This window comes from Rhinolophus ferrumequinum, chromosome 11, assembly GCF_004115265.2.
Source record: "Rhinolophus ferrumequinum isolate MPI-CBG mRhiFer1 chromosome 11, mRhiFer1_v1.p, whole genome shotgun sequence".
Lineage (NCBI taxonomy): Eukaryota > Metazoa > Chordata > Mammalia > Chiroptera > Rhinolophidae > Rhinolophus > Rhinolophus ferrumequinum.
Window position 1 is genome coordinate 16,004,439 of NC_046294.1, and position 70,638 is coordinate 16,075,076.

A 70,638-nucleotide genomic window follows, 5' to 3' on the forward strand; every position below is an offset into this window, starting at 1 on the left:
CACGTCGTGTGAATCCAGCCTCCAGTGAGACTATAGCGGTATGACTCCCCTACCTATGGCTCCGTGGGTGTTCCTTTTTGGCCTCACCACGTCCTGTGTTCTTGTGTGGGGAGCGGGACCAGAGACCCGGCCTGATGACTCTCTGCATGACAAATGGCACAGCGAGCAGGGTCCCCCGCGTGACAATGTCCCAAGCCTCGCACAATCCTGTCACCATCCCAGTGTTCAGATGAGGAAAGGGAGGCTCCAAGAGGTGAAGGGGTTCACCAGGGGCCACCCTGCTACGAAACACCAGAGCCTCTGTTGGAACTCTGGCCCGCCTGACCCACGCGCTGAGCCCTTCTCAGGGCAAAGGGAATGCGCGGCCATACCCCTTCCGAGACCTAGTGACGTGGAATCGCTGCATGTGCACCGAGGGACCCCCAAGTTAAATCAGACCTCATCCCTACCCCACACAGCTCCAAGGCCAGAGGAAGCCCCAGATTCTCCTTGTCTGCAACCAGATGCAGAATGTTGAGGATTATTTAACTTCTTGTTTTTCATTGTCCTATCGGTACAGTGGGAATAATGACGAACATGCACCTCACAGGATTGCAGTGGGCAAATCAGTTAATATGTCGCTGGGACTAGTACAGAGCAAGTGCTACCTAAGCACCAAGTGTATGTAAAACGGTCGCCCAATTGTTACATGTGTATTCACTAGGTCTCGCTGGTTCCTCCTTGGCAGACGCACAACTTCTGTCCTCGTTGCCAATAATCAGCACAAGGCCAGGCACACAACAGGCTCATTTGTGCTTTTTGCTTCAGTCATGAATGGCTATCAAGGTCTGTGTGTTGGAGGGTGGTCTTGAATTCTGCATGCCAGCCAGCCACATTCTTTGCAGTAGCTAGGCATGAGGAATCCTTGGGAAACCAGAGCTAGTTAACTGATAGAAAGGTTTCCTTTTTTGCTTTGACCACTGGGAAGCTCAAAGGCAAACTTGGTTCAACTAAACAACTCGAGCTCAAGGATGGCAGCTGCTTTTGTTTTGCATTCCAACCAGATTGATCAATACGTGCTGAGTAGAGAAGGCTCCTGAGGCTGCAGTGAGTGATACCAGCTGTAAGCACGCCCAGGGTGCATCTGGGCTAAGAAAGATGAGAACAATGATCAATTATCAATGATCAATGATGTCTGCTTTGAGCACAGCCATGGAGAGCACACTGTGTGCATAGCACGCATTTGCCATCACCAGGCTGGGCAACTCAGCTGTGTTTATTTTATCCAAATCCACCCTTCCTTATAAATTTATATTTTCTCTGTTATGTTTTACATTTTATTATAATGTAAACTTCCTTTGTGGAATAAGGTGGGTTTTAAGTAAAATAAGCTGGAATGGCTTCATTCGGAGCCCTCAGCCCTCTGAGCATAATCAGAGCTCCAGGAAGGGTCCCTGATGGTGGCAGAGAACAGTCCCCATGGAGCTTAAGGCTTCTCAGCCCCCAGTATTGGCCCTGGATTTCAGCCACAGAAAACTTCTTGCAAGAAATGAATCAGGTTCAGATCAAGAGTTAGACTGTCACTAAGGTGTGTCCCCTCCATCCTCGCTGAAGACAAGGCTCTCTGGCTTGGGCCCTCCAATTCCATCTCTCTTTGGGGTATGTCCGTGTCTATAGTTTATCGGGGCCTGAGAATCTAAAGCAACATGATTTTGGAGGGCTGCTAACAATGCAGATTTCTTGTCCGCAGCGCAGAACTACTGGATCAGAATTCCTGAGCTTTGGAATATGCATTTCCACCAGTGTTCCCATTGGAATGAGAGACCCACAGGCCTAGGGCTGGTGAGGCACCTCGAGTAACTGGAACAACTCTGGGCTCCTAGGCTGGGGCAGCTGCGCCACCTGGTGGATCCTTCGGGAAAACCTCTCTCTGCTGCCCTGGCCCTCCACCGCAGGGAGGCAAGTCCCCACCACCCCATCTCACCGCTTCCTCCTCCTCCAGGCCCCGGGGATCAGAGAGTTGGAGGCTTCAGGGCAAGTGTCCTCCTAGGTCAGTCTTTCCCCTCGTCTTCCATAGCAACCCCACCCTAGAGGGATTTCCCCCATAACATGTGCTAAAGCAGCTGTAGAGAAAGTCAGTGAGTCTGAACCTCCCTGGGCTTCGTGACACTGGGCATAGGGCATGTGCTGGGGCTCACTGTCTGTGTACAAGTAAGAGCTTCCTTTCAAGTCTCACAATGCATCTCTGAAGCTCCTGAATTCTGCACATCTTACTCGATCACATTGCTCTAATACAAAAACGTTTCCTTCCTTTGTCTAAAACAGATGCTCTAGAAAGAGGCCTAAGTTTATCCGGTGGCTTCACTGACCACACTTCACCAGCCCACTTTTGTGTACCTTCTGGGGACACTGGTACCCTGCCCTCAGAGGCATGAATTCAGAGGTATGATCTATACCTGTTTCAACACACAAACCAAACTCCAGCCGTGGCTGCAGCCAAGCAGATGGACCGCAGCCGGGCCTCACACTCCTCAGGCACCAGGCTGGATTGTTACAAATCCTCTTTAATAGTCAGTCGTCGAATCTTGAGTATGCTTTACAGAACTGTGCATGGAGCCCCCTCCCCACTCCCCGACAAGGCACAGCCTCACCCACCCACTCCCCGGGGAACAGAGGAGAGGAGAAAGCATCCTCCCCACTTTCCTGAACAGTTCAGGGTCCTGGTGAATGCAGGGTCAGCTCTGAGTCACACCGCGAGGACGCACCTCTCTGATTCCCTAAGCAGCCCAGGGCCTGGCCAGACCCCGGCTTTGACTTGGCTCATCTAGGCCCTGCCTCTACTTCGTGGCCCAGGCCGATCTGAGCTGCCTGGGCGGGGCTGGGTCAGGCCTGGGGAATGGGTGTCACCCCTAAAGTCAGGTAAAGCCCACCCTCTCCCACAACCTCTAATGAAAACGTAAAAACCACAGATATATGTATCATAGTGGAAAAAATGTTGACCCACGCAGTGGGCAGTCCCCTGACAGCCCAGGGTGCCTTATCCCCCACCCCTTGTTTTTAATACACTTTCCCACATACACTATATACAGCCCTGAAGGCAGGGAGAAAGCCAGACATGTTGTGGGAAGCGTTTTCTCTGAGTTGCTCCGAGAACCCTGGTGGGCAGTGAGCTGAGGAGTCACAGAAGGATGAAGGCAGAAAGGCAGGGAAAGGGGTCCAGGCTCCAGGAAGCCCTCCACTTCCAGCCAGCACAAGATGGACAGGGGGCCTTGGCAGTGAGGTGGGAGGTGGGCCTGGAGGAGCCCCGGGCAGGGAGGCGGGGAGCGCAGCTGCCTTAGTACTTGGGGACCTTGCTGTAGTCTTCGGAGTGGACGTGCCGGCACAAGCAGATAGACAGGAGCATCCCCAGGACCTGTGGGGGGAGAAGGTGAGAATCAGAGGAGGCAGGGCTGCCCAGTCCCCTAGAGTCCCCTGCTGTCCAGGTCAACACACAAGGTTTGATCCAGATTCAGTGGATCTGCAAGTAGAGCCTCGTGACCAGCCTGTGATTCAGGCGGCAGAGGAGCCAGGGAGGGCCCGGGCTCAGGTCAGGCTTGCTGCTGGGCCTCTGGAAGCTGCCAGGCAGGGCCCAGCCTCCCCGAGCACACCCGCAAAGCCGGGGCAACACGGGAGGACAGAGAGTGGGGAGGGCTGCAGGAAAGGGGGCGCAGACCTCAATGACAGCGACGCCCACACACACGCCTAGGATGACGCCCAGGTTGTCCTGCAGCCACATCTGCACCTTCTCCATGCAGCCCTGCAAGGGGAGAACACAGCCAGGTCAGCCCATGTCGTGCCACCTCACCTCACCTCGTCACACAGAACTGCCAGGAGGGGCCACCCCCAGCCCGCAGGGCCTGCAGTGCACTGGATGCTCCTTGAATGGATAAATTAATGAATACACACGAGGGTACCAATGACAAGGGAACAAATGGATCAAAGGCAGGGACAGCGAAGGGAGGGAAGGAAGGAAGAAGGAAGGGAGGGAGGCAATGAGGGAGGGAGGGGGGTGCCCAAGCCCAGGCGAGCCTTGGTGGCCCTAGTACCTGAACCCACGGGCACCCCCACACCCAGGCCGTGACCCCGCAGCCCCCCACATACCTCGCGGTACACAGGCCAGTCCTCAGGGCTGTTGATGCTCTCTGTCCTGTTGGCATCCGGGGCCTGGCAGAAGCCCTTCCTCACTAAGTGGCTGTCATTTTCCGCCTTTTCCTCGCAAGAACAGGGGTAGGTGATGTTGGTGCGATTCATGAGCTCAGCGTTCTCTGTCCAGTTATAGAAGCTGATCCAGCCACAGCATTGCCCCTGGGCAAAGAGACGACAGGCTGCTCGTGCCCACTGTCCCCTCCTGGCAGAGAAGGGGCCTCCTGGGAAAGAGGCTTAGATCTGCCACGTCCAGGCCTCCCTGGTTCCAGCCAAACCACCAGGATTTGAGTTTAGGATTCATTTTGGCTTCTGTGAGCCACCAAGGATTTAAAGGGGCTTTCAGAAAACACACACCACAAACTACTAAACAGTAGGAAGGAAAAATCAGGCGCAGCCCATCGATAAGGCAGAATAGGAGGGAAGTTCGAGCTGAAAGACAGAACACGCGGAGGACACAAGGCAGGCAGATGGCATACACGGTTAAGAGTGTGGGGTCTGCAGTCAGGTCACTGGGTTCAAATCCCAGTAGCTCTGCCACCTACCAGTTTTTCACTTTGGTCGAAGTACTGACATCAGTTTCCTCACCTGCAAAATGGGGTAGCAAGATTTCTAACTCACAGGGCGGTTATGAGAACTAAACGGGCCCAGGTAGGCAGCGCCCCCAGCACAGGGCTGGAGGGCACAGTAATTGCTCAGAAAAAGGCCGGCTCCACTTTTCAGCTGAACACATGCTAGAGTTGCAATTTGCCTCTGAGATTCTTGGTTGCCAAAGTGGAAAAGATACGTGGTCCATTCTGCCTTTTTAGAGGAGAAAATGCTCTAGTTCCAGAGGGGAAGAAAGCATTTCTGGACTCTGTGTGCTAAAAGGGGCCTCCGTGGGGCTCATGAAGGGGAGCCCGAGAGGCTTCGGATTACATGTGGGCTTGAGTTTCCAACAGGATTGGGATCTCAAGGACGGGGCTCATGCTGGAAATGCCCCCAGAAGGTGGAACAGAGGGGGGGAAGGGCTCCTTTCAAATCCTGGCCCTGCCCTGTGTATGTGTAAGCCGCTGCCCTTTTCTGAGCCCCAGTTTCCTCATCTGGAGAATGGGATCACAATAACCAGTATGCTAGGGTCCCTGGGAGAACTAAATGGGCTGCATGGGTAAGCTGCATGCCACCCTGGCCAGCACAGGGTCAACTCCCCACCTGCTTCCTTCCCATCTCAGGGTGGCCGAGTCCCTGACAAGTAGCGCAGTGGCCAGCAGGGGGCGTGCCAAGCATGCTCTGGCGTTCTTGGGCTCCAGGTTGTACTTTTTATATTGCAGTTGCCTGGCTGCCGCCTCTCTGGCAGAAAGGCTGGCACATAGCCCTCTCACACCCAAGCGAAATGAGGCAGCTTTTCTTGGCCTTTCTACTGCACCAGGCAGAGCCCTCTTCTCCAGGGCCTCCTGGCCTGATTCGTGCCAAGATCTGTCCCCAGTCACTACCCACCCTGTGTTTTAGTAAAACGTCACTGCATGATAAGTGCTGCCTAAGTGCTACGGGCTTTAAAAGTCCATCTCACAGTAGTATGGATCAAAAGCCCCATTTTATAGATGAGGAAACTGAGGCTTAGAGAAGCTCTGACCAGGAAGTGGTAGAGTTAGTATTCCAGCTTTCAGGAGCCTGACTTAGAGTTTGCTTTCTTAACCACCATCCCAAGCAGCATCTGACAGACATCAGAATCTTCTAGCGGCCTTTCCTACTGCAGGAATCCCCCAGCCAGCCAACTACATCCCACGGTGGGTTGTGCCTCATCTCATGAGGGACCCACCCCTTCCCCAGGCATTTGTTCATCCTGGGACATCCGTCTGTCTCTAATCTTAGCAAAGGGCCTCAGGTATTGTGGGTCAAACTAAAGGTGTGATGAAAAAGTCTTCCTGTGTGCACCAAGCCCTCCTACCTGGCCTTATCTGGTCCTCACCAAAAAAAATCTGTGAGGCACGTAGGCCAAAAAACATCAGCCTCCCCTTTTCACAGTTCAGAAAATGGATGTGCCCATGTCTCCTGGACAGAGTCCATCTATAGTCTCCAAACTCTCCTGATGGCAGGTTTTCTCCAGCTGTCAGTTAGTGCCAACAGGTCCGAAGTGACTGCTGTGTCCAGCACCCCCATGGGAGAGAGGAGGAGGCTGCAGCCCAGAGGGGGCAGGTACCAGCCAAGGCACAGGGCATCTGGGACCACAAAAGAGGGGGCAGCCAGGACCTGATCACTGAGGGCAATGTGTGTGGGTGTAATTGGTTCACCATCAAGGTAGGCTGGGAACCCAGTGAAATGGTCATTCATTCATTCAGTCATTCATTCTGTCAGTCAGTCTTTCTGTCAGTCATTCAGTGAGTTATCTATCATTCATTCATTCATTCATTCATTCATTCTGTCAGTCATTCAGTGAGTTATCTATCATTAATTCATTCAGTCATTCATTCTGTCAGTCATTCAGTGAGTTATCTATCATTAATTCATTCAGTCATTCTGTCAGTCATTCAGTGAGTTATCTATCATTCATTCATTCATTCATTCTGTCAGTCATTCAGTGAGTTATCTATCATTCATTCATTCAGTCAGTCATTCATTCTGTCAGTCATTCAGTGAGTTATCTATCATTCATTCATTCATTCATTCAGTCATTCATTCAGTCATTCAGTGAGTTATCTATCATTCATTCATTCATTCAGTCATTCATTCTGTCAGTCATTCAGTGAGTTATCTATCATTCATTCATTCAGTCATTCATTCTGTCAGTCAGTTGCTTGGTCTGTGGCTCTCCCACTTTAACTGAGGTGGAATACACATACAGTAACATGTACAAACCCAGCTTGATGAATGTTTATACACAAAGTGGCATAACCACCGTCTGGATCAAGATTTGAATAGAACATTCCTTTCACCCCAGAAGGTTCCAACGTACACCTCCCTGGAGGAAGCCTCCTCTCAGACGTGTGTCAGCCTATGAACCTTGGAAGCCTGTTTCTTTACCTCCAGGATGCAGCTCCCAACACTCGCCTACCTGGCTTGAGACGAGAGGGCCAAGAGCTGACCCCACCCTCTCTGGCCACAGAGGGGAGCGCGGTGAGCCACGTCCAAGGCCCTAGACCCCCTGAGCACAGAACTGTGGTGGTGACTGGGGAGCCAGGCAGGGGGACTGCTCGGGGGCCCCCGCCCCCGTCAGACACACACTCACACACTGGCTAACACGTTCTATCAGGCACATACAGACACACGGAGGACCAGAGCCCGGCGCACAGACACCTGCAGGCCACTTGCCTCAGCTGCCCTGCCCTCCCCTCCCCCCGCACCTTACCTGAGCCTGCACGTAGTCCCAGCCTTCCTGCAGTCTGTCCTCCTGATCATCCTTGTAGTTCTGAATGAGCTTGATCACAATGCTGCCCATTTCCTGCTTCACCTGCAGACGGGAGAGCAAGGACCAAGGTCAGGTTTCCTGAAACCCGTGCCCCACCTCTGGTCACATCTACTTAAACTGCCTCCCCCCACTCTGACCCCCGAACCTGGGGACGTGCTCATGGTGCAAATGCTTTTTGTTTTCCACTCCAGCCACTTTCTGGGTACTTCCTGCTAGTCACCACACTAGGCCTGGTGCAGTCAGGACCAACCACTCCTGCTCTACAGTCCATTTGGCATTCAGCAGCCACGTGACCCTTTAAATGTGAATCTTTCTAAGTCCCTGCCAGTGGCTTCCCACCACTCTCAGGAAAAACGCCGGCATCCTCTCGATGGCCCACATGGCCCTGCGTCATTCGGCCCCTGCGCTTCCCACACCTCGTTTCCGCTCTTCTTGCTTCCTCTGGTTCCATTGCACAGGTCTCCTCGCTGACTTTGTGCTAAGCACACTCCTGCCTCAGGGCCTTTGCCCTCTCTAGCCCATCTCCCTGGAATCCTCTTCCCATATATTAACATGGCTCACTCGCCCACTTCCTCAGGGCCCCGCTCAAACATCAGCTCCTTAGAAAGGCCTTCCTGGAACACCCCACACAATACCATCCCTTCCCTATCCTCCCCCCCCCCCGCCCCGCCCCCACCCCGCCCACTCCTCCCAGGCCTGCCTTATCCTGAAAGGGTAAGCATGCTGTATTTTCTTCATAGCATTGTCATTACATACTCAGGTGCTTTCAGGATCCATCCTCTCTATCCCCACTAGAATGGTCAGCTTCGTGGGAGCGGGGACTGTATCTGGTAAAGCCTGGCCAGAGTAGGTGTGCAGTATACATGAATAAGGGACGTGTGCAAAACCACCTCTCTGTGCCACACACCACGGAAATCCTCATGCATTCTCCCAGGTAACCCTCATGCCTGCCCCAGGGCTCTACCAAGCCTATATCCTGACGGGCTGTCACTGACGAAGAGAGAACTGCACCAGCTTTTCACTAACCCCATGCAGAAAAGACTGATTTACAAATAAGGCAGACAAGGGATGCAGGGATCAAAAAGATTCAGCCCCAAAGGCCTTTCGCTGGAGCCCAGAGCAGAGTTTCTCACTATGGCAGCTTTTTAGGAACATCAGCTGTGCAAAGGGAGGCCAACCTGAAACCAACCTAGAGAGCTGAAGACAGGGCTTCCTTGCTAGTGAGAATGGCCCCAGGTGGGAGGGGAACCCCCAGAGCCAGCCCTGGCCTGGCCCCACATGGGCTCTCCCGTGGATCTGGAACAAAGGCCTTCTCGGCACACAAGCACGGACAGGCTGGTTGTGGTCATCTGCTGTCACTGTGGAACCCCAGGGCGAGGGGCCCAAGAGGGGCAGGGGCACCCAGGGCACAGCTGCACACCTGCCCCTCAGTTTCTGAGAAAGGGGAATTGGGGAGCGGGGACAGGTATTTCCAGGCAGGGGCTTTCAGAGCCTGGCTGGAAACCCTGTGCCGGGGCTTCCTTCCACCAGCCTGCTGTGCTCAGACAACCACATCCTCCAAACGGACTTGCAGCCCTGGCTCCCGGTCCCTCCCCTCGCCATTCTGGGGAAACCAGCTCCCCAGGACCTTGCTCTGTCCCTCTACCTTCTGATAAAAACTATTAGCATGTCGCTTTTTGTCTTACCCACACACAGCTCTACAATTTACAAAGCTTTCCTGTCAGTAACTAACCGCACCGCTAAGAGTGGCTAACTTTGATCAGATGCTTATTCTGTCTCAGCGCTGTGCTAAGTAAGCACTGTTAACGCATTAATCTCACTTTAATCTTCAGCGCAGACCTATGGCCTAGGTAGGTATTGACCTCATGCCCTCATTTTAGAGATTTAGAAAACGAGAGCAGTTCATTAAGTCGTTCAAGGTCACACAGCCAACAAGCAGAAGATCTGAGGTTTGGACTCAGGCTTGTCTAATTTCAGAACCCAAGTTTTCACCCATTCGACTCTAGCAGCATTTAAACCACATGGCTATTCCTAGGTCAGAGCACTTTTCAGAAGGGCGCAGAGAAGCCAAGTGGTTTGCCTATGACACACAGCGGGGCTGCCCACATCTAGATCTTGACTCTTTCTGCCCCAACCTTCTCTGCTCCCCAGTGAGCAGATGTTCTCTGACTTGTGCGAAGGAGGAAGTTCCCCAAAGGCATTTGCTTGGAGAGCCACCTGTCCCACATCCTTCTCACCGGCCCTCCTCTGCGCTGACCTAGGCTCTATTTATACCCCAGTGTGGTTGCCACAGCAGCCTGGACTTCCCTGTTGCAGGCCCTCCTGAAATGAGAAGGTGATGGAAACTGTGTGCTTTCCATTGAGGCTGGGTGGTTTCCATGGAAACACCACATTATCTGCCAGCTCAGAATGTGGCTAAGGGATACAGCCAGGCCACGGGGACCAGGGCTGTAGGGGCCGGTTCAGCTTGGAGCCGATGCCTTCGGATCCCAAAGCCCAAGAGGTTGTGTTAGGAGCCCAGGGACGTCACCCTGGCAACCAGGCTGTTCCTGAGACAAGGAGGGGCAGGGAGGGAGAGTGAGACGATGCTCACCCTCTCACTTCATGCCTGCAGAGGCCACCTCTGTGGTTTCCGACTGCCCTGCACCCATTCTCCCTTCTTCCTTTCCTTAGGGCTCAGCACTCCCCAGTCCCTCCATGTGGCGGGAAGCTCTGCCCCCTCACTGCAGTGGGCAAGCAAAGAACCAGGCTGCCACTTAATGCCTTCCACAACGTGAGCACAGTGAGTGGTTCAGGGATGAGTACGTGTCCCAGGGTCACACACATGGGTCCTCTCTTTCCATTAATCTGCTAAGAGGAGGGCCTGAGCTGCTGGTGGCCACCTTCGGCTCTATTGGGGACAGCCCGTCTGAGAAGGGAGCCAACGGAGAGCAGGGCCAAAGACGGAGAGGGACAGACTCCTGGTGGCAGCCTTTGGAAACCTGGATCCAGCTGAGCCTGCAGCCAGCCTGGCTATTTTTAGTTGGGTTACTGCCCAGGACCAACTGTACAATTTACAAGCCCCAGCAAAATGCAAATGCAGCGCCCTTCTTTAAAAGTGATTAAGAATTTCAAGACAGCAACAGCAGAGCCTCAAACCAAGCACAGGACCCTTGTAAGTGTGGGACCCTGTGTGACTGCTCAGGTCACAGGCCTAGGAAGCCAGCCCTGGTCCTGCCCGATATCATGCTCCCCATTTCCCAGAAGAGAAAACAAAGGCCCAGCGACTCAGAACAACTTCTCAAGATTGCACAGCTAGCAAGTAGCAGAGATGTGACCATAACCCTAATGCGTGCAGCTCCAGAACCCTGAGATCTCAATCACATCAAGCCTCCCACTGTCTCCACCTGACCCAAGATCCCAGCATCCTCCAGGGTGACTTTCCTCTCCTCTCGCCAAAGCTGTGCTTTTATTTCACCTTGAGCGTGGCTTTTCACAGACAGGTAGAATGAGAACTTTGAGTCCAGCATATCACCCACTGTGAGAATCCTCCCCATACTTTTCCAGGTTCTGCTTAAATGCTCCGTGGGATGGGGAGCTCAGTACCTTACAAAATAGCACATCACACAGTTGGGGGGTGCGTGATACAAGCAGTTCATTTTAAATTGAGCCCAAATGACTTTTGCTCATTCGTGTTAGTTCTCATTCTCCTGTGCCCCACAAGTCCCCACTGGGACCATACAGACCAAACCAGATTGTTCTCTTCCAGGACAAATATTATTCAGATTATTTGAGACCACACCACGTATCCCTTTACCCGTTCCTCTCCAGGGGAAGTTGCCAGGCTCCTTTGACCACCCCTTGAGATGGGGTCCAGACCTCTCTCCATGCTCTTTACTCTAATGTGTCAAACCCCCTTAGATTGAGGTGCCCAGATGCAGAGTAGTGGACCAAATCTTCCTGTCCTGTCTGCGGGGTTCCCATAGGCCACCATTGCCAAATGCTTGGAGGTTTAATTCTAGTATCCTGATAGGAAATGAGGACCCTTTGCAATGCTGAATGTGGAGGGGGTGGCATGTTTACCCTTAGTGACCACCCAAGTCTTTCCTGAAGGTCAAGCTGCAATCCACATAACCAGCTACCCAGAGTTCAGCAGGAGGCCACGCCATGTCCCCCCAGCTACCCAGTAAAGCTCCTGGGGGCGGGGGGGAGGGGCTGTGCTGGAGCCACCCAAGCAGCCCAGCACAAGCAGGTGCTTACAAGACTTTGTCCCATTTCTCTCCATGATCCCTTTCTAGAAGGACAGCCTGAATGCCTTCTTCCCCCTTCCCAAAAGGGAAGAGAAAGGTCACCTCTCCCTGTCCTGGTTCCAGCTGCCTCCAAGCCAGTGGATCAGGAAGTTTCCATCTCAGCCAGCAGACGTCTCACAGAACTGCACTGTCCTCGAGGAACCCGTTTTACCACCTGTACCTTGTGCACAGTGCCTATTTTGGTTTCTCAGCTGGGAGAAGGAAGGAGAAAGGGAGTCGCAGGTCTGCTGACCACTCTCTCTGGGGAGCACACAGCAGTGGGCCCAGCCACGTCACCACACCCCACCCCAGTTCCCACCCAGGTCATATAAGCCCTGTCTCTTCCAAGCCCTCAGGCTTTCTGGTCAAACCTCTGATAGAACCTGTCAGAGCCTCAGCAACCTCGCCTGTGCAGGCTGTAGGGAGGGTTAACAGTGCGGCCTGCAGGAGTGCAGCAAACCCAGCGCCCAGCACACCACAGGGAGCAGTAGCAGCTCACTTCCTTCCTCCCAACCCCTCCTACCCTCCACTGCCTGGAGAGAATGAGTCAGAATCCCAGAGTGGCAGAGCTCAGAATGGCCCAAGAGGTCACCTGCAGCTCAGAGAGGCTGGGTAACTTGTCCAAGGACACACAGCACTCAGTGGCAGAGCTCATCCTAGAACACAGGGCTCCTGAATCTCAGACCTGCCCTTTGTCCACTAAATGGAGGCTGGATAAACAGAGGAGGAAGCAGTCAAAGGAATCCTAACGTCACACTTCCTGGTTCCCACTGCCCTTGCTAATACTAATACTGACAACAACAGGAACAGAGGCCATTTATTGAGCCCTTACTAGGCATTAATAAAGTTAATAATGGTGATGATAACAGTAACACTCGCATGATGCCAGCAAACATGGGCACTACTCTATGCCCTTCCCATACGTCGGTGTTCTTGATGCTCGCCACCACGTTTGCCACTTGGGGCCAGTGTGCTCGGGCACTGAGAAATGCTCCAGTGTGAGAAAGGAATTAGGATGTGTGTTACAGCCTGCAAGCTCTCCCATTCCCATTTCCTGAGGGACACCAGAATGGGATACACAAAGGTCATAAATAGCTTCACTTCCCTTCACGTTCTACCACCAAATGACTTGCAGATGGTTTTGGGGGGGTTTCCCAAAGTGGTTTTGGGTTTCAGAATTGTAGACAGGGGATGTGGACCTGTATGGTTACTGCCATTTGACAAACAAGGCAACCGAGGCCCAGAGAGGCTGAGTAACTTGCCAAGCGTCTTAGCACAGGGGTTCCAACGTGGGCAGTTCGGTTCTGGAGTCTAGGCCCTTGGTCACCACTTTATATTCTACAAACGTGTTGCAGTCTATGCTCCTGGGTGGGGGTGGGGACCAGGCAGGTTTATTCCCCTTGATTGATAATCGAGGAACCCAAGGCTCAAGAGGCCACGTGCCTTGCCCAAGGTCCCCAGGTACCCCCTGTTGCTGCTTTGGGAACAGTGGCTGCTGGGACCATGGAGCAGGAAGAACAGATGGCAGCCTGGAGACAACGTCCGGGAGAGCCCAGGAGCTCCGTCCCTCCCACCTGCCCAGGAGCCCTGGAGAGTGGGGGAAGACTGGGCCCACGGCCTCTCAAAAGGCCTTTTCCCTCCAGGCTCACACAAGCCCCACTTCCCCAGCTGGGCCTCATCTGCAGGAATAAACACCATCAAGGGCATGTTTAGTCTTCCACCAGGATTTACAATGTGCTGGGAAAGAAAAAATAAATCATTCATTCCAACTCGGAGGATAGAGTGGCGCCAGAACTTCCCTAGCGAAGCCAGAAAATCTCCCCCTGCCTTCCAAAAGAGGAGGCGGGCCAAGGTGAGGTGGGCTGGGGCCCGGGGGCATGAGGTGTGGAGCCTCGGGGTGGCGGGGGAGGCAGAGAAGGGGACAGTGGGTATGAGGGACAGAGTCTAGACTGGAGTCAGAAGAGCTGATTCTTTGCACAGGCCCTGCTCGGGGGCTGTGGGGCGCCTCTGAGAAGTAGGTCCTGGTCGTCAGCCAAGCAGAGATTATACCAGCCCGTGGGGAGGCCGCGTGCATAGAGGGAGGCATGGGCCTTGGGGCAGAGGGACCGGGATGGAAATCTCCACTTTGAGGCCTCCGAACTGTGTGTGACTGTGGGGAAAACTCACTTTGCTTTCCCAGGCCTCAGTTTCTTAAAGTGGAAAATAATTGTAAAACAGAAGCAGGCGTCAGGTTGCTAAGGCAGCTCCTGGCCTGTGGTTGGTGTCCACAAATGGGCGCCATCTTTCTTATTGTGAGATGGGGAAATGCACAGGGGGTGAGAAGGTGGACGGCCCGAGACCCCTGTGGAGTTGATCAGCTTCTGAGTCATAGGGTTCTTGACTGCCCTGATGATAAGGTACTCCTCACTGGGTCCCAGAGAAGCCCAGGTGATGCCGAGCAGAAAGGAAGACCTGATCCTATAACCCTTTCTCTGGGAAAGGAGTATCCCTCCCTAAACGTTTGCTTCCTATCCGATAGCCAAGCAAGCTTCATTGTGCTACTGAAACCGTATTTCCCCTTTTGCCTTGGCTGCCAGGAAGTTCAGTGTCAAGTTAGCTCTCAGCTGCGTAAGAATCTCATCCCCTGGCTTCAGGAACAATGGTCTTCTTTTCTCTCAGTTTGATTTTGATTTCTGATCTCTCTCATTTTGATTTTATCTACCCTGTGCCTGTCGGACGTCAGCTCCAATTCTCCTGGGAAACAGGCTGGGTGTGGATTATAAATAAGTAAAGCAGATTCAGGTAGGAACCACCATAGTGAAAATTTCACCACCATGAACCCAGAAGCCAGGCTGCCGGGGTTCAAATCAAAGCTCTGCCACTTACTAGCTGTGTGACCCTTGGCCAAGTTGCTTAACCTCTCTGTGCCTCAGCTTCCACCTCTGAAAATGAGGGTATTCGTATCAATGATCTCACAGAATTGTTGTGAGGACCAAATATTAAATGCAGTATGTGCACAGCATTTAATGCTAGTATTGTTCTAAGTTCTATTAAGTGTTAGTTGTTGACAGGGTAATGTTTTCTCAACTTACTTTTAAGAGGGATCTGGGGCAACTTAACCTTCAAATGGTAAAATGCAGGAGCCTACCTGGTGCCGCCTTTGCCACCCACTCGGTGTACAAGAACTGTAGCACTGGAGGAATGCAGGCCCCCAGGCTCAGCTGGGCCACAGGCAAACTCCCACTGGAGTTAGGGAGCCTGTGCTCTCACCTGGCCTGGCCACTAACGGGCCGGATGCCCTCGTCCCCTCACCTGTAGGACGAGGATTCTCACACTATCTTGAGAGAGTGTTGTAATGAAAGAATAAAGGGAAAGTGGCCAACACTATACCCAGTATATGGCGTGTGCCAATCCAGTGTTGGGATGGTGGGGGTACAGTCACTGTCATCGGCGTTGTGATTGCTATTCGTCTCTCTGAGCACCTGCTCCCGTCTGACAACATGACACTTACCATGCGGAGCTGTTGTGAGGATGAGACAATGTGTGTAAAGCTTCCAGAAGATACCATGTGCACGTAGTAGGTGTTCCATAAATAACTGTGATAGTCACAATCGACTGGCTCACCCAACAGCCATTCCTGGCTCCTTCCTCTCTTGTGCCTCTGTATGTAGAGTCTGAAAGCCAGATACTCACTGTCTCAGTCTCCCTTAAAGCCAGGGATGCCTTTGGAACCCAGTCTGGGGTAGACTTTGAGGGGGCTTGCTCTTCTGATGACAGGGATGGCATGGCTAGCACTGTCCCATTCCCCTTCTTCTGGCCACAGCAGCACAAGATGGTGCAGTGGCAACCATCTTGAGACCATGAGGTGAGTAGCATGATGTGGGACAGCCATCAGGATGAGGATGCTAAACATGACAGCTCGAAGCAGGGTCTCTGAGCTTCCAAACTTGACTTCGAGTCAAGTGTCCTTAGATTTTAAGACACAGTAAGTCTGATTTTCTAGTCCTCAAAGCTGAGCACCTTCCCTCTGACACAGGACTAATGTTTTCATTGAGAGTCTCCTCCCTGGGTCTCATCTGGGGATGAGTAACATGGATTTAATACGTGCTAAGGTGCCTTAATAATAACAAGAACAACAAACATTTATTGAGTCCTTACTGTGCCAAGCACTGTGCTAAGTGTTTTACTCACATAATTTCACTGAAACCTCGCAACAACCCAGAGAGTTAAATTTTATCGTTGTCCGCAGTTTACAGAAGTTGCAATGGGCACAGAGAGGCCAGCAGCTTGTACACAGCGGCCACACAGCTAGAACATGGTGGGGCAGAGAGGGGTCCAGGCCCAGCAGTGACTCTGCCCACAGACGCCACCTTCCTACTATCTGTCTACCACTCGGTAGCAGGGAGGCTGCCTTGGCACCTACTGGGTCTGTCTGCACCACGGAGAGGCTTCTTGTCCATCCCCCTCCCCCAGGCCAAACCCTCACATGGCTGGTCCAGCACAGGTGGGGGAGGGGCGGGGGAGGGAGGAAGAGAGGGAGGGAGGGTGGGAGGGAGGGCTTACCTTGTCCATGTTGAAGTAGAAAAGGACGCCAGCGGCCACCTGGGTGATGAGGATCAGGAAGAGGAAGGCAAAGTACTGGGGACACAGAGCGGGCAGAGTCAGCTGGGGGCCCCCCATCAGGTCCCATTCACCTCCGAGGCGCCCCCCACCCCCAGTCTGAGGGGGCCGCGGTGGAGCGCCTACTCACCAGCCCCAGCAGGCAGCGGACCTCATTCACGGCGCCCACGCAGCCCAGGAAACCCATGAGCATGGTGACAGCCCCCACACCAATGAAGACGTAGGCCCCCACATTCAGCGAGCTGGAGGAGTTCTCTGGGGAGGGAAAGAAGGCGCTCGATCCAGCCTGGCTGTCCCCGTCTCATAAAGCGCAAAATCAGGGGCAGGGCCCAAAGGTCCAGGAGAGCTCCTGAAGGCCCTCCTTGGAGTTGGGTGCTAGGGTCAGTCCCCCAGCAAGCAACCTGCTGCTCACTCCCTTTGGAGGCCGCCGCCCCCCTGCAATCTGTTCTCACCTCCAGCCCTGCTTTAGTTGTTCTCCTCCGCACTGACTGGGATGGAAAAGACTGCACTTCTCTAACGTGCCTTGCTTGTTGCTGCAGCCCCGTAAGAATGTGAGCTCCAGCAGGGCGGGGCCGTGGGTTTGCTCCTGCTAAGCCCCCGGCCCCATGAGCAGTGGCGGGCCCAGCAAAGTACTGCATGGACATCTGCTGAATTAACAAACCACAGACTAGCGGGTTCTCCTGGGGCCACAGACATCGCAGGCCTGCCTTCCTCCTCCTCCATTCAACAGTAAGCACCAGCCTCTCCTGCCCACTCACTGTGCCCCAGGGGCTTCACACACGCTGTCCCCAGCTCCGACATAACTGCCTGGCAGGCACTAGCGTGGCCATTTCACAGATGAGGACACTGAGGCTCAGAGGGGTGCACCGATACGGGCCACAGCTGGGATTTGGAAATATGTGGCCCTCCAACGCCATGCTCTTTCCATGGATGCTCGGGCACACGTACTGCCATGATGCTTGTTCATTCATTCAACCAACAAGTATTCACTAGGCGCCTATCACGTGCCAGACCCTGTGCCAGCTGCTGGGGATACAGAAGTCAGGCTGATGAGGTCCCCACAGCAAGGAGATGGCATGATGTGGAGAGGGGAGTGGGGACAACAAGTAAATGACTCTGGCTGTGTGAAGGCCCGTGAAGGTGCTGAAGCCTGCGGGGAGTAGGCCGCGGTGCAGGGACGGCTGGGCGGAGCAGGTGACATTCGAGCTGAGATGAGAAAGGAGAAGTCAGCCAAGTGCAGGTCTGAGGGAAAAGCAGGTGCAAAGGCCTGAGAAAGCAGTAAGCTTGATGTATTTGAAGAACGGAAAGAAGGCGAGAAAGAATAGACCAGTGTGAGTGAGAGAGGAGCGTAGCAGGTAGTGTTTTGAGGCGTAGAGAGAGGAGCCTGATGGCAGGGCGGCTGGCAGGCAGCGACCACTGGTGGGTAGAGGTGAGGAGCTCAGTAGGGGCATTTGACCAGCATTTCCCAAGAAGCCCGACAGATCACACAGGGCAAAGCTCATGTCCACCCCCAGCCAGCCTGAAGGTGTGGGGGACACTCTACCCCAAGGCTGCGCTACTCCAGGGGGCCAGGGCAGATGTGCCCGCCCCCAGGCAGGGGACTGCGGGCTCACCCCCATGACAGCTCCAGCACTCCTGGGAAGCAGCCAGGCAGGAGTGTTCTCAGAAGGCTGGAGAGCAGCCTGGAGCCCCTCAGCGGATCAAAGGAAGCTCCTAGGGGTGCAGGCTCCTGGGTCCATCACAACTGGACAGACTTTCCTGGGAGACCACCTGGAATTTGCATTTTCAGTGTGCTTCCCTAATGACTCATGCACAGCCAGGGCTGGCGGTTACCCATCAGCAGAGAGCACAGAACGGCTCCCTGGGGGACCTGAGAGAGGTTGAGATCCCCACCTCGGCGGCCCCCTTGCTGCCACCAAGGGGGCGTCAGCCCCTTTAGGGAATAACACAAAGCTGGAGTGTGGGTGGGACGAGGTCCAGTTCCACTTCCTGGTCACAGACAGAATGTTCTGGAGCTCAGGAAGAGCCCTGGCTGGCCCACCCCACTCTTGGGGTGCCAGGGCAGGTCTGCCTCTGCCCAGCTCCTCACAGGAGCCCCCAAGAATCCAGGCAGAGCCCCTGCTGGGTGAGGGTGGGGCTTCCTTTTCATTCCAGGCCCTCACCACTCTGGCTCTCAGCAAGCACTGTGGACTGCAGGAGCCGTCACATTTCCCTTTTCCTAAACTTCCTGGGTTTGGGTTCCAACAAGGCCTCCCAGCGACCACTCCCAGAGAAAAGGAATTGGCACCGCCTGGAAATCCAGTGTATGCCAGCCTCAACAAGGCCCTTGCTCTGAATCATCTTGCTGAACTTCCACAACAGCCCCACGAGGGCAGGTTTACATCCTGATTTGTCCCTAAGGGCCCAGAAGCCCAGAGAGGCTAAGAGGCCTTGGAGGTGATCAGCAGTCAAGGCCCAGGGCTGAGACCCCAACTCAGGCCCTTCCCCTGGGAGGCCTGCCCAGCTGCAGGGTGTCGGGTTCTCAGAACTTCTCGGGGATACCCGTCCTTATCCTCGCCCAGGCTTTCAGGCCAGCGCAAATCTGAGAAACCGACATACCCTAGGGTGACCCATCCACTGTGCACGGCAGAAACATCTTGGTCTCACTGGGCCGAGCAGGTACTAGTGAAGGGGGAGGAAGTGGCCTAAATTGAAAGGGAACGGGGATCACGAGAAATGGGTTCTAATCCCAGCTCTGCTACTAACAGCCTCGGAGCCTGGGCAAGCCATTCTCTGGCCTCTATTTCTTTCTCTGTAAAATGGAACTACGTAAGTCCTACTTCTTAAAAATGTCATAAGGATTAGATGGTATTATAAACGTATTTAACAATCATAACATTATAAACATTATTATTTAACAATCACTTATGTAGGGTTTACTATTCACTAGGAGATGTTCTAAACTCTTTTCAGATATTAACTCATTTAACATCTCACAATAACCTTATGAGGGACATTCTATTATCACCATTTTACAGATAACGAGGCACAGAGAGGTGAAATAACTTGCCCGAGATCACACAGCTAATAGCATTTGAACAATGGCAGTCTGTCTCCAGATTCTATGCTCTTAAGCACGATGCTTACTTCTGCTCATTATGGTTCAAACCTGTGGCGTGCCACAGAACCCCGTGGTACAGGGGCTCAGGAAACGAGGGCTCAGGAGCCATGCCACCTGGCTCACATCCCAGCTCCCCACCTTCTAGCTGCGTGCCCTTTAGATAAGTTACTTCCCCTCCCTGTGCTTCAATGTCTTCCACTCTATCATGGGGACAGTAAGGCAGTGAGGATTCAATTAGGTGAAAGGGAGGAGCTGTGTCACACAGCCTGGCACTTAGCAGCTCAGGAGCCTTGTGTTCCCAGCTCTGACCCTCATTTGCTGTAGAGTTCTGAGCAAGTCTTTTTCCCTTGGCTGAGCCTCAGTTTACCCAAGGGTATAGTGACTTGGCTAGCAGGGCAGATTGGTGTTTCTGAACCATGGTGGCCTGGAGAACCCCCCCGCAGAGTGTTATAAAAACCACACACACCAAGAGTCGGATCCCTGAGGATGGGACCTGAGCCCTGGTATTTGTAAAACTACTCAGGGTACATCGAGGGGGCCTCTAAAATCTGGCCAGCTCAAGATTCTCAGGCCTGAACAGGGAGGAGGCTGGAAGAGGCAGGAGGAGCAGTGGGCAGTCCCTGGAGACCTAGGGCGGGGTGCAGAGGGCAAAAATGCAGTGGGCGGGCTGGGCCTAAAGACTTTGCTCTGTGGCTCAGTGCCCACTGGGTGTGGGCCAGGGCCCAGGAGGCCTGGGACTCGTCAGGGCCAAAGAGGATGTGTCCCATGTCGGGAGGGCACGGGGAGTATGGGTACCCAGCTGAGGCCGGAAACCCAGGCCCTAGCCCCAGAATGGGGGTGCAGTCTGCTACCCCTGAGTAGGAGGCAAGACTGACAGCCCCAGGCTGCATGGGATGTGGCTGGAGGGTGGCTCATCCTTGCTTCTCTTCCCCTCTGAGGAGAAGAGGCCTAGCCCTCTGGGGCCACAGTGACAGGTGTGGCCCGTTTATCACCCATCGTATGCTGGTTCCGTTTTATTCAAATCAAGCAGCTGTCATAGGCCTGCGTCCAAACCTGCTACCTCCGGCAGCTGCTGGGAGGGGAAGTGAGCCAAGGACAGCGCACTCACTGAGGGGACTGGTTTCACTGTACTTACTACTTGCAGCCATGTGCAAGGCCTGTCTCCCACCACAGGGCGTCCGACCATAAGAGGTCAGTGCAGCAAGCCCAGGGGGCGTCCTGAAGGAGACTGTGAGTAGACTCGGAAAGGCTCTTATCATCTGGCAGGAGTGCCTTGGGCTTCTTTCCTCCTGCTGCTAAATAGTGGGAAGGAGCTTCCACGTTGTGGCTCCCTCACCCTGTGCAGCATTTAGGACCCACGCTCTCAGGGCCCACACCTATCACCCAGAAGCTGTGTGAACTTGAGCAAAGGACATCAGTTCTCTGAGCCTCCTTTGTTCAGGCAGGAATAGGAGAATTCCTACCTCGCAGGGCTGTCGTGGGATCAAGATAATTTACTTTATGGCTCAGCAAAACGCTGAGCCCCACGAGCATGAACAGTGAAAGCTGTTCCTGGTGCCTTCCTCCTCAGTGCACGTGTCCAACCCACCTAGCCAGTGCCAAGCACACATTAGGCACTTCATCAACACCGGACAATCTGTCCTTCCTGACCCTTTCTTACCTGTCTCTGAACTGGGAAGGGGAGGGACCCTTGCTCACATTTTGCTGAAGAAAAACATGGAGGGGCCGAGAATGTAAGGCTTTCTCAAGGTCAGGGCTAAGGAAGGGACCAGGATGGGAGAACAAGCCTCCCCAGCCCCCAGTGTTCTCTAGACAACAGCTGCTTTGTCTGGGGAGGGAAAGAAAATTCCTCCCAGAACCCCCTGCAGAGGTCAGCAGCAGGACCTGGGTAGGGCCCTGAGGTCAGCTGGAAAAGGGACCAGTAGCGTTGAGGCTGAAGTACTTGTGGGGGCGGCCCTGCTTCCTGCCCGACCCTCCCCTCCAGAGCGGGCTCCTTACGTAGCACAAAGATGAAACTGCTCCTGTCTGCCAGGATCCACACCCCGAAGCCCAGGATCACCGCGCCCAGGATCTGGAAGGAGAAGGGGGCAGTTAGTGTGTGTGTGTGTGTGTGTGTGTGTGTGTGTGTGTGTGTGTGAAAGCCTGAGAGTGGGGAGGGGAGGAGAGGTGAGAGGACACCGACCCAGCTGTCCCTATAGCCCAGGCCAGGGAGACGCAGGGGAGCTACCTCCATCTTTGCCCAACCCAGAGATGTCAGAGTGGCCTCAGGCCCCAAACCCCAAGTCCCAGTGACCCCCAGCAATCCAGACACCAGGACCACATGTGGGGAGTCCCTCTTGATCCCAGTCTCCCCACCCCATGCCCATGTGTGGCCACAAACTGAGCCTACCAGCTCTGTGGGGCCCGGCCTCCTGCCAGGGGTACCCTCCTACTCATATCCTGGCCCTTTCCCGTGCTCAGTGCTCTTCCCCTCCACTCCAGCCCAGCTTGGGGACTAGGAGTGTCCCAAACAAGCCAGTCTCTGGGGAGAACCCTCCATGAACTTGAACATCAAAGCCCAACCTGTCCTTCAGAGCTCGGCTCCAAGGCCACCTTCGGCAGGAGCCTTCCTGACTCCCCCAAAAAGACTGAGGGGACCCTACTTCATGGCAACCACCGTGGACTCCTTCTTACTAGCCATTCCGCTGAGTTTAACTACCATGTGTGTCTCTCTGGTTAGAGCTTCCGGAGGGCAGGGCAGGGATACACACAGCTTGTATCTGACAGCCTACAGCACCAGGGGCTGAGGCCTCAGGGAATGAATGAGTTCATAAACCCAACTGTAAATGCAGGAGTAGAAAGGCAAAAAAATGGGGGTGCTGCCAGAAACCCAGACCCAGGAATCCTCTGCCTCTCTGCCTCCACCAGGGCAGGCCTGTAACCTAATCCCACCTCCCCAGGTAGAGCCCCAGCCAAGACCCACCATGCCACCCAGGCAACTAAGGCTGGAGAAGTACATACAGTCTGGGCAAAACGACAGGTTCTCCTGGGAGTGGTGGGCTGTATCACCCTACAAGGTTGGCCTTTCCCTGGCCTGGGCCCACCTGGGGGATAATCTACCTTGAAGGTCCCAGCATGTCACCACCCACCTCTACCACCAGCCCTGGATCCCCCCTCAGCCATCACCCCATTGCCTCAGGTGCAAGGGCAGCAGCCGCCCGTTAGCCCTCAGCCTGGAGTGAGCACCTGGCCCAGGGTCTCGATCAGCCCTGCTCTACTGTCATTAAAGACCAGACCTGGGACCCCGAGGAAGGCAAATGGGGTACTTGCTTCAGGTGTATAAATTAAGGGGATACCAAAAAACTCAGTAACCAAGATAAATAAGAATTTATAGCAATCATTTTTTTTTCAATTAAAAAATACTGGGGGAAAATCCATGATGGACAAAATATCAAACTTTTAAATAAAAACAGGCTCAGTATTACTGATTTTTCCTTTTGCAAAGGAGTGGAGCCCCAATGTGGCGCAGTATGGCGCTGTTTCAGATCCCGAAGTGAGCGCCTCTTAAAGACAACAGCAGGTGATGACCATGAAGGTGAAGGCGTGATGACCACCCCACATTTGTCCCCCACTGTCTTCCAGCAGCTCACTTGCCCACTCCTCTCTTCTTGGCAGACGGGCCCTGTTATTGTCCTCATTTTGCAGATGGAGAAACTGAGGCCCTGATCTTGCTTAAGGTCACCCAATTCATCCATCAGGGTCTCAAAGCCAGTTCTGACTACTACTCTGGGCCAGATGGTGGCATATCAGATGCAGGGATACTTGGTGTCCGTCCTGGGCTTTAACCTAGAAAGCCAGTTTCAGGGCACAGGAAGGCGACTGAGACCCTGGGGAGGGGACGGGTACATCCTCAGGTGGGGGCACCTCAGACTGCACAGTTTGCTGGGAGGGGGACATGCTTTACAGGACCTAGCAGTTAGTTTCCTAAAGATTCCTGATCCCCTGCCCACCCCACCCCAAACTACACACAGCTGGGCAAGGGCCAGCGGTCAGGCCCAGAGTCTGCTCCCATCACCTCAGACCCACGAGGAAGAGCCTCTGCTCCACCCACCTCCTGCAATAACAGGGCAAGGCACGGGGGAGAAATACCCGTCCAAAAAGGAATGGGAGGCAGAGCAGAAAATTCCCTCTGCGCAAATATAATCCCTAATAGAGTAAAATCCCGGAATGTCCAGCTAAGCTCCTCGGCTCGCCTAGAGAAACCCAGAGGGAAGTCCCTGGTGCTGCCCTTTCAGTTTCTCTGCAGGTCTGGTGCCCACAGCCTGACAGTCAGGTGTGGCTGGATCAGCCACCAGGTCACGGGACAGCCCGGAAGGAGGCCAGGCCAGGTAGCACACCAGAATGGGGAAGGCACCATAGTACGCCCTTTCTCTGTGAATCCAGACTGAGGCCCTGGGACACGCCCCCCAATACCCACCCCTAGCCCTGCCAGAATCTCCCCACCGGGCTCAGCCAGGAGCCGGGACCCTCACAGCCAGTGTTGTTTCCCCAGTGCGGCCACGGCATCAGCCTCAGGGTTTCTCTGGAAGTGAGAAAAGCTGACAGGACAATTTTCCGGGGAATCTGGGGTCAGGAGGGCATGTAGGCAAGGATGTACACGTGTACACATGTGCATGTATGAGCACACATGGCAGTCAGAGAGAGTTTTCCAAACCACAAGTCTGATCATGTATCCGCTTCCCACTGTGCATAAAACAAAGACCAGACTAGTTCCAGGAAGTCTGCAGGCCTGTGCCCTGGAGAGACACTCTGCCCCACTCCCTCCCTGGACTTAGGTGCCTGCTTCCGGGACCCCTCTCTCCGCAGCCACAGGTAACTCCAGGAAGCTTTTGCTGACTGGTCTGACAAGGTCAAGTGGCTCATTAGCGACTTTCCTAGGGGCCGTACCCTTCACTCCCAGCACTACCTCAACTGCAATTTTAGCAACCATTTGAGGAAGTATTTGATCGCAGCCCACCACCCCTCGGAACATAAGCCCCATAAGTGCAGAAACCACGGCTCTTCTGCTGATTAGTGTCTACCTGGCACCCCCATAGGGTCTGAAAACACAGAGGTGTCAAATAGGCATTTGGTGAATGAATGAACAACAAACACACACTGTCGCCTCTAACTCTCTCCTTTCCCTCTCGCCCTCCTGTAATAAAAGCTCCCCCCACCCTCACCCCTCCCTACATACACACACACCCTGATGGCCCATCCTGGGCCCCAGCACACAGAGAGTTAACACTTGACTCCCGCCAGCCCTCTGGAGCAGTTGGGAGGAAGCCAAGCCCCCAAGACCAGCCCCCAGAGCTCTGGCCCAGAGAAGTTTCCTAGTCTCTGGCTCTATAGGGCAGCCTGGAAGTAGAACAGAAAAGGACACCTTGGCCAAAGCCGTTAAGTCCCGCTCCCTTTCTCCACAGTCTCTACCCCTCCCTCCCACCGTATGTGGGGAGAGGGGCTCTCTGCAGCCCTGAATGCCAGCCCTATCCCCCTCTCTCCAGTCCCCAGGGCCCCCAGGAATGGAGCCACAGCACTCCCACGCCCTGTCCCCCAGTTCTGGCCACTGGCCCTTGAAGCCAGGCCTCAGCCTGGGAGCCAAGTGCCTGACAGAGAAGGCTTGGCTCCGGCTGCTTTAGCAGCTGCTTTCCAGAGGCCTGGGCCAGCCAGGAGGGACCTGACCACCGAGCCGGGGCAGCCCAGGTACCCAGGCCCTGCCCGAGGTGGCTTCTGGACCTCGCTGCCATTCGTGGAGGGCTACAGCCACAGCACGGACTCAGCATGGTCCTCAAGGAGGGAGCTGGGCTGGAGCCAGGCTGGACGAACAGCAGGGCAGGTGGCCCCAGGGCTGTCCATGTGCGTGTGTATATGCACGTGTGTACACATGTGTGCTTGCATGTGCCAGGAACACACTTTTAAGCATCTGTGTTGGGTTAAAGTTATGGGGGGGAATATAGAATGATACTTTATTTTCTAGACTTTCCACAATGCTCTGTAACTTGTCATGTAAACTGGTTCCCCCGACAAGTAATTCATGTCCATTATAGAAAATATGGAAAATGCAGAGGCGTAAAGAATAAAACCACAATTCCCAGGAATCCCAACGTTCACATTTAGAGGTATTTCTTTCTCCTCTCAAAAATATTTATGTTTATGCACAATTTTAAAAATAAAATTGGATCATAATAAACATCTCATTGTACAACCTGGTTTTCTAACAGCACGGGGTGAACCGACGTGGCGAGGCCGGAGCCTCCAGCAGCACTGTGGGCGACGGAGGCCGCTCTGAACCCCAGCCCCTCGCACACCCACAGGCGCTCTCACACATGCACGCACACGCACATTCTCACACACACACACTTCCTCACACGTCTACACAGGTACTCATACACACACACACAATCATCCTGGCAATTCCAAGGCAGCAGGAATCAGTCAGTGCCAGGCCAGAGAGGAAAATCAGGGCCGCAGGAAAACCAGCTCCAGATGTGCCTGGAGCTTACAGCTGGGCGTCCCCCTGGCTCAGGGGCCCGGGGAGGCCTGCCAGGCTGGGTCTGAGGAAGGGGGACTATGTCTCCACTCTGGCCCAGAGCCCAGCCTCCTCTTGCCCACCTTCTGGGAGCTTGGAGCACATGCTCCGCGGAGCCAGCTGGGAATGCCAGGACTCTCCTCGCCACCCTCCGCCCTCCAACCACACCCTACCACCAGGCCTAGCATCTCGGGAGGGTCTCAGGCTGGGATGCCCCCAGAAGTGTCTCTGTGGGAGGCAGTCGGGAGGCGCTGGTCATACTTACAAAGAAGAGCAAGTTGAAGAGGAAGAGAAAGTATTTGGTGACTTTGATACAGGCTGATCCCATCCTGCTGGTCCTGGAGCTCCCTTGGGAGAAGGAGAACAGGCAGGTCAGTGCTGGTGGGACAAGGCGGGGCCAGGGAGGGGAGAACCAATGCGGACGGGCAGACGGGCAACCACCATCTGCTGGCCCCAAATACTCCCAACTTGCCCTTACAACAACCCCAGGAGCTAGGTAGGTACTAACATAAAGTCCTGTTTTATGGCACCCTGAGGCCCAGAGAGGATAAACTGATTGGCCCAAAGCCCCATGGCTAGGAACTCTCAGCTGCTTGATGCTTAGGCTCTGGGTCAGCCACTTCACCGGGACCAAGCCTGGAGGGAAATTAGGAGAACCTCAGGGTCTGAAACGTGCCCAGACGGCCACTGGGAGAAGCCGGGAGGCTGGGAAGTTAGTGAGTGATTGCTGGAGACCCAGAGGTGGGACATGTGGCTTTTTCCACACATCTTCAGATCCCCTCCGGGCCTCCGGGTCTGTGGCTGTGGGGGTTGCTGCAAGGAGAGGAGGGTTGACTTCTCAGAAAAATGGACCTAGCGCTCTCTCCGCCTTGTTATTGCAAAGGGAACAAATAAGCATTGTGGAACATCCAACAAATATAGAAAAACACAAATTCAACAGAAATTTTTATCTCACCCCAGATATAAAAACGGTCGTCATTTTAGTAACTATACTTCCAACATCTGTGTGTATAACAAATGGTTGTTTAACATCTGTGTTAAACAAAACTTGGTTCATACTGTGATTTGTTGCCTGCTTTTTCCATTCTACAATATACTATCTCTATGTGGTTAAACTATTCTCTACAACACAGTTTTACACATTGCATAGGATTCCATGGTATTGATCAGTATTTATTAACATTTTTTTTGGGGGGGATGTCACAGACTCTCTCAGAAAACTCATGTATAGGTAGCATTTTGCAAATAATTTCTGGGGGTTCATAGACCCCATAAAGACCATTCAGGAATCCCAAAGGTCCTCAGGTTAGAATCCCAGATAAAGATACACCACAAAGCATTTCATCAGTACTCCAGATCGAACACACAGATTGCTTCCAGTTTTTCACAGTCACTCTGGATGACAGAACTCATGCTTCTGAAACAACGCAAACCATGTTTGAGCATGATGTATCCCTCTACACGGAAGGACCCCAGGCCAGGGAAGGACTCAGCGAAGGGGGGAAGCTGGAAGATGGCTGCCCTTGCACCCTCTCTGAGGCCAGACAACCCAGGAATGACAGCAGCCGGGCCTCAGGCCCTGTGGGGTGAAGGGAACCAGCACCAGGCAGCCGGGGCCAGGACACATGGCCAGGGACAGCTGCATGGGCACAGCCCGGCTGGGGGGGCAGACACCAGACCCAGACATGTTCCCACTGCCCTACGGAGGGGGAGGAAGTAGAGGAGGCCACAGCGCAGAGAGATCAGAGGACCTGAGGCCCCCGGCGTGGCTTTCACCCCTTTCTCCTCCTTGCAGGGTGAAAGGCAGTCCTAAGTCATGGGACTCTTCCCCGTCCACACGGAGCTCCCTCACCTTCTCTGGACATAACAATCTTCCATCATCCTTGCCGAGCGGGAGCTCAGCTTCAACTTTACACACCTACAGTAACAGGGGAGGGGGAGCTCCAGGGGAGGACTCACCACCTCTTAAGGGGTCCAGTTCAGTTTTCTGATATCTCTGTTAGAGAAAGGGGTTTTTCTAGCTGCCTTTCTGTGGGTCAGATTTGGGTACAATGTGAAGCAAAGCTGTCCAAAGACGAAAAAGGCTACCTGGGTGGTCGTGAGCTTCTGTCACAGTGGCATGGAAGTAAAGTCTGAATAAGGACTTACGGGGAGGGGGTTCAAGTGCTACATGGGGAGACTAGACTGAACGGCTCTTCCAGGCTACCAGGGCCCAAGGTCTTGTTCTGAGAAATGCAGAGACAGCAGTGACTCAGGGACCGTAGAAGTCTGTCCTCAGTGACTCTGCCTGGGGCCAGAGGGGAGAAAACACCCCTCCCCACGTCAGGAGATCTAGAGATCTGAGTAAGGCCTGCCGGGGGCTGGTCCACATCCAGGAAAGCTACTGTTTTCCTGTCTTCCCTCCCAGCACAGTGCCTGACAGACCACAGGCACTTCGTAAACGTGTGCAATAAACAGCAAGAGAGGTAAGATATTCTCACGGAGGGAGGCATGCTTTTCTTTCCTAGCAGGGACCTACCTGCCTGGCTGGATTTCCATCCAGTAAATGACATGGGACGCCCTGAGGTTGCCGCAGGTTCCGCTGACACAGCCTATAGATAAGTCATCCCTTCACCAGAAGAAGTTCAGTAACTACCTCCTAGTGACTGAGCAGCCCAGAGGCATAAACGGCTATGCCAGTGGGTTCTTGTGAAACTGGAGAAGTGGGGAAACAGCACTTTGGCAACTGCAGCAGGCCAACACTGTTGCATGGTTCTAGAGAGTCCGGGAAGGGAGTTTGTCCACTTTCCTGCTCCCATTTCCTCTGTTCAGGCCAGGTCTCCAGGACAGCCTTGCGGGTTGGGGTTGTTTGGAGTGGGGCAGCTTTTAGACAAGCTGTGAGTACCTGGCCTGCCGAAGAAGAAGGAGGGGTCTCCTGTGAACAGCACCTCTTCTAGGCAGCCATCGGCCTCAGTCACCCCCTTTAATCCTCACAACCTGCCTGGAAGGTATTCTTATCCCGGGCAGGGGGAGGGCAGGATCAGGAAGGTGCAGTAATTTGCCCAAGTCACACACAGCTCCTTCAGCAGTGGTAGCTTGAGAGCCTGAGATCTTTCTACTGTGAATTGCTGCCTTTGGGGAGTGGCTGCCACTGTATAAATGGATCTGGAGATGGCTGGGAATCCGTTATCCAAGCAGGTGGTGAGGTCCGAGGTGACTGCTAAAAAGAGCCCTGGCTGGGTGGGCAAGAAGGACACAGAGGCTGCTGGGCTAGCATGTCGATACTCCAGACCCCAGGCTACCTCACTGGCCTATTGGTCACTCACGTAAACTGTACCGGACACTGGGCAAAGCCCTTTAGCATCCATGAGCAAACAAAGGCACAGAGAAGTGAAGGAATATGTCCAGGGTCAACAGTACATGGACTGGCAAGGACAGAGCCCAGGACGCCTAGCTCCTTAGGCCACCCCATCCTCTCCCGGAAGCAGCTGGGTGGGTTCAGATGATAGAACAGGAGCCAGGCAGCCCCGTGACTGGTCGGCAGCTTGGCCAATCGGGGCAGACCCAGAGGCTATGTGGGAATCACCTGAGGTAGAAGGTGCTGAGAGCCAGAGCCTGGGGTGGACAGCTCCAGGGCATGTGGGCCAAGATCCAGGACACGAAATCTCTCTGCCCTCAGAAATGTGCAGACAGTTCCCCCTCATAGCCACAGGGAGCAAGGCATGAACAGCCTTCTCCACACTCAGCAGAAGACGGGCAGTTCCAAGAAGGGCAGGGAGTCGGCTCAGGCTGGGAGCACTCGCAGGTTGCCCCACGACGGGGTGTGGCGTCAACTTTAGACAGCTCCTCACCCCTACCACCACCAAGCCCCAAGGAGACCCCAAAGTTGGCATCAGAGGGCTCGGGGTTACTTTCTAGCTCCATCCACCCATCCTGAGGGGTCTGAGCCTCAGTGTCTTCAACCTTTCGATAGGAATAAGGTCCGGGGCAGGGCAGGGTGTGGCCAGTGGACCTGTGGATCAAATCCAACCCACCACCTACTTTTTTGTACGGCTTACGAGCTAAGAACAGATTTTACATGTTTAAATAGTTGGAAAAAATTAAAAGAAGAATAGTTTGTAATGCATGAAATTCAAATTTCAACATCCATAAATAAAGTTGTGCTGGCCCACGCCCACTGGTTTTTGTCTTGTCCACAGATGCTATGGAACGGGAACGGATGAGAGCGGCCGTTGCACCAGAGGCCGTTTGGCCCATAAAGCCTAAAACATTTACTGCCCCGCCCCTCACGGTAAAAGTTTGCCGGCCCTTGGCGTTGGCGATCAAATGGTGGTGACGCAGGGGCCCCAGACAAGGTTCCAAGTCCTAGCTCTGCCAGTGCGTGGCCACAGAGAAGGGACTTACGGGGCCTCATTCTCCTCACGGGTAGAGAGGGGCTCCCAACTGAACCCCCTGTTACAGACATAGTGAGGTTAGTACCTGGCACCGTCAGGGCTCAATGAGCGGGAACTGGGGCCAGCATCTTCATCAAGTACTTCCAGAAGCGGTGAGGGTGAACGTTTCATTTGCGGATGAAATTAAACATAGAGAACATCTCCCAGTGTTATGCTTCCTTGCATACACTTTCGGTAAACACTGGGGGGTCTGCCTATGATGTCCTACGAAGATGTCCTGACAGCCACAAAACAAGCGCCTCTTATTTGGAAAATTCTGGAAGTCACTAATTAACCGTCACTAGCTGTGTGAGCGGTAGGAAGAAGGTGCTGCTTTTCTGTTGTACTTTACAGCAGGTAAAGTGACCATTCCCAAGCAACTATAATTTAAATGGACCAAATATATAATTTTGTGCCGAATCAGTCTGTACAGTGAAATTATTATACTAATGTTTTACTAACTCCTACGCATCCTTCGATACTCACCTCAGACATCCGCCTCATCCAGGAAACCTCCTACTCTAGCCAGCCTGGTCACCACCACCACGCCACCCTCTCCTAGCCAACACTCTCCCTCTCTGCTTCCTTCCACTAGCAGTGGATGCTGGAGCAGGACCCGGAACAGGCTCTGGCATCACACTGCCTGCATTTGAATGTAATTCTATCACCTCCTAGCTGTGTGACCTTGGAAAAATGACTTAACCTCTCTGAGCCTCACCCGACTCATCTGTGAAAAGAGGAAAATAAAATCTATTCGGCAGATTTACCCAGAGATTAAATTACATAATGTGGGTAAAGTGTCTGGCACGAAGTAGGCTTTCAATAAATGGAGGTTCCTGTTACAACTCCTGATGCTCCGTACAGTAATTTTCTGCTCACTTGTCCAGCTCCCCTATGGATTGTGATACCTTGAGCAGAAAGACACTGTATTATTTATGAGAACAAAGTAGGCTCCCAGAAAATGTCGCCGACTGGAAGACAGGTGGATAGAGGGATGGAGGGAGGGAGGGACGGAGGGATAGAGGAATGGAGAGGTGAAGGGGAGGGGGAGGAACGTCCCGTCCCCATAGAATACCAGGACTTTTAAGTGCTCAGCCACCTGAAGGCGTCTGAGAGCCACTGCCCCTAGTTCAGCTGAGACTATTTTCAGACCTCTTTTGTCCTTGCCCAAGAGGTGGGGACAGGGTTGTGTAGGGTGAGCACCCTGAGCCGGCTCACCCAAGACCCACTGCCAAGGCGCCCTCACCTCCCCCAGAGCCCCTGGGCACAGGAAGTGGGACTGGAGACGAGCTGGTGTCTTCAAGAGAACCCCTTCTCTGTGTTGGCCCCCTGTGAGTTTGTACCCATAGAGTAGGAGGTTTGGTTTGTCCCTCAGCTGAGCATGGGGGAGGAGCCTGCCAGCCTGACCCTAGAACCTGGATGCCCCCACACAGCCTTGGGGAACCCGAGGGATGCAGCCGCATCACACCTGATCTGGTGGGACACTCAGTAGGAGACCCAGCACCGGTGACTGCCCCCCACCCCCACCTCCTCACCTGTCAAATGACAGGACCACAGCGGCGTTTTCCCGAGCGGTTCCTCAGAGTCCTAGGAGATGTGCTGTTAACAGAAAATGTGGCTGTCACCGTTTGCGGAGCACCGATGCTCCTCCCTGAGTCACTGTACATTAAGCTGTAAACACTGCTGACTTACAACCGTTTTTCACTTACTAGCCCTCAACACCACGTGGAACACATGTTAGGAAATGCCAGACCACAGGCTCGAGGTCCTTGGGGGCTGGCACTCCAGGAGTCTAAGTGCTGCGGATTCAGAGGAGGGGAGCAGATGGTCCTTCAACCCACCAGCTCGCTCCGACTGGACGCCTAGGAGCCTCGGCGGAGGCTCCCTCGTCCTCATCCCCGTCATCCCACAGCCCAATCCAGCACCTCCCCCAGCCCCACGCCTCACCTCCCGCCCGGGCCAGGACAGCTCGTTGGCTGGTCACAGGTTCCACTCTCCCTCCCTACTCGCCAATCCATTATCCACACCTCAGGAAGGGCTTTGAAATATGCAAACTGGACCTTGTCACCCCCCTGCCTGCAACCCTGCAATGGTGATGTAACTGACATGCTCGCCATAGAATTAACGCTCTCATGTGGCCGGAAGGGCCGTGCCTGGTTGGCCCGGCCCCTCCTCTGTCCAGCACCTCCCTCCTTCCCATACACATCCATTCCTCAGGCCACAAAGGCCACTCTTTCCTGTTGTCCAGGTACACGGTAGCAGGCCCTTTCCCCCATCAGCACCTTTGACCTGTGGTTCTTCCAAAAGCACTTCTCTCCCAAAGCCCAGGCTGGCTCCTTCCCTCCTGTAGGGAGTTCCCTCCTCCCAGAGGCCTTCCCTGAACACCTGGTCTACACAGCGGGCCTCACCTGCAGCTGCACATGTGAATCAAAATATGCCAAGGCCCAGGGCCCCGTCCCTGCCCACCAACTCATCAGAATCCCAGTGACTCTCAAGGAGCAGAAGCTTGATACCTGGGCCTGTCACGTGCCCCATTCACTGCAGTGATCTTATTGGTTCACTAGTGTGTCTGGAGCCCCCATTAGAATAAGGATCCTTAAGGGGAGGGGCTGCGTCTGTCTCATTCACCCTGTATCCCAGAGGCAAGAACAGTGCCTAGTGTGTAGCAAGTACTCGATATGCATTTGCAGAAAGCAGGACAGGAAAGGGGGGAGTCTAGAAAAGTTTCTTAAAGAAGACAAGACAAACCGACTTTGATCCTGCAGCTGGAGGTTTCATGTCCTTAGAAATGACATTGCTGCCTTGCGGGGAGGGGGTTGCTTCCCCCCAAGATTGGATTTCAATCTCCTTTGGGTCAGAAAAGCCGATGGAAGTTGTGAACCATCTCCCAAGAAAGACGCACACAGCTGGGCAGGCACATACAGTCATCAGGTCGTCAGGTCAGGGGCCATTAACCCCAGAAAGCCCAGAGGTTCTTACTCTCCCCATCTCCCGTTTGTTTACGGTAGTGGTTCCCAATCATGGATGCACCCTGGAACTACGCCAGGAACTCTAAAACTTGTTGGTGCCCGGGTCCCTCCCAGAGGCTGATTTAATTGGTCCTGAGGTACAGCCCAGGCACCAGGGTTTTTTAAAGCTCTCCTGGGGACTCTAATGTGTGACACCCAGCATGGCTCAGTCCCTCTGCTCAGAGTGGGACGCAGGGCCTAGCCAGGGAGAATCTCACACACGAAGCTCCTGGCACCTCTGCTCCATCCTTGACTTCCTGGAGGCACCAGGAATGTCCACTGTGCAGGAGAAGACCTTTGGGATCAATGCATTTTTTTCATTGGAGCCAGAGAAAGCAAGAGCCTTCAGGTCACACAGGAAGATCGGGGCTGAGTACACAGTGGAGGATGTGAGGATTCTGAGCCCAGAGTTCTCTCTCCACCTGCTGCCCTGACCCAGCTCACCAGGCTTTTGGCATAGAGAGGTGTTAGAGCTGAACTCAGAGTCACCCGGTGACCCTGGGTACCCCGCCCTGGATCTGGATCTGCCATATATCAGCCATGTTACCTTGGGAGACACCGCAGAGCGCCTCCTTATCAGTGAATGGGGACACTAAACCCTCGCACCCCACCCTGGTGTGACGGTGACCTGCAATCAGGCTAGCACATAGTAGGACATTAGTCCGTGCTGGCACCCTGACCCACTCCTACTCTCCCTGCTTGAAATGCCAAATATGCCACACACATCTGACGGGCTGTGTGGTCTCGGACAATCACTTCACCCCTGTTTCTCAGCTTTCCCACCCATAAAATGGACTTAATAATGGGTTATGGTGAGGCTTACAGGAGTTAGTATCTATAAAGTGCCTGGCACCCAGTGAATGTTAAATAAATGCTACCAATTATGATAATGGTGACTATCCTGAGGTTGTTGGTTTCCTGACCCACAGCCTGCAGCCCCCTGGAGGACTGATCCAGCCTCCAGATGGGGCCTCGTCTGGAGGTCTCTGTGCCAGAGGGTGACCACTGCTGCTCTGGGGCAAGGGAGTAGGCGTTAAGGTAAACAGGGCTGGGCTGAGCTGCCAAAGAAAGGGGGGCCTCTGCCCTCCACCTGGGCGGGGCCTACGTCTCAGCCTCTGGGTCGTGCCCAGGGGCCTGCCTGAGGTCTGGAGGTCCAGCCAGTCTGGTGAGTTGGACAACTGATCCCGTGGGAGCTTGAGAGAGCCTGGCCTGGCTGCTCTGCTCTGGAAGCCCGCCCGTCCACAGGCGCTCCACCTGCAAGCCAGTTCTTGGCCACCCGCCCCTCCAGTCCTCTGGCCTTTGCCAGGTTTGCCCACAAAAAGGGGCTGGGCACAGGCGGCTGTGTTTGTTTTCATGTGTGACAGGTGATGGGTTTCCTGAAACCCCGGCTGACTCCAGGGGCTGGCTTGCTGACCCCCTTACTATCTTATTTTTCATCCTCTGGTCTTCTTTTGTTGTTGTTATTAAAACAGGAAAGAAAAAAGCAAAAGTAAAAAGCTGTCACTCTGGGCAACAGGAAAATCATGAGGCGTGATTGGGATCTTAAGTTTCCGCCAAGACCTTGGTTTGAGTCCCAGCTCTGCTTCCTGCTAGCTGTGCTGTGACCTTGAGCAAGGGAGTTATTGCACCTGAGTCCAGCATCTCATCTCTTAACACGGGGACACTAGCTTGCCGGGCCTGTCTCACAGGATTGTGGGAGGACCGACATAAGGTACATAAAGAGGTCTGGGGGACTGTCAGCGCTCACAATACAAGTGAGCAAATCCCACCACCACTGCAACCATGGAAGAAACAAACGCATCCAGATATGACCCTCCCAGGAATCAAGAGATTCAGAGGCCCAAGTCCTTTTTGTCTTACACGTGAGGAACCCAAGGCCCAATGAGAACCAGCTCCTGCCATGGAATTCCATGAGCTGGCGTGACAGGCTCCCATTCTCCTAAGGACTCTACACCCTGGAGAGTGGGGCCAGAGGTACCAGAGGAATGCAGACAGCAGCCACCCCTGGCCAGACTGTGGCAGAGGAGGGACAGCACTTTATAGTTTGTATCATGCCATTCACATTCTCCCTCATTTAATCTCTCTGACACCGCACCCCTGAGATATTATTATTCCCCATTTAACAGATGAAGAAATTGAGACTTAGAGGTTCAGTGGCTTGCCTAAGGCCACACAAGTGAGTGGCTAAGCCCTGATTAAAATTCAGGTCTGACTTGAGACCAGAACTCCTTCCTTCTCACCTGTTGCCTAAGGGAACGAGGTGAATGGTGGAGCCTGCCCACCCCGCCACACCTCTGTTTGTCTGCCTGGTCCCCATCCTGCCCCAGCTCTGAGGCCTGATTCTTGGTTTCTTGTCAAGAAGGAAATGATCAGCCCTGCCAAATTTGGCCAGGGTATTCCTTCAGTGTGGTTGATGAGGCTGATAGATGTGGCCCTTCCCAATAGGTTTTGTTCTGAAACCCAAGCAATGAGACTAGAGGGCCTTCAGCAAGAAGAAGGGGGCTACTCTGATGGAGGATGCACCATGGGGAACAGCAAACACCTGGAACCTTTCAGGCTTCCCACCTGGATCCCCTGCAGCCAAAGATTCAAGTTGAGGTGGAGCCATAGCCTCAGGCCTCTCCTTTTCCATGGCTCCCTTTCTCAACTGTTTTTGGTTCTCTTGGCAGGCTGCTTGGACTCCATGCCGACCCCACTCCCTCCCAACACTGGGTACTAAGGCTCACACACTCAGATTCACTGTGCCAGAAAGGCCTTTGACATAACCTACTTCAGTCCCCATTTCTCAGATTGAGAGACTGTGGCCCAGAGAGGCCCATGAGTCCCCACCCTTTTGGGGAAAGTGTCTGTTTGGTATGTATGGTAGGGGCAGGGAGGGGATTGGTTAGAGCACTAGTGCTCCCCAACCTGTTTCACATCATGATACATACAGAAGTATACATATTTATTTAGCACACTGGGGTGGAGAGACAGGATTGCACCTGGTCTGAAGCGACTGGCGCAGGATTCTGTCCCCAAGGGCTGAGATACCTCAACACATTGGGAATCCATTTGGGCACATCGGTTGGGAAGCCCCGGTTGGAGGCATCTTTAGGAAGATGAGAGGCTGCCCAGAAGTCTCAGATTCCAGGGGCCCTAACAAGAGGAGTCAGATTCCCAGGTAGGTTCTCGAGTCAGCCACCTTCCGAGGACCCTCCCCAGCCCCATGGCAGGAGGCAGAATAATAAACCACATCAGAGCACGGACTTTGAATTGAGAGAGACCTCATTCTAATCCCATTTTGTAGAGCTGTATGACCTTTGACAAGTTGCCAACCCGCTCTGAGCCTCATGTGTAAAAAGGGGATATCAAGGCTTGTCCAGGAAGATGGCGGAATCAGCTTGCCAAATTCCAGAATGTGAGGATGACAGAGATTGAACACTGGGACGACGTCGTGTTAGGCAAAGAGTCCCTTTTCCACATGGCAGGAGGAGGGTATGCATAAAGGCTGACGCTTGAGACATGGGACACACACAGGTTCCTACAAACTGCCCAGGAAAGGTTACCATCACCCAAGGACTTGAAAACGGAAGTTGAACGGAGGGAGGACTGATGAATGAAATGAATATATATATATATCCAGAAGCACCCCCACGGGAGTGGTTTCACCCACATTATCACATTTAGCCCCACACTACCTGCCGGGTGGAGAGCATGGCTTCGTCATTCCCGTTTTATAAGCGGGACCTCTGGGGCTTAGGAAGGTGGTGGCATTTGTCCTGGACATATGGGGGACAGTGGCCCAGCTAAGCTTTGCTCTCCAGACCCTCTGACTTTGGAGCCCAAGGTCCTCGGCATGTTGTAATACTGCATCCTACCACAGAGGGCGTGAGGCGCTGCCCTTCCAGGGGCCTCCCGAGTGGCTATCGTCTCCTCAGAGTTTCTTTCCTGAGCCACTGCCCATTGCCGTTCACTGAATCCCCACTTCAAGTGGGCTCCGACTTGGATGCAGGACATGGATGCATGAAACCCACCGCTGCCCCCAGGGTGCCTAAACTGAAGGAACAAAGACACGAAAATGAGCAGTTATACGCCAAAATAGTCATAAAGCACCGTGCTGGTTCCAGCCTCCAGCTTTCCTTTTAAGGGACAAGATGGGCTCTTTAGAACATAGTTTCCAGTATTTAATAACAAAGCTGACATTTTTACAGTTACTACTTGCCAGAGATTGTGCTCAGTCCTTCGTGATGTTCAGTTTATCCTTGTAATGACCCTCTGAGGCAAGCACTGCTTTTAACCCCATTTTATAGTTGAAGACACTGAGACTCAAGGTCCAAGACCCAAGGTTACAGTTTATGGAGCTGGGATTTGAACCCCAACAGAGCGCCTGTGCTTTACTGTCATGCTATGCCGCTTGCAGAAACAAAGTTATAAATGATACATAACTAAAATAACCTTACCAAGGCCCAGCCTACTTTAATTGTATTTCACAGCCCGACCTCTGAACCCAACCAACTGCAGACATTCTGTGGCTGCACCAGGTAGCAGGGACCAGCTTGCACACCCACCCGAGAGCCTGGACCGCTTGGGGCAGATGGATAACAAAGGGTTAACATCTGGGCCAGAGCTGGGGGTCCTAAGAAATGGAGGCTGGGTGCGGGGTGTGGGCCCTTAGCAAGATGATTAGGAAGAAGGAGGGGGATGCTAATCAGGGACCCCACATGGCAGCAGGCAGGCTTTTCAGTCACAACATACCCTCCCCAGGCACTGGGCTCAGGAAGGAAGAGATGGGGCTCTTGAGATGCCACTTTCCTCCAAGCAATCTTCCTAGAACATTCTCCTGCACAGACCCTCACAGAACACTGACAGTCCTAATTAGAGCAGACTTCAGATGGTTGTGGGTTCGAATCCCAGCTCTGTCCACCCCTAATTGTCATTAAACTTGTCTGACCTCAGTTCCCTCATCTGTAAAATGGGCTAATACTTCCTACCTCCCAAGGCTGTCGTTATCAACACCTCCCTCGGCCTGAGAGGCACTTTGGCTTCAGGGGTATTTGATGGAGAGGGGTGGGGGGGGGGGTCCGTGAGACACAGTCAAGACAAAGTGCTACACACACAGGTACAGGGACTCTCTCTGTCATGGATTCTTGGAGGAAAACACAGAGAAGATGGGGTGACTCTAAACTCCAAGAGCTTGAAGGAGGCTGGGGGTTAGTTTTCCTGGCTGAGACCCAGGTGAGGAGAGGACAGGGCTCTCTGGGGGCTTCCCCCTCTGTCCTTCGGTTCTTCCCCCACCTCTCTCTTCCCTTCTGTATGTGTTTCTGTCTCTGTCAGTGGCTTCCCCTGAGCCTTCCCCTCTGCCTTGTCTCTTCCTGTTTCTGAGACCATCTCTCAAGTCTCTCCCTTTCATATCCTGAGAGCCTCTGAACATCCAGAGTGTCCAGGGCCACCTCACGCAGCACACAGGGCCTGGCTGCAGCCTAGCCAGCCCTCTCCGTGGCAGGCACCCAGTGCCAGGGAGGAGTGGCCCCAAACAATCCATTTCCACAGTCAACGGCAGGGTTCCAGACCTTCTGAGGCTAGGATAAAGGGTTGCACCATCCATGGGGCATGTAGAGCCCAAACTTCTATTTGGAAGCAAGGCAGTGGCCATTTAACCAAGACACCTGACAGATGGGGTAGGAAAAGGGTAACAGGAGACCAGCACAGCCTGTCGGGGTGCCTTGCCCAGGGAGAGAGAGGTCTGGACCTCTCAGGTCCTCTGGGATTGCTGAGGAGCCAGGCCTGGGCAGCTCCAGCCCCTTTAGCCTGGTCTCAGCCAGGTGGCCTTGGACCGCAGCACCTGCTAGACCCTCCTGAGACGCTCTAGCTTCAAAGGGAGATGGATGGGTGGGGGGTGGGGGCACTGGTGGGAGGTCAAAAGAAAAATAGGGGAGGATGGGGAAAGCAGAGTAAGAGAGGAAGACACAAAGAGATAAGGAAGGAGAGACCAAGAATGTCAGGGAGAGAGGGACAGAAAGACAGATTCCAGGTGAAGGGAGACTCTTGTGAATCCAGAGTCCTCTCTGGTCTCCATGGAAAGCCCCCAGGGGAGCCTGAGGCAAAACCTGCCCAGGAATGCAGCCCTGCTGAGCCAGGTGGGATCCCACCCTGGGAGCCAGCCCAGACCACCCCAAATGCGCACCCTCCCCCTCTTCTGTAGGTCTATTTGAGGGTCCAGAGCCCTCTGGTTCTTACCTACACCATCCTCCCCCCACCAGCCATCCACAACGGCCCAGCCCTTTCTTCTCAGCCTAGGCCTCCCCCAGATACTGCAATGCCTGGGACTGAACGCCCCGCTCCGCCCCATTCCTGAGAAGGGGTCTTTACCACCAAAGGGGCTGCTGGAGTCACTCACAGGCCCTTAAGGGAGCTGAAGCAGGGAGAGGGACTTACCTCAGCCAGCAGCAACTAAGCCAAAATGAGCACCCAGCTCACAAACAGCCCCATGGAATCCCCCCAACTGGAGCCCTCAGGGCCCTGGGGAGGAAAGAAGAAAGGGACTATGCCCAGCTGGCTCGACCCTGTCATCCATCACTCCCCTTCCCTAAATCTCAACTTCCCTATCTGTGCAATGGGAATGATCCCTGTGCCAGCCCCTAAGGCAGGGTGAAAATCTAGGGCCCTCCACCTCGGAGACCTAGGTCTCTGCCACCCTCACCTCCTCTCAATCCACTTCCCACTCCGGATTCAAGGGGCCTGCCCCCTGGAGGGCAACATTTTGCCAAGAAGGTGAGCAGCACTGAGTCGGGGAATGGGGGTGGGTGGAGAGGTGGTAAGTCCCAGCTGTGGGCCTTCACAAGTCCCCTTCCCTCTCTGGGACAACAACAGTTCATTCTTACCTTACCGGGAGGTGTGAGGTCTGAGAAACGAAAATGCTCTGGCACAATAAAGGGAAGTGTGGTGATTATTATCACCGTGAGAGGTTCCGGCTCCAGGGAGTTGGGAGGAGGGGGAGCGTACAGACAGACACACAGACAGAAATGGAAAGGAAATGTGCTTGGTGCCCTAGGAAGGAGTCTGGCACGGGGTTCCAGGGCCCAGGCCTGGGGTTTCAAGAGTTCTCAGTGGGAGGGCCAGTGGGAGCATCACGTGGGTCTCAGAAAGTCAGGCAGGGCCTCAGGCCTGCACAGAATCAAGACGTTCAGAGAGAGGCTGCTTCCCTGAGGGGGGCCCAGCACGCCAGGCCCAGAACCAAGAGCACAACAGCCGAGTGAGCCTCCGGGTGTCCAGAGGGAAAGGCGACTTTTGCTTTGCAGTAGGAAAACGGATATGTAAATGAACCACTACTGGCTGGACTCCAGGCCCCTGGGAGGGGTCTCTCCGGGATTCAGGTCATCTGGATTCCCATGCCCCCTCATCCGTGCTACCAGGAAGCCCTATGTGATCCTGAGAACACAGGAGATATATGGATCCCCTTCCACAGATCTGGAAACTGGGCTCAGGAAGGCAGTAGGTTGGTGCAAAAGTAACTGCAGTTTTTGCAATTATTTTCTAACCTGGTAAACTGCAGTTACTTTTGCACCAATCAAATACTATGCCCAAGGTCACAGCTCAGAACTGGCATAGGTTGCTAGGAGCTGAGTTTGTCCCTCGGCCCAATCCTTCCCCCATTATCTGCCTAGAACACCCCTTGCTAGAGCAGATAGAGTTCGGGTCTTAGACCAAGGCCCAACCAGACACCCCACTCCCGGGGGCTGGGTGGGTGGAGGCAGAATGAAGCCTGAGCTGATTGCAGGGAAGGGAAGGGCTCAGCATTCCCTGAGCGCCTGGCATCCACCAGACATCAATGGTAGGTGTTTTGCACACTTTATCTCATGCAAGCCTCACAGGGGGTCAGTGAAGAAAGCAGCTTTCCGATTTTCAGGAGAACAAAGCCAGTGGTCACAGAAGATAAGTAACTTCCTCCAGGTTGCACGGTGTGAATGACAGGTCTGAGGCTGACCCTGAAGTGGTCAGTTCTCCCCAGCCCACGAGACCTAGCGCCCTGAACCCTGCCAACCTGGCTGACCCCAGGGGGCTCTGGGACCCACAGCAGCCACAGCCCTTGCTCTCGCGGCCTCGTTGGGGAGTTAATTAACTGTGTGAGCCAGTTCATCCACTGGACAGACCTGAGACAACTGAGTTGGCTTGGCCAGAGCACCAAGGCTTTCCCGAGGAAAGAAGGTGGCTGGAGCTGGGCTTGGAAGAATGAGGAAGCCTAAGCAGGTCAGGAGACAGGAGAGGAGGTGAGGGCATTCAGGCCGAACCACAGGGCGTGGGCACTGAGGTCTGAGAGTCTGGAAAATTCTGTACTGTACATTTGGAGGGCAGGCACAGTTCCCAAGGGAAGCCAGGGACTGAGGTGGGAAGAGAGAGCTGGGCTAGACCCCTCTTCCCCCCACAACCCAGGTTCTCAAAAGTCCAGGCCTGGGCAGCAGCCAGGAACAGAAACAGCCTGGACCACCCTGTCTTCCTGGTTCCTGGCCCAGAGCAAGAATCTCAAGCCAGCCTTTCCTGGAAATCTGGGTGCCTTGCACCCAAGACCCCCTCAGCCCAACTAAGAGCCCTGGAATCCCTAACGCTGAGGCTGAGAATACAGAGGAGCGCAGAGTTCTCCTTCCTTACTTAGGAGGCAGGGCGGAGTGAGGGAGCAGACTCAGGGTACGGAGCAAAGACAACACAGGTTCAAGTCCTGGCTCCAGCACCTCCTCAGCTGGACGATCCTGGGCATCTCACTCACAGCCTCTCTCATTATCTGTAAAATGGGCTCAAAAATAATATTCTCCCTGCCTAGTTCACAAGGTTCTGGAAAGCTTGCAGGACTAATTATGTGAGAAAACATCCACTGCTAAAAGCTATAGAGCATAAGGTATTATTATAAGAAATGAGGACTCAGACACCTCAAGAAGGGGAGTGATTTGCCCAAGGTCACACAGCCAGGTGGCAGCAGAGCTCGATCTGAACTGGGTATCCTGATGGCTTGGCCTGGGCCCTCCCAGGGCAGCACCCCAAATCCCAGGGGAGCCCTGCTCCTCAAGCTGACCCTCTTTGCATGGGTGGTGGGTGGAGCACAGCTGCTTCCCCCATATGCCAGCTCCTTCAGTCCAGACCTATTGCCACTCCAGACAAGGGGACCCAGCCTTGGAGTTTGGGATTGAAAGCCCAGCTCTGTGACTTTCAGCTGTGACCTTGGGCAAGTAGTTTCAGCCCTGGGACCCTGAGTATCCTCATCTGTACATGGAGGCTAATGGTAACCTCTATCTGGGGCACCTGGTGGGAGGATGACCTGATGTCACGGCTGCAAAGTGCCCAGGTAGGGTCTAGCTCACATTAGATGCTCAACAGATGAGGTTCTCTCCTCTCCCTCTGCTGTGCCTGCCAGGCAACTCCCAGGCTGCAGGAGAAAGTTTCCGACCTCCCGGAAAACCTGCCCACAACAATAACTGGGAACATAAACTGGCTGGAGGACACTAGATCTTGGAAGAAGATCACGTTACTAAATGGCTACTGGGGGGTAAAAGTAGAGCCAGACCTTGGCTCAGAGATGGTGTGGGGAAACCTGCCTTCCCAGCTCTGTCACTCAGGGTCCCCTGGGGCAGGAACTGTGTTCAAGGAAGGAACCTCTACTCCTGCATGGGGGAAGCCCAGAGTAAGGGGACGGCAGAGAGAGGTGACAAGGCCAGAGTTCCTGTGTCAGTGCTTCTGTCAACTTTCAGGAGACCTGTCAGAGCCTCAGTTTTCCTTTCTGTAAAATAGGGATGGTGATAATCATCTTATCCTTCTGCACATAAATTTATACATAGCACATACTAAAGAAGGGGTAATGAGGTGGGGGCTGGGGAAGGTGAGTTCGGGTCTCACACGAGCCTTTCTCAAACGTGACAAGGTTCCTACTGTCAGCAGCACCAGAAGCTGAAACTCACCACCCTCCCCCCCAACCCCATTCCATACTCCATCGGTTCGCAAAGTGTGGTCCCCGGACCAGCAGCAAGATCTCCTGGGAACATGGTAGCAATGTACATTCTCCAGCTGCACCCCAGACCAACAGAATCCGAAACTCTCGGGGTACGATCCGTGCTTTAGCAAACCCTCCAGGAAACTGACACATGTCAGAGTTCGGGAAGTACTACACCACCTCATGACCCATATTTTACTTCAGAGAAACTTCCTCCCACAGACTCCTCTTCCCACTCCCTGGCTCCCATAAGGCTGCTGGGGAGGAAGGAGTCACCATGGAGAGAGGTCATTAAATAGTAACGAGATCCCATAATTAGTTAATGACACCACTGGCTCCCAGAAAGGAGGGTTAAAAGTCAGACTACAGTTGAAGAGGAAAAGCTCCCCCATATCTTTCCGTCTCTTTCACACACACACAAACCTAACACACCTCAAAGAGCCTGCCTTCTTGCTTCTGTGGGTCTTCAAACTAGCACTGAGGGGTACTGACTGTCCCTTCCTCCAGGGGGGCTGACGCTAAGTGTGGGGGTGCATTCTGGCGAGTGTCAGGGAGGGGGCTTTTGCCTGAGAAGGTGGTTCTCAGACCTTGCATTTAAAAACCACCTGACTGGAAAGCCACTTCTAGCAATTCACTCTGTGGAAAGTTGAGCACAGAGCTGAGCATACGTCTGGACGAGGTAGTCACTGTAGCAATGTGGATACTAATGAAAAATTCAAAACGGCCTAAATGTGCAACAGCAGGGGAATGCTTAACTAGGTCACAGTAGATCCATGTGGCATGATGCTAAGGAGCAAGGAACCACGCTGTGGAAGAATCTTGAATAACGTGGAAAAATCCTCCCTTACAATGTTAACTGAAAAGCGGCAGCACAGGAAGTGGTTCATACGATGATATGATCCCAATCGTGTGTGTGTGTGTATGTGTGTACAAAAAACTGTTCACACTACTTATCTCTGAGTGCTAATGTCCTCCTTTGCATCTGTTCTTTACCCTCCAAATTTTTCGACAAAAACTGTTTCTTCGATAACTAGAAAGTTATTTTTAAAGTGCTCACTTGGTTCAGACAGAGATGAAGTTTTTTAAAAAATTGACAGAAACAGCTCTTTCCTATATTAGAATCACTGGCCTGGGGCGGCCCTGCATAAAAAGGAGACTTGGCCCCTTTAGGGAGTATCCCCATTCAATGTGGCCCCATCAAGCATGATCAGGATCAATGAGTGGAAGCTAAGGGAAGAAGTGTTTGCTCAAATTCTGTACCATATTTCAGAGTTAGATCTGTCCAGAAAGGAAAGGTAGTGAGTTCTCCAAGCCTTGAGGTATGTAAGCAAGTCTGGATGTTGTCCATGGGATCAGACTGGGTAGGTAGGCTGACTCAATGGACTGCTCACAAGAGCTGCTCACAAGACCACGCTCCTCTAGTCACAAGCACCCAAGTTGGCCCTCAACTCTAAGCCAAGAGCATTCAGGTCAAGGTTAGGCTCATACAGTCTAATCAAGGACTAAGCCTACAGAGGCCTAAGACCCTTCTGACCTCCAGAGAGCTCCAAACAGTCCTGGCGATCTCTTTCACTCCAGATCAAGGACCTTAGTCTTTGGGCAGGAGGACTTTTTGTCATTTCCCCAAAGGAGTAGTAGGAGCAGCCTTTGTTCATCATTATCACCCGCTAGCTTGTACAAAGGGTTTGTTCTGAACTGGGCCCACTACTAAGCATTTTACCTACACCCATTATCTCATTTAATCCCCATGCAAGCCCATTAGAGAAGTACCATTACATTCTCCATTTCACGGGTAAGGAAACCATGGCTCTGAGAGGTGGAGAAACTTGCCCAAAGCTGAGCAGATAGTGGGAGGAAGAGCTGGCCCATACCCAGGTCTGGCCAACATCAAGGCCTAAGAAGCCGGAAGAAGCCCAAGCTGTAAGGATAACCCCAGTGGTCCCCTCCATGCAGCTTACCGCCTGCCTCCCAGCGTTTCCCGATGTGCACAAAGTTTGGGAGGCATGACACAATGCTGTACAGTCTCTTGGCAAAACGAAACCTGCCGCTGGATCCTGCCAGGACAGGGTGTGGGGCAAAGAGAAAGGGACTCCGCGAGGATTTTGGAGAACCTCTAACTGCCTCGTGCCAGATTAGATGATACATCATCCCTGTTGCAGTTACATCTATGCCAGAAGTCAAGGAGGTCAGTTGTCTACATGACCAACAGTGACCTAAGGCCTCACCACTCACTCACGTGCCACAGGACCTCATACATATCACTCCTCCCACTCCCACTGAGTTTCCATTTCCTCTGTAGGGGAGGATGTCTCATCAGCCCCCATTGCAACAACATTCTGATATTCCATCCCTAAGACAGTGAGTGGAAGAGTACTTTTTCAACCATCGTAATAGAAGTACTCGTTGTTATCACTATCAGCAACGACAAATTAACATTTATTGAGTGTTTACTGCACACCAGGAATCATTTAAAGCGCCCTACATTTATGGGTGGGAACACATATTCCCCTCTCCACTTGTTTCCATGATGAGGGCCCTCTACCGGAGGAACACCTTTGGCCTCGCTCCGCCCCTTCACGCTCCCTTCACGCCGGACCAAACAGTGGGCACGCTCAGTGGGGCCCCGCCTCAGGAGAGCCAACTGCCTGCTGGGAGTATTCCATCAGGGCTGCTCTCTGCTGCTACCACCTGCTTCTGCGGGGTCGCTGGCCCCTGTCAAAAGCCGCTTGTGGCAGCACAGGTAACAGTGCCAGTGCCAGGGCAGACGGTTAGCAAGCCCTCTGGGCCCCGCACCGAAAGCCACGTTCTCTGGCCTGCCGGCTCAGTACTGCCGCCGAAGTTTGGAGCTCCATCTTTGTCAACTGCTTTCTTTCCACTTAGTTCAAAATTCAGGAGAAAGGGTTTCCCTCTAAAACCTCAGTATGTGTGACGCTCGTTCAACCGTCACAGCACGCCCCTGAATTAGGTCTTCTTTTCCTTATTGTCAGCCTGAGGAAATTAAGCCCGTTGGTGTCACAGACGGTTGAAAAGCTTGTTGAAAAGCTTTGTAAACATCAGGCGGCACTCAGGGTGCACCACAAGGGAAGCGGGGTGACACGCCCATCCCTATCAGACTCTTGTCTCCGAGGCGGTGGACATAGCCTCTCCCTCCATACACATTCCCGCAGTCTTTTGAGGCTTGACAAACTGCCATTCACTTGAAACCAACACCCCACCCCCTTTTGGAAAACACACACACACACACACACAACACTTTATTAACAACAAAAAACTCAATGCGATCCCAAGTTCATAGAATACATTTTTGTTTATGTATAGTAAGATTTTTGGTAGCTTTATGGTATAAGTGTGTCCTTTCTTAAGCATAAAAATAATACGGCCTCACTACAGGAGATTCAGAAAGTAGAGGAAAGTGAAAAAAATAAAGGTCTGTAATCTGATCTATATAATCCCGCTGGTATGTGTATATTTAAATGGATTCATCTACTTTCTGGCCTTGTTGAGTACAGTTGTCGGGGGTGGGGCAGCGCTGCCATTCTGTGCCTGAAGTGTCTCTGTGACAGCACTGGGACCTGCCTACAGGGGCTGTCTCAAAGCAGGAGAATGGGCCAGGCACCCGGAAGTCCTTTCAGTGAATAAAACCCTGCAACTGCCCACTGTGACACCGTGCCTCGTTTACAAATGCCAAGTGCAGCAAATGCAGGATAATTATATTTTTGCAGCCCAAGAAGGGTTGTAACTTGCCCGAAGTCCCATGGAAAGTAAAGGATGAACTAGGATCAGAATCCAGGTCTCCTGATCAGACAAAGCTATTCACCAAGCTTTCCTGCCCCCAGAGACTTAAATCCTGCTTCCTAAAAACAATAGCAACCCCCCCAAAAACAGCTCATACACGTACAGCACGTACTCAGTGCCAGGCACACTTCACATACACTCATTCATACCATTCCCAAACAACTCCGTGAGTTATGTACTATTATCATTTCCATTTTAGCTGCTGAAACTAATGCACAGAAATGTGAAGACACTTGCCTGAGGTCACACCCAGCAGTAAAGTAGCAGAGGTGGGAATCATTCTCAGGCAGTTTGGTTCAGAGTCCACGATATTGCCTATGGTTCCTTCCCCACTCTCCTGCGGAAGAGTGGGGGCCCCGCTGGACCCCAGGCAGGGTTCTGGACCACTTGCGGCCTGAAGAGTAAGAAAACCCATCTAGAGGGTCACCTCCCTAGAAAAGGTCACTCTGCAACTTTGCAACAGAGACAGACTTTGAAGCCAGGCTTCCTAATGCCCAGCCAGCACTTTATCCATTTCTCTGCATCGGTTCTATGAACCTCGGTCCAGAATTCTCAACAATTTCCATCCAACATCACCCCTGAATACATCAGGGAAAGTCAGGGGAGGGGCCCAAAGAAGGGGCAGAAGCCCCTCCTGCAGGGAAAGCAGCCCGAGGCGGGTAGTGGAGGGGCTTCCCAGAACTTCCCACGTGGTCGTCTGGAGTGATAATATCAGGAGTGGGCCTTCTGGAGGGCCCCTTCCCGTTCCCCCAGCCCTGAGCCCACGCCCTCACAGAGCAGTAGCACCTGCCATGAATAACTGCTGACTTGAAAGTGCCTTTTCTGGCTGCGTCAGGGTTCACCAAGGACCAGAGTGACCCCTCACCAGGCAGGGTTGGAGGAAGTTGGACTGTTCTCACAAGGAAAGCCAGAGCCAAAGCCCCAACTGAATCAATTCCAGGCCAGCAGACCTCCTGGACCCAAATTCCAGGAGCCAGCCTAAAGGACAAGGCAGGGGCATCCAGACCCTGCTTCCTGGCTCCACATTTACCAAAGAGTCACCAACGATCTGGCACCAAGAGGGGTCCTGCTGGGCTGCCCTGAGGAGAATCACTTACTTATTCATTCAACCACCACTTCCTGAGTACCTGCTGTGTGCCAGGCCTTGAGCCAGGAGTCAAGGAGACAAAGATGGACAGGGCAGCCCCTGACTGGGACGGTTCACAGAGACACTCCATAGGCCACAAAACAGCAGCAAAGAGGAAGAAAGTACTCCGTGTAGACAAGCACAGAGGAGAGAGGGGAAGGGAAAGGCGGGGGTATGGAGAAAGTCTGCCATTGACATTCACACTTAACGTACCTCCCCCCTCAGGAAACTTAGCGTCACGTTGGGGAGGCCCAACTACCCCCAGGAAGAGCTGAGGAGCATCACACAGCCGGAAATGACTAGCGTCTTGTGGCATGCACACACACGTACGTTGGAGAGGGCCCATGCAGAAGGTAGATGCTCTGGGGAATGTTCCTGGAGGCCTACGAAGCAGCCTGGTACAAGCTTTCAAAGACGGGTCAGAGGCAGAAAAGAATAGCTCTCATTTATGGAGCACTCACTGTGTGCTGGGTATAAAATTGCCAAGCTTCACATGCACTGTTTGGTCTTATCTCACATTCCCCCACAAGGTAGCTACCATTATTATCCCCAATATTCAGATTCAGAAACTGAGGTTCAGAAAGGGTCACACAGCTAGGAATGGGCAGAACCAAGATTCCGGCTCCAAGTCCAGCTCTTCACCACCATGCTGTATACCATGTCCCTATTCTGCAGACAGGTAGGAGATAGGCGAAGGTGCTTCCGGTGGGGAGTAAGCAAGGGTGAGGAGGTGGGAAGATTGTTACATATTTGAGAGGAGTCACCCACTTCCACTCTGTTCTGAGAGCCTGTATTGTGTATGTGTGTGTGCATGCTACACACATGCATGCACGTGGGCGTGCGCTCCCATTTGCCCTAATGTACACATGACACATCCCGGGTCACAGAACCCCTTGAGAGCCAAGTAAAGAATAGTCCATTAGCAAAGCAGGGAAGGGAAGCCCAGGTCAAAGAGCCTGTAAACAGAGGAGCTGAAACTTCAACAACCAGAATACAGGCCCCTTCCCTCCCCTCAGCTGCTTCTCCATGTCAGCACAGAGTGAATCAGCTGCTGACAGGAAACCCACCGTGTAGGGGGAACCCCAGGGGTGAGTCAGAAACTAGCCATCCACCAGATACCAACTGGGCCTGTGGTTGGCCTACTCCTCAGAGGCAGCATCAGGGTGAAGCAACACGTACATGTACCACACCAATATTTTTAACCTCTGGGCTTCCCTCCTGGCACCTCAGATCTGGCTTAGAGAGGGGAAAGTGGTAGGCAGGGCAGTTTCCGATGAGATGAGACCAGCCCCCGACCACCACTCCTGGCCCTGCCCTGTTCCACAGAGAGGCCCAGCTCTTGCCTCCCTCCTGCCTCTCCCAGAACCAACTCCTGATGGTTTGATGTCCTTGATTAAATCATAACCTCCCCCTCTGAGTTTCCCATGGGGTGGAGGAAGTGGGTATAACAGCTTGGAGCAAGGGGTAAAGGCCAAGCCAAAACCAGGGGGTGCCAGCTGGCCCCAGATGCTCCAAATTGAAAGGAATGCTCAGGGCTTGGCCTGGCTCATCCCTGTGCCAGGAGAGGGCTGTCTGGTCCTTAGGGGGGAACAGGAGTTGGGCCTCAGGGTGGTGGGAGGTAGGGGTTGGGGGTAATAGGGAGGAGAAGCTTCCATGCACAGGCTTAAAAGTGTGAGGCCTCAAACGAGGGGGGACTGTCCCACTGGCAGAAACTTCAGAGGAGCCCTGGGGAACCAAAATCCACGCCCCCACCCCACCCCTGTACAGGGGAAATTTGTACCCCCACTGTCTAACCTCTCACCTTGGTCCTCCCTGGGTAGGGGTACGAGGGGGAAAGCCACAGGCACTTCCCACCCACCCTGCTCCCAAACCTACCACTGACCAGCTCAAGCTCTGCCATTTGGCCCAGGTGCTTCACCATCATGGGCAAACACAGGGACAACTTGGGCGGCTCCCTCTCTATCAGTCGTTAGCACTCACCACCCTCCCCACCCACCCAATCCAGCACCTTCTTGATCCCCTGCTATGCACCATGGTCTAGGCTGTGTGGGGAACAGAAAGAAACACAGGGCATACACTAGGACACTCTCTCCTCTCCCACGCTCTGGGTCCCCTCCCACTTCCCTGATGGTGCCTTTTCTATCCCCCAGTTGCAGATATCTCCAACGCTCTCCTTCCCTGTCACCACCAACTTCGGTTCATTACCCCTTGACCACTTGGTCACCCACTCCAGCACGCTTGGCAGACTGCCTTTCCTGAAGTGCCACTCTGAGTGTGTCACGCCCCTACTCAGAAACCTTCAGTGGCTCTCACTTTCTGCAAATCAGATCCAATCCAAGCATCTCACCTTGGCATTCAAGGCCCTCCCCGGGTTGATCCAACCTACCATTTCCCCTTCACATCCCTGCACAATCCCAACTCTTCAGCCAGACTGAGAAACCAGGCAGTTTCTTAAAAATTCCCTGAATACTCTGACCTCCTTGCTTTTGCGTAGATATTTCCCTCTGTCTTTCTTGTGGCTGCCGAAAGCCTCTCAATCCTAACAGCTCACCCAAAATTCTACCTCCTCCATGAAGATTTCCTGAAGAACCCTTTCATCTTGTCTTCATTAAGTCCTATCAGAGTCACTGGTACCGTTGTCTTAGTTCCTTCCCAGACAGTAAACAACTAAAGATGGGATCAATGTGTCATCGTTCATCATTTATCACGTGGGATGGAGGGTGGTGGAGAGGATTTTCCAGCAGATGCTCACTAAGCACCGTTTGAAATCAACATCTTCTCCCCCAACAGGCACCACCTACTGACCCTCTCCCTCCCGCACCAAACTCTAATCTTCTGCCATTCAAATGCTTAAAGAGGGGAGTCTGGCCCCAAGTTGATCCAAACTCAACCAGGACTTGGGAGCCCAGACAAAAAGTTCTGCTCAGGTCTCACCAACTCCAGTGTCTCACTTCTTCTAAGCACCGCTTCTAAGCACACAAACACACACACACACTCTCTCTCCTCCACATAATGCAGCCTTCAGTCAGACTCTGTCCCATAGTACTTTCCAGCTGGTTCTCAAGTGCAGGGCTCGTCTCCCCAGGAGATGCAGGAAGCCGGCACGCAGCATTCCATTCTCCTTCAGTGTCCCACCCTGATCAAACAGATAACAGGTGCCCACACTGCCCCTCAGCTTCAGCCCAAGCCAAGTGTGCAATAGAAGGGCTGGATTCAAGCCACCAGAGCAGTACAGACCCATGAAATCTCATTTAGCCCAGAACCCTGGGTGTGACTTATCCTCTCCAGCAGGGGCATGGAGGGGATGGGAAGCCCTCACTGTCAGCTACTCAAAATGAGGGCAGAGCCCAGCTCTGGATGGTTCACCTCTGTATCCCTGAGCACCGTCTAATAAATGTAGGTGCTCAGTAAACATTTTGGGGTTTATTTAATTGGACAGCTGTCAACCTCAAGCAATATTACAGAAAACTCAGCCACTCTTTGGTCCAGATGACACTCTGAACCCCACCCTGCAATGGACAAAGTGATGCTGGAGGCAAATGGCAATTTCTGGCTCTCACAGGTCAGGAGGGGATGCAGCCAGCCTCTGACCCTCCAAAAACAGGCTCATTCCCAGGCAGGAAGCCAGCCCACCACCTGCCCATCCAGATCAGAGCAGCTGTCTTGTGGTGAGGCCTCGCTGGACGCCTGGCGCCTTGCTAAGTACTGTATACCCATTATTCCATTAAGTCCTCACTATTGCCATTGGGTACTGTTATTATCCCCATTTTACAGATGGGGAAACTGAAGCTTGGAAAAGGAGAGGAATCCAAGTCAGTTTGGGCCCAAAGCCCAAGCTCATGACCACTGAACTAGGCTGCCCAGCTACCATGGCCCTGGCACAGAGCACCCGCTACCACCAAGTACAGAAGCCTCCAGACCCAGGAACTAAGCCTGGGTATGCAGCAAGAGCCCCAGGCCCTGGGCTTCACTCTAGGCCCAAAGTTTTGCGGGGTTTTCACTTCTCTTCCCTACTCACCCAGATAAGAACTTGTCCCCTGCTTTCCACCCCAGGCCTCCCAGGCCAAGTCACCTGGAAAAGCCCTTGGAGGGGGACAAAAGCCCCGTTGAGTTTCTGGCCTGAAGTCATATGGGGCTCTCAGAGTTGGGGGGAAAGGGAGACTGAAACCTTCCTGACTTGGGCTCCACTCCCCCTGGGCTTGTGGGTTCAAGCCCCATCTGAATAAGTAGCATGACCTTTAAAGCAATTCGCTTCATGCTCACAGAAACTTTGCTTTGCTCAGTGCCACTCCGCAGGCAGAGAAACTGCAGCCTGGGCAGCGCGATCTGAATGCCTGTGGCTGAACTGCAGTCGTTCTCACCTGCCAGCCCTCACCTTCCGGGGTTTTAGTGAGAAAGGGCAACTCCACGGGCAAACGGGAGTTCACGTGGTTCTACCTCCTCCTTTTACTGGAACCCGAGAGGTCCAAAGCCGGGTGGGGGGACGGGCCCCGGGTCACACAGCTGGTGCATGGCGGAGCCCGAGAACTTAGGCTCCTTCCAACCCACCCACCAGCTGACTTCGTGGCCCGACCTGCCACTTGTTCCGAGAAAGCTAGCCAAGCGCGCTTTGGAAGTGGGGGCGAAAACTAACTTTGCTACTGGTTGTCCAGCCAGCCTCCCCCCCCCCCCCCCCCCCCCCCGTCCCTTCTCACCTGCTGGCTCTGCTTTTTGCTCGGTGCTGCAAGCCTGGCTTCGCCTGCTCGCGCCTCAGTCTGAGTCCGACTGCGCAGCTCTGGGCTCAGTCACTCGACAGTGCCCCCCCAGCGGCCCTCAGGGAAAGCAACGGCCTTAGCCAGGCCCCGCCCCCGCTTGAGGAAACGCCCCTGACACGCCCCCTGGCTTCCAGACTCTGGTCCGCCAGCCCCGCCCCCGGGCGATGCTGGAACGTAGCCTTGCTCCTAGTCCTGCCAGGCTCCGCCCACCACGGCCTCCCTACTCTAACGCGGGCTGCCCCGCCCTGGGACCTGCTGAGGGTGGGGCCCCGCCCATTGCCCCGCCCCTTGCCCCGCCCCACTGTGCCCTCTCAATCGATCCCGCCAGCCCCGCCCCCAGGCACGCTGAAGATGAAGTCCGCTTCTGGGCCCGCCTCCTAGGCCCTGTCCTCTGTACGCCTCCAGCCCCTCGGCCCTTCCCGGATAAAGCCTGAATCCCGGCCTGGCCGGGCCCTGCGCTCAAGCCCTGCTGGATGGGAAGCCCCTCTCACAGCGATACCTAACGGTCCCGCACTCTTTGTCCTTCCTCGTACTTCGCAGGCCCCTCTCAGGCCGCTGGCCGTACCCCGAGGCCCTCCCACCGCCCCCATCACATTCTCCTCCCCGCCTATCCCGGCCCCCGGGCCCTCGTAGAGTGAGACCACGCCCCAGGCATGCCCCCTCCCTGCCTCCGCACCTTCCTAAACCTGCCCTGTCCTGCCAACCCCAACCCCCGGCGGGCAGGCCTCTGGCCCCCACGCTGGCATTCCAAGGCGGGTGTATCCGGGTACAACCTGGGAACCCGGAACGGCGTGGGAGCGGTTTGCGTTCCAAGTCCCGACCTCTGTCAGGAGGCTGCTAGGGCCCAAGCACTTTTTGAAAATGTTAATGGCTACCACTGATTAAACTCTCGCCAGGGGCTGGGCTCTATTCCATGCGCTGTAAAAACTACTGGCTCTTGAATTTGCACGACTCTATGCAAATATTGCGTCCATTTTACCCAAGAGCAACCTGAGGCTGAGAGACTGGAAGTCATAGCCTCTGAGTCTCACACTGGAGGTGAGTGGGATCCAGCTCCAGGCCCTGAATCACAGGCTAGATGCTGCCCCAGCCTGCCCGGACTGGCCGGCCCCTGGAGAAGTGGCCCAAGCCAGCCAGCTGTTGGGGTAGTGCCCAGCAAGCTGCCTGCAGTGACGGAGGAGGCCTGGGGTGGTGACGGGGTGGCAGGAGGGGCTGCTGGCCTGGGCCCTCAGAAGCTGGCTTTCTCCCTTGAGAAGTGGCCCAGAATTGAGATGGGCTGCAAAAGGTCTCCAGATGTGATTGGTGGCCCCAACCTTTATCCCAGCCTGTGCACTGCTAGACCCCAGGGACCAGCCTCAGACAGGTTACCTACTAGGGCCATTCACCTGTGCAGCTGACAAAGCTTTCACTCCCATTATCTCATTGGCACCTCACAAGGATGTCACTGTGGGGATGGTATGATTATTACCTCCCTGCATGGGTGAAGTAGGGTGGGGACTGGACCCCAGCCCAGCACAGTCTCCCAAAGCATAGTCCCTGGAGCAGCAGCAGCAGCCGCAGCAGCAGCTGGGAACTTACTAGGAATGTGTGTTTTGGGGCCTCATCCCAGACCTACTGAATGAGAAACTGGGGAAGAGCCTAGCAACTTGTTTTAACAAGGCCTCCAGGTGATTTGAATCACACTCAGGTTTGAGAACCACTCAGTGTTTAGCAAAATGGCGAAGAAATTCGGGTGGTCGGACAGTCACACAAACCAGGTAGACCCGTGGGAGCCTTGTGGCCCGAGGCAAGATAAGGTACTGTCGATGTAAGAAACATCCAAACCTGTAGAGAATTTTTATGAGTTTATTTGAGCCCAAACTGACAATTACCAGGAAGCAAGATCTCAAATGCTTTGGAGAAGGACAGTTTTGCAGTTTCTTTTATACATTTCAAATTAAGGAGGGAACTTGAGGAAGATTACATGAAGGTGGGAGAAAGGACAGGTAGGGGTTGGATTACAGGATAGTTACCAAGATTATGTGCTCTCTTGAGGGTGGTTACAATTACTTCAAAGGTGTGTTAACCTAGATGCACAGAAGCAATGGACAGGGCTTGCTGAAGACAAAGGTAAACTTTTTACTAAAGAAGTTATAGGCCTGGGGCATGACTCCCCACCATGACCTGCCCAGTGAGGAATTTAGGATCACATCACCCTCTGAGGTTACTTTCCATAGAACTGCTTTTTTGACCATAGTACTTAACCTTTCTGTGATGAGCGCTTAAAAGGGAATAATAATAATACCAATCTTGAGGGGAGCTGTTGAGAATTAAATATGATCCTGTTCATGAAGCGTTAGCCCCTTCTTGGACACTGTGCATGCTCAATAAATGTTTTCTTTCCAGTAAAAAGTTCTCTTCATAGAATTTCCACACCAACTTGTTCTTCCCACAGAGGGACACCATCTATCCCGCAAGAGGCCAAGAGCCTAACAAGCTCCAGATGACATCAGTGCTGCTGGTCCAGGGACCACACTTTGAGAACCACTGTGCCAGTCTATCCTGGGCTGAGTTCCTAGCCAACCTATGTAAAATGGGCATAAAGTGCTCTCCTCTTCTACTCTGGTCCAGGTCTCCCCCCCTCAAGCTGGGGGTGTTGGTGATGGTGATTGGCAGTTGGCAAAACAGCTGGATCCCATTGGCCCCTCCTTCCTCCAGGCAGACATTTGATCACACTAGTCCCATCTGCTACCCCTTCCTGTCTCTGTCACTCCAGATTAGAGATGGGGGCAGCTGTGGCAACATGGAGGGCACTCTGCAGTCAGCTTCTGGAATTTCCCCCATCCTCTGCAGCCCCATAGAAGAGGAGCTCCCTATAACCTGGGGCACTGGTCCTATACCACAGAATGACTGTAGCACATTAATAGTGCAAATTAAGGCCGACATACCTTATATATAAACATTTAAGAGACTGGAAAATAAAACATGTTTATTCTCCTGCCTTGAGAAATATTCTTTATAATGACCAAGACGGCTGTGTTCAAATATAGAATTCTTGGACTCTTTGGAATTCTATGCAGGAACATGCCAGTGTGAGGTGGTGGGTCAGCCCTGACTCCAGCCTTTAGCCCACCCACCCTGATTCTCTTCCTGGCCCCATGTGTGTCCCGTGTGACAAGTGGTCTAGAACCCAGGCATGTGAACACCCAGCCCACGTGCCCAAACTGTTCATACACCTTGCCTACAGCTACCACTCAGTCACCCCTCTAAGGGTACACACAGGGGCATGTTGTACCCCTGGAAGGATGGACCTGGTGTTTGTGTATGCCCTAAAACTGGTCTTGGGTCATTTATCAGAGATTTCCAGGGGTTTAGAAACTTAAAGCATGAGTGGACACAGGTGACCTCTTTTGCCCAGGTCTATGCCATTTGCCTTTCTATCCCCAGCACCTATCACAATGCCTGCACAAATTGAAAGCTTAAGGGACAGTCATTGAGTAGATGTGTGTCTGAGTTCTTTACTGAAATATCCTCTTGGAGGCCAGCCTGGTGGCTCAGGTGGTTGGAGCGCTGTGCTCCTAACGCTGGACATTTCCAGTTCCATTCCCAAATGGGCCAGTGAGCTGCGCCCTCTACAGTTAAAATTGTGAACAACAGCTCTCCCTGGAGCTGGGCTGCCATGGGCTGCCGCCTGCTACCCTGTGCTGCCTGAGCGGCTGGTGGCCCCCATGAGTGACTGGCAGCCAGCGAGAGCTGCTGTGAGCAGCAGACCAACAACTGGTGACTGACTGCCTCAGCCGGGGGTGCACAAGGCTCATAATACCAGGATGGCCCAGGGAGCTGTGTCCTACACAACTAGACTGAGAAACAACAGCTTGAACCGGAGGGGGGGAAGTGGAAGAAAGGCGGGGGAGGTGGAAGAAAAGGGGGGGAGGTGGAAGAAACGGGGGGGAGGGGTGTGGGGTGGAAGAAAGGGTCAGGGAAAGAAATATGTTGGCTTGTTTCTCCCAGCATTTCTTCTCTTCCAGCAGGAGTCAGACTTGTCGTGGCTCACCCTGGGCATTTTGCCAGGTACAGAGCAGGGCCGCCTCTAGGGAGAAACTACTTCCATCTTTTGTGAAATTCTTCAGTTCATTCAAAGGTGAAGCCAGGAGGTCTGGAGGTGGGAAAAGGGGCAAGAAGAACCACTCTAGAAAGCCTTGAGAGAAGATATCAAATGGCCAACTTGGAGACAGGGGAGATCCTATGGCAAGACCTCAAAGGATATGGCGATGGCGTTCCCAGCTTCTCAGAAGAGCCCCCACCCGAAATGTGGCCCAGGAGCGGCGGAGCCAGAGACCTGAAGGTTCTCGAGGGCAAGAACTTGGCTGTCTGGGTCTCACTGGTGCCTGGGCTAGGTAAGGCTCCAAGACTTTTACCCAAGTCTAGGGGGAAGGAGGGAGGGAGGGAGAGTGGTGCATCTGTTTCCTGTTGCTCTGTAACAAACCACCCAATCACTTAGCCCATAAATCTGCAATTTCAGGGGGATTCAGTGGGACAGGCTTATCTGTGTTCTGTGCAGTGTCAGTTGGTTGAGTTGCAGGTTGAGGATCCGTTTTCAAAATGGTGCCCTCACATGGCTAGCAAGTTGATGCTCAGCCAGAGCTGGAGACCAACACCTCAGTTCTTCTCCACGAGGCTTCTCTGCAGGCTGCTTGGGCGCCTCATTGCAAGACAGCTGGGTTTCAGGAGCAGAGAACAAGATAGAAGCACATGGCATTTTCTGAGCTAGCCTTTAATCGTGTAGCATTGCTTCCTTTGTATTCTATTAGTGGAGACAATCACAAAGGCCCACCCAGTTCAAGGGAAGGGGACATAGTCTCTCTGTCTCAATGAGGGGGTGGCAAAGTTCTAGAAGAGCTTGCGGGATAGAAAATATTGTTGCACACATTCTTGCTGGCGAGGGCTTCAATCTAGAAAATACACCCTATTCCAAATAGGTCCTCAGAATGACGGGAGTAGAGATGCCTCTGATAAGAACCAAGAGTCTGAAGTAAGCTGATTTAAAGAAAGAGGTAGATAATATTTCTCACACAACCATTTGTGCGTGAATGAATACGTCCCAAGTGGACAATGAGCCTTCAGTACTTGAGTTATTTATCTTCCTTCTTCAGAGTTCTCAGAATGGAGTTAGCACCTCCCTCCCCTCCAGCTGCACTGTTTCCTTAGTTATAAATCTAAACAGCACTCATTTGATCCTCGTAACAATCCCCCTATGAGGTGCAGACAATTGTAGTGCCCGTTTCCAAGATGTAGACATGGAGGCTCTGAGAAGTTAACTTACCGAAGGTCCCAAAACTAGTGAGTGATAGAAAAAAGAGAAACGAAAGTTGATAGCCAACCCAGTTTTCTGTTCCAGAAACTGAGTCCCAGGGGAAAGGCCCAAGCTGGGCAGGACATAGGTACCCAGATTCTGAGCACCCAACAGAGAGCCCCATGGTCTGTCCCTAAAGGCTCACACTGGTCAAAAATCTCCACCCCCCTTTCCCCCCCACCCAGTGAGTCTTCAAAGGACCCTGCTTCCTATTGGAGAAGCAGAAAGAAGGCTGGTCCCTTGGCACAAGTCTGCCCTGCATTTTGTTCTCTTGCTGAGTCTCTGGCCCGGAGGCGGTTAAAAGTATTTCCTCAAGCCTGGGTTTATTTCTAAGCATGATAATTCCTGCATTTGAATGGGCTCAGCAGAACCCCAACTTTGACTTTCTTCTCCAAAGGCCTGAATGAGGATCTGGACTCGAAACCCATTATAGCCGAGTTGTAGCTGGGACAGGACCCAAGTGCCCACCAAAGAGACCGAGCCATTGATTCCTTCCAGGCTCAGTCATTTAAGGAAGATCATTTAGACCCCTGCTCTGACCCACCCGCCCCTGCTACATCTGAAAGTCCAGGGGTTAATCCCACCCAGCCCTTGTCTCAGGGGGCTTTCAGCACAGTGGGGAAACTGACCCATAAACCAGTGCAGTGGTGCCCTGTGATATTACAATAACAATAGCTGTGACACTAACAATAATAGCAGCCTTCATTGTTGTTTTAAAGTAAGCTGTTACCATGTGCTAGATATTTTAAAGATGAATTTGAGTATATTTAATTAATTTGATAACTAGCATTTGTATTGTACTTCACGTATTATGAAGTTTTGGTTAACTATTTGAAACTACCAAATGATGTCTCACCATTGATAATTCCCTGTTACACCTGTTATTTTCATTTTTTGGGGTACCAGCCCAACCCTGTGGTAAGGGTTGGGTACCTCAGTCATGCCCACACTCCAATATATGCTAGTTTATTCATTTATAATTGAGATGTGTGCACTAATTTGCTAGCCATTTTGCATCGTTTGAACCATACACAAAAACAAAATTTAGTAAGACAAAATTAAAATGTTATTTAAAGCATTCAATATATACAAAAATAAAAATAAAGAAATTGTATTATTTTCTCCTTGAACTCCAGTAGATCACGTTGGGGACCGTCTACCATGGCCTCGATTTTCACAAGGAAGAGTTATCGGAGCAGAAAACAGAGAAAGTGCCTTTGGGCAACACTTTTTCAGTGTCTCAAGAGATTCGTGAGTCCCTGAGATGCATGGGGAGATGCTGCAGAAAGGGGATCAGAAACGGGAGCTCTCAGATCTGCCATTGGGTGGAGTTGCACAAAACCAGGGTGAAGTCCCTCCCTGAATTAGCCCAAGGTTAAAAAGAACAGTGCTGTGGCCCAAGAAGCCACTGTTGTGGACCTTTTCCCCATGTTACAGTTGAGAACACCAAGGCTCAGAGAGTTGAGTTGAACAGGTGTTGAATTTGTCGCCAGCATTTCAAAATTAGGAAATTTCACATGAACATTTAGATTCACAGCTTCTGTTGAAAAATAGAAAAATCCGAACACCCCAATGTGTATTCTGACAGGGCAACAGTTGGCTAGGCGTGAGTGTGGCTGCCCCTTTTAATTGTGATCTACACCCTCCAGCTGGCCATAGTCCCCACCACTCCCTATTGCCCACCCAAACTGCTTCTCTCATTTCTGTGACCTGTCTGGTCCCCGCCGTCCCTGAGTTTGCAATCCTGGTCTCAGCAGATACCGGTTGAATTGGCCTTCATACCGAGAGCTTTCGGGGTAGCAGCAGTGCCCCACAGACCTTTGCAGGAAGACAGGGACACCACATTCTTTTTTTTCCTTCTCTGCACCATCCTCCCTATGAATGCTGCAGTGTTAATACAGCCCACCTGTGAGAGATGGTTTAGGCTCAAGTCTTTGCTCTGCTAACTTTCTAGCCAGGTGCCCGAAGGCACGCCTCTTCATCTCTCTTGGTCGATTCCTCACCTGTAAGCTGCGTGCAATGCACACACAACATTGCTATTTTGGAGTTATAAGATAGACTCGTTGTCTCCAAGTCATTACTTTCACCAACAGAAATGGAGAGAGAAAAAAAATAAATAAAAATTAAAAAAACAACCTCTCCACTCTTCCCTCCAAAACGAGCATTTATCGCCCTCTGGTGTCCACAGCGCTCAGTGCAGCCAAGCAAGAGAAGCCTGGAGAGAGAGTAGGAGAGAGGAAAGGCTGGGGGGAGACGGGAGGGAGAGGAGAGGATTCCCACCCCCTTCTGGCCTTAGGTTAATTCAGGCCGCTGGAGCAGAGTGGAGCCCTGGCAAGAGGGTCAGGTGAAGACGGGCATGGAACTAGGTCTCCTTAGCAGCTTCCAACTGCAGATTCGCCACCCAAGGCAACCTGAGCTATGGGAGTTACGAGCCAACGCTGACCTAGCGTGCAGTCCCCTGGGTGGAGAGGCCTCAAGGGCCCATTACTCTTATTTAATAACGGTGATGAAAGAATATTAACTATAGCAGGCATTATAAGCGTAGGAAGTGGAATGTGGTTGTTAATGCAGAAAGAGTTACTCAAAGGCACGTGGAGAGTCCCCTGAATCGTTGAGTACGGGGTGGGGGTGGCTGGAGAGTCAGGCTCAAGCTCAGTTTTCAGGACTAAGGCCTCAAACTACACGCAGAACTAGCCGAACTGTCCTCCTCCTCCTCCTCCATCCGACACCCATTTGTCCCAGGAAGTCAACTTTGGAACCCAGGTGTTCACCTCTGTCACACCAGCAAAACCCAGAAGCGTCTCACAGAGCCTGTTCCCCCCACCCCCAAACCCCCAATCCGAGGCTTGCCTGGGAGCGTCTGACTGGAGGAGGCGAGGCCGCTGCCGGTGAGCCGGCTGCCAGGGAGGCTGGGAATTACAGTTCCAGAGCCCACTTAGGGAGGTAGAACTTGTCATGTGGGGATTTCGTTACATACAGAAAGACTATTCAAAAGATGCAGCTGTGAATGTGACAGATGTCCAACACGGCTTCTACTGCTGGAGGGCATGCTACATGCCAGGCACTGGGCACTCTGTCCTCTGATTCTCACACTGGCCCACTGTGCTGGGAAGAATTACCGTCCCCTTTTTATTGAGAAAGAAACAAAGGCTCAGTGAGTTTCAATAATTTGAGTAAGATCTCACAGCTGGTAAGTGGCAAAGGCGGGAGCCGGCCAGGCCTCTAAAACCCAATAAATGTGCTATCTTGCCTCCCTAAAGGGCCTCCTTTTTCAGAACTCACATCCCATTTGCTAAGAATGGGCGATGGAGTCTAGGATGAGGGCACAGAAAGGGCTTCAGAGGTCACCTAAGCTAACTGCTTTTCCAGTGCTACCCCTTAGCCCTTTATTAGTCAGCTTTTGTGCAGGTATGCTGCAGTAACAAAGGACCCTGAAAATCTCATTGACTTAGAACAACAAAGGTTTATTTCTCATTTATGTTAAATGACCACTGAGGGTTGCTGTAGGTCAAGGGAGGCTCTGTTCCTTGTGTCTTCGTCATTCCCAGATTCAAGGCGAAAAGTTGGCCCCTATTTGGGATATACTGCTCTCGGGGCGGAAGGAAAAAGCGCAATGGCCAAGCTCCATGATGGCTCTCAAAGCTTTTGCTCAGATGTGGCATCTGTCCCTCTTGCCTACGTTCCCCTGGTTAAAAGCAAGTCCCACAGCTGAACTCCATGAACTCCACATCGTTGGGAAGAAAAGCGTTCTCTCTCAGGTTAGCCAATCACATGACAATGAGCAGGACAGTCTAATCTCCTGACAGGGACGGGGCGAGGATAATTGGGAACAAAAGGCGGTCTGCCACCAGCCCCTCCAGCACTGGCAACTGGATTCCAGGCAGCAGAGTTACCACCTATGTCCGTTACAAAGCAACTGAATGCAATAAATCACGCCAAATACTCACATTTACTACAGTTCATTCCTTCATTCCACAGATGTTCGCCGAGTGCCTCCTGGGTATTGGGTAATATTCCAGCACTGAGGGGACAGTAGTAAACAGTCAAGGGCCCTCTCCTTTTCAGCTTCTTACCTTCCAGTGAAGGACAGGCCATAATATATAATATGGTGGATGGTAGGAAGTGAACAGGAGACTAGTAATGGAGGGTAAAGGGTAGGAAGAGGGAAGTTGTTTTGTATAACAGGTCAGGGGAGCCCATCTGAGCAGACGACGTGTGAGCAGAAACCTGAATGCAGTGAAAGAGTGAGACCTTGAAGATACCGAGAGGAAGGGCATCCCAGCAGAGGGGTTCCATGTGCAAAAAGCCGACGGCTGAAGCAAGGTTGGAATAGGTTGAGTGTGGGACAAGCAATAGGAAATGAAGCCAGAGAGGTGTCAGAGGCCCAATGACAGACGGTCTGACAGGCTTGCTTGGGCTTTTACTCAGAGGGAAGGATTTGAGCATGGCAATGGCATGATCCAACTTGTGTTTTAACAGGATCCCTCGGGCTGCTGGCTTGAGAACAGACCTTAGAGAGACCAGTGAGGAGGCCATTACAACTAATCCAGGCAGATGGTCCCCTGGAGCAAGGTGGTCCAGGGAGTATTCAGGACACATTTATTGATTGTGACTGTGACTGCAGCCAGCAATCACAATGGGAGGAGACTGGAAAATACCACTGACAAATGCAAAAACCTGGAAGCCCTGACTTCCTTAAGGGAAAGGGAAATGATATTCTGTAAAAAGCCCAGTTCAGAAAAGCTCTGACAAGGGAGCTCAAAACGGAGTCCTGGGCTTTCTGGCAGCCACTGCAGTGCTGGAAATGTAAAAGTAATCTGGTTCAGTGCTCTCCAAAGCAAGCCTGATGGTGATATACATCTTTATATATTTGTGGATGTGCCTGGAATCCACCATGGTGGGTCAGTGGGGAGGGGCTTTGGGTCTCCCGAGCTCCTTCTTCGAGGAGCTCTGTTCCCAACTGTTTTGTATATATCAAAATAAGATTTCTTCTGAAGAAAGTGTCACACACACACACACACAGGCTTCGAAAAAAAGTGTTTAACCAAAACTCACTCTCTGACGAATGAACAAAAAGCCTGCTCTAGTGATTCTGCAGGAAAAAAATGGCATAAGCACGTTGATGCTGTGGGTGGATCCAGTGAGAAGACTCCTGTGAGCAGGGTTTGTCTCTCAGTGGTTCTTCCCGGAGATCCACGGCCAGTGTCTACACTGTGGAATGGGCCATGAACCACCACGATCATCTTCCCCACATTATGAAGAGTAAATATTTTCTATCAAGGAGATAAAGCCTGTGACGAAAGAAGGGGAGTCGAAAGAACTCGAAAATCTAATCTACTAATTAAAAGTTTGGTGATGAAAGAAACGGATGAAGCCATTCACAGGACCACACGTGCTTCCACCTTCTACGCGTGTATTTTTTTTCACGTACAAGAAAGTAAAGAACGATTATAAACGTGTTGTTGGTTCTGGAATGTGTTACCGCACTTCCTGAGCATGGGAGGGTGGTTTTGAAAACACGAGAGAAAGAGATGAGTGGTTGACTGACAACCTTCAACCACCAAAGGAGCCCCTTTTCATCGTGTCTACACAGTGTGCGCCCGGCGGATAAACAGACCCACTACTCAGTCCATTAGGGGTTGAGTAGTTAGGCAATTGGTCTTTTAGCTGCTTTATGTTACGCAGAAATCCTTAGTGGATTCTTATATGTGTTTATATAACATTGGGGGAACTGGGTGAGAATTTTGGGTGGGTTAGGAATGCATTATTTTCTCACTGAAAAAAAGAAGAAGGTAGTCCCTCATTATGCAGAATTTACTATCTAACACTTCAGGCCTGGATTAGACTTTTATGCTGAGGCATCCCTCTATGTATAAAATTAAAGACCCAATTATGATATCTAATATTGATGAGTCTTTCCCATGTCCTGGGACTGTGCTAAGCCTTTACAATGTTGTAATTTATTTGATACTTGAAACAGGACTATAAGTTAGATACGTATGTTTGTTATGATTGACGCTAGTTTAAAGATGAGGAGAAAGAGAGAGACTGAGTAACTATCCCAAGGTCACAATTCCTAGCTTGGTTTGACAGACATTTGTTTCTAATATTGTCCTTATAGTGGACATGTACATTTTTTGTAGACACTTGTGTTATAAATTTCATCATAAATATAAGTAAAAGAAGGTAGAAGCAGAGGGAATCATTCCTAACTCATTCTATAAGGTCCGCTTTACTCAAATACAAAAACCAGACACAGACATTACAAAAAAAAAGAAAACTACAGAGATCAATATCTCTCATGGACATAGATGTAAAAATCCTTAATAAAATATTAGCAAATCAAATCCAACAATGTATAAAAAGAGTTATAAAACATGACCAAGTGGGATGTATCCCAGGTATGCAAGCTGGTTCAACATTCAAAAATCAATTAATGTAATCCATCACAGCAACAGGCTAAAAAATAAAAATCGCATGAGCATATCAGTAGATGTAGAAAAAGCAGTCACCAGCCTGGAATTCTGAGGAAGAAGAACCAACACCCATTCATGATGAAAAACTAAAAAACTCTCAGTTAAGTAGGAATAGAGGGAAACTCCCTCAACTTCATAAAGAATATCTACAAAAAACCTTAGAGCTGACATAATGCTGAATGGGGAGGAACCTGAAGCTTTCCCACTAAGATCAGGTACAAGGCAAGGATGTCCCTTCTCAGCACTCCTTTCTAACATTACATCAGAAGCCTTAACTAATGCAATAAGATGAGAAAAGGAAATAAAATGTACACAGATTGGGAGGGAAGAAATAAAACTGTCTTTGTTCATAGATGACATAATCATCGATGTAGAAAACCCAAAAGAATAAAAACAATAACAAGTCTTGGAATTATTAGGCGAGTATAACAAGGTTGCAGGATACAAGGTTAATAATACAAAAGTAAATACCAGCAATGAATAAATGGAATTTGAAATGAAAAACACAATACCATTTCATTAGCCCTCCCCAAATGAAATACGTAGGTATACATCTAAAAAACAGGTACAGAATCTATGTGAGGAAAGCTACAAAACCCTGAAGAATGAAATCAAAGGAGAACTAAATGGTGTTGGTAATATGACATCGATGGTGGTGGCAGTGGTAATGGTGACAGTGAACGTGATGATACTAAAGATGATGGGGACAGTAGTGGTGATTAGGAGGGTGGGGGCAGTGGATTGTAACAGGAGTGGTGAGAATGGTGATGGTGGTGACACTGATGACATCAGTGGTGACTGACGTTGATGATGGCGGCTGGTAATGGTGATGGTGGCGATTGCTATTGTTGTTATATAATCTAACAATATTATATGCTGAAGGGTGCTTGCGGGGAAATTCTCTCCTGTGCTGGATGTTTCTTGAGGGAAACGATCCCGTTTATTTCTGTGTTTCTAACCTCTTGGACTGTATCTGGCACCTAGTAGGCCTTGGATAAATATGCACTGAGGGAGGAAGTGAATATCAGGCCCTGGCATCTTCCAGGGCAACTCCCCTATTTATCAACATGTTATGTCATAATCTTACACCAGGTGTCGCCCTTGTCCCTGAAATTGGGCACTTCCAGGTCCTACGGGCCGAGGGCCAGGCTCCTGGAGGGGCAAATGACACCGGAGGATGATGCTGACCCAGCAGATGGGGGACAAGGAAGGGGTTGGTCTGCATCCAGAAGGAGGCACTGGGAGACGTAGGAAAAGCCCCACCATAGGCCACAAGAGCTGTGGAGTCTCAAGTCCTGGGTTCTAGTCCCAGCTGGGAACACCAAGAGAGTCCATTCACCCCTCTGTGCCTCAGTTGCCTCATCTGTCAAGTGGGAGCAATAATGCTAGGGTAGGTTGGTAGGCCCTATCTGATAGTCCGTAGGGTTTGATTTGCTTCCTTGCTTCTTGACGTGTTTTTAAGTTGACCTCTCACCTGTGTTTACCATAGAAGGCCTGGCATTTGCCGACCACCGACCTCACCGATTCTGGCTCTCTGAGTGGAAATGAAATGAAAAATTCACCAGCTTGGAATTCTGAGGAAGAAGGGACAAAGAATGAAGAATAGATGAGATTATCTGTATTCCCCAAAGATGTCAGAGAACCAGTGGCCCAGGGTCACATTTCTGGGTGACTCTTCTGTAGCTGCCTGAGCCCACCCAGGGAGACTAACGATAACGATCTTTCTTAAGAGGACAACATGCTGGGGTTAATGGGACAACCGCCCTATTGGTGTGACTCAAGCAAGTCCCTTCCCCTCCGGCTGTTCTCTCTGTGAAACGGGATGGGCCTAGGTCAGCAATTTTCAAGCTGATCTTTAGCTGTGGAAACCTGTTTTGGGTTTTCTGTGGGAGTCTGAAGTGGAAGCAGATAAAGCAAAGCTGTCTGGGTCCACCCCCTCGGACCACTCATCTCCTGCAGGGACCCTGAGCCGCTCCAATAGCTCAAACCGTGGGCCAGTCCCCCAAGGTCCCCTCTAAGTGCAAATCTGGATGATTCTGCAGGTCCTCTCTGGGCTCACCTCTGTCCTCCCACAGCCCAGACCTCCCCGCCCCTCTCCCCTCCCCCCACCGGACTTTCCCCATTTCCCACCTCCCCGGCCTTTCCCCACACTCACGGGCCCAGGGAATGTGAGGCTTAGAAGGGAGCCCGTGGAAGGGACCACTAGCTTCACCCATCTCCTTTCATATTTGGGGAAACTTGTCAAGAGGGGAGCAGGATCTAGTCCAAGGTCACCAGGGCCTGGGGCAGAACTGGGGCTGGAAGCCAGGTCTTCTGACTCCCAGGTCTGAGCTGGGCTCTCTCCACCTTCACCCCACCCCTGTTTCTCACCGCAGAGCCTCTCTCCAGGCCAGTCTGAGAGTAGGCCGGAAATCTGGGGGTGCTGGGCCTGATGCTGAGGCCTGCCTCCGAAGGTCAGTGCCCTCACGCACCCCTCCCAGTGACTAATGAACTCGAGGCCAGGCCCCCCACAGTTCCCAGGAAGCTCCAGAGCTGGGACCTTGTTCCTGCCAGCCCCTCACTCCCCAGAGCAGGGGTGAACCAGCCTCCAGGTGCCAGCCCCACCCAGCCCATCTCTCCCTACTTTGGATGGAGGGCTCTCCTCCAGCTCCCCTTTTATTTCCCAGAGAAGGAGCAGGATGATCCAAGCCAAGGTCACACAGCAAAGTAGAGGCAGAGCCCAGAGCAGACCTGCCCTGACTCTCAGCCCGGTGCACCACAACACCCTTCCTCTCTGCCAAAGGGCACCCCAGCGGCTGGACCAACGCTCCACTCCTGCTTCTACCACCTCCCAGCTGTGTGACCTTGAGAAAATCACTTCCCCTCTCTGACTCAGTCTATTCATCCCTAACAGAGATAATAGTTACTGATAACAAGAGGGTTGTTTGGAATATTAAATGAGATAATATGTACAAGCACCTGGCACATTATATGCTAATGTTAAACCATTTTATTACTTTTTTTCCAAGGACTCCCAGTGGGAGAAATAAAAATTTCTCTTCTTGGCATTCAAGGCTCTTCAGTCTAGCCCCAGGCCCTGTGTCTAACTTCTCCCTTTTCTCACCACCTCACTAAACTCTTGTTCCAGGTACCCACCAGCCCCTTCCCTCCTCTAGCAAACACTCACCTTTGCCTCTGCTGCTCTCACTCCCTGACCCTGCCTCCATGCAAATCGAGTCCCCTCCTTCCCTCCTCTCCTCTGCTTGTCTTTTTTCTCATCAGCCATCACCATCTGCTCCGGGCTCCAGGCCATGGGCACCAGCTTGATTTTCTACCTTCTGTTCACTTTCCCAGCTCACTTGCCAGAAAAGGAATAATAATGGAGGCAACAACATTTATTGTAAAAGTGAGGATCAGCAATGACCCAGGCCCTATCCCAAGCACTTTTATGTGTATCAGCTAATTTAATTGGCTCAGCAACACTATGAGGCGGGAGCTGTTATCTGCCCCATATTACAGATGAAGAAACGGAGGCACAGAGAGATTAAGCAGCTTGTCCAGTATGGTACGTAGCGAACCCTCCATCCCAGCCAGGCCAGCTCCAGTCTGGGCGTTTCTGAGGTTTTGGTTGCTGTGGAGGTGGGGTGGGGTGAGGTGAGGTGGGGTGGGGCCCACATTAGGCCTGGCTCAGTTCCCACTTACTGGTTACACCATCAGGCAAACCGGAACTCAGACTCCAGTCCAGGACACCCCAGGAGGCACCATTCACATGGAATGCAGCAGGAGGGGTGCCCCCTAGAGCTGTACCATCCTTTGGCCCAGCCTGGAGTCTCCCTGCCCTGACCAGTTGTCTGCTTTCTTTCCCCTATTCTCTCTGGAATTCTGCCATCTTGTGGACACGTTAGGAATTATCTATGCTCTGCTGGGCTTGCAGGCTATTTAGTTCCCTTCTCACACAGCAACCTGCCAAATCTCTCAGGGATGCACAAGGCCCAGTGAGACCCAGCCCTGCCCTCGAGTTGCTCAGACCCCCCAGTAAATCCATCCATAGGAGCACAGGTAGGTCCATACAAACTCCTATCGATCCTCCCTCCAAATGGATGCCTGGTCAGATCCTCCAGCCCCGCTACTGGACCATCTCACCATCTAGACAACTGCAGTGGCCTCCCTGCTTCCTCTAGTGCACGTTCCGGTCCATTCTCAGCCAACATCTGTTGAAGAAGATCCCATCCTGCTACAACTCGCTGAACGCTTTGCCCAGGCTCACATTGCATGCCCTGTCCCCTGCTCTCCTCACCACCTTGTCACCTCCCCGCTCTCCATGTTCTAGCTGCACTGGCCTCTCTGTTGCTCACATGCACTGGATTTGTTCCTGCTCCTGGGCCCTTGCGTGGCTGTTCTCACTGCCTGGAGCACGCTTCCTCCAGAACGTCATCATCTAGGTGTCAGCTCAAATGTCTCTTCTCAAAGAGGCACCTTTAAGGACCCTAAGGTGCCCCTGCCCCTCCAGTCTCATACCACAGTGTCTTTTCCTCACAGCTCTTGCCATATGTGCTGTTTCTTGTCTCTCCCCTACCCACTAGGCTGTACGCTCTGTGAGTGCAGGATTGTGGCTGCCTCCTTCTCTGGCTGTGAACCTAGCACACTTCCGGGCCCTCAGTAACTGCTCAAGAAATATGTGTTGCTTGATTGGATGGATGAATGAATGCACGGATGGCATTTTTCTTAGGGGTACATACACCCAACGACAGTCAGAGCTGGAAAGCTCGAAGTAGCTCGCAGACTAGATGGTCCATCAACTCAAAATATAGATTTTGGGGCCCTTCCACCCTGAGACTCTGGTTCAGTAGATTTGGAGGGGGCCCTGAAATCTGTAGCACTTCCTCTCCCCACCCTTCCGTGTCCCAAGTGGTTCTGACTGTTTACTCTAGTTCCATTTTGGCAGGTGGGGAAACTGAGGCTCAGAGAGAGCAGGAGCTGGCCTAAGATCACATAGGAAGCAGATGGAAACTGATTCATGAGCAGTGTCAGCTCAGCAAGCCTGAGGCTCTGAAGCACTGAGCTGTGTGATAGTGACGGGTGGACAGATTCCTTCCGCCGTGGGTGAAGCTAGACAGCGGGGCCCCAGTTCAGGGCCAGACTGGAGTGAGGCAAGCCAGACATGGGGGAGCAAAATGTAAGGAGGCACTTCTCTCGGTGTGTGCGAGTGCCCACCCTGCCAGCAGTGCCTCCCTCAATTCTCTGCCCTGGACACCTGGTCCCAGCCCGGGACCTCTCCTTCCTCCCCTTCCCCAGCTTGGATCCTTTTGGAAAAAAGGGTTTGGAGGCTGACTCCCTACACTGATGACAGGCCCAGAGGGAGCTCAAGGTTTTGATTTCTTTGACTTCTCCAGTCCTGGCAGTCCCATGGAGCAAGGATCCCCCAGCTCACTCCACACTGGGCTGCTCACAATTCCTCATATGGACATACTGCTGCCTCAGGGCCTTTGCACTTGCTGTTTTCTCTGACCCGAGTGCTCTTTTCTTAGATACCTGCATGACTCAAGCCCTCGCTTTCTTCAGAGCTTTGCTGAGATTCACACTGAGACTTTCCCCGACCATCCCGGGTAAGGTAGCGACCTCTCCTCTAATTGCTTTGCTTTGCTTCCAGAGCATGGACCTCTACCACGCTGTGTCTATTTTACTTACTTTCTGTCTCGCTCCACCAGGGCAAGAGCTCCACTGAGCAGGGACTTTGTCTA

General features: G+C 52.6%; 1 protein-coding gene across 3 annotated transcripts; it reads right to left on the bottom strand.

Annotated features, from left to right (window-relative positions):
- Window positions 1-2,537: 2,537 nt before the first annotated feature.
- On the bottom strand, window positions 2,538-53,176 carry CD82 (CD82 molecule). 3 transcript variants are annotated; one of them, XM_033121117.1, is made up of 10 exons: window positions 53,051-53,176; window positions 32,008-32,071; window positions 26,326-26,408; window positions 21,512-21,584; window positions 16,544-16,668; window positions 16,357-16,431; window positions 7,487-7,588; window positions 4,120-4,323; window positions 3,692-3,775; window positions 2,538-3,391 (listed from the first exon to the last, which is right to left on the bottom strand). In XM_033121117.1, the coding sequence occupies exons 3-10, from the start codon at window positions 26,386-26,388 to the stop codon at window positions 3,314-3,316; spliced, it is 804 nt and encodes a 267-aa protein (XP_032977008.1). In that variant the 5' UTR covers window positions 26,389-26,408; window positions 32,008-32,071; window positions 53,051-53,176; the 3' UTR covers window positions 2,538-3,313. The 3 variants fall into 3 exon arrangements, with proteins under 3 accessions (XP_032977008.1, XP_032977009.1, XP_032977007.1); XM_033121118.1 differs by lacking the exon at window positions 32,008-32,071 and having other exon boundaries at window positions 53,051-53,172; XM_033121116.1 differs by lacking the exons at window positions 32,008-32,071; window positions 53,051-53,176 and adding an exon at window positions 28,579-28,714.
- Between the last annotated feature and the right edge of the window lie 17,462 nt (window positions 53,177-70,638).

Bases quoted from the DNA above. Each gene is read 5' to 3' on its own strand.
- CD82 (XM_033121116.1), bottom strand. From the start codon at position 28,612: ATGTCATTTACTGGATGGAAATCCAGCCAGGCAG. The intron at 7,589-16,356 runs GTAAGCCCTCCC...TCCCGTCTGCAG, and splicing joins TCTACTTCAACATGGACAAG to GTGAAGCAGGAAATGGGCAG. The intron at 3,776-4,119 runs GTATGTGGGGGG...CTCCCCTTGCAG, and splicing joins ACTGGCCTGTGTACCGCGAG to GGCTGCATGGAGAAGGTGCA.